The sequence below is a fragment of the Triticum aestivum genome, chromosome 1A (assembly GCF_018294505.1).
Source record: "Triticum aestivum cultivar Chinese Spring chromosome 1A, IWGSC CS RefSeq v2.1, whole genome shotgun sequence".
In the NCBI taxonomy this organism is placed as follows: domain Eukaryota; kingdom Viridiplantae; phylum Streptophyta; class Magnoliopsida; order Poales; family Poaceae; genus Triticum; species Triticum aestivum.
The window spans coordinates 1,930,981-2,003,069 of NC_057794.1; the positions used below are offsets into that span (position 1 = coordinate 1,930,981).

The 72,089-nt window shown below is 46.3% G+C and overlaps 1 protein-coding gene and 2 pseudogenes across 1 annotated transcript; all 3 read left to right on the plus strand.

The window, feature by feature from the left end:
• The first annotated feature begins 7,468 nt into the window (after positions 1 to 7,468).
• Positions 7,469 to 10,561, plus strand: LOC123061362 (receptor-like protein EIX2). The gene has a single exon (XM_044484471.1). The coding sequence runs from the start codon at positions 7,469 to 7,471 to the stop codon at positions 10,412 to 10,414; it is 2,946 nt and encodes a 981-aa protein (XP_044340406.1). The 3' UTR covers positions 10,415 to 10,561.
• Positions 10,562 to 15,104: 4,543 nt separating this feature from the next.
• Positions 15,105 to 26,621, plus strand: LOC123071303 (GDSL esterase/lipase At5g45910-like; annotated as a pseudogene).
• Positions 26,622 to 32,916: 6,295 nt separating this feature from the next.
• LOC123061437 (GDSL esterase/lipase At5g45910-like) lies at positions 32,917 to 34,470 on the plus strand (annotated as a pseudogene).
• The last annotated feature ends 37,619 nt before the right edge of the window (positions 34,471 to 72,089 follow it).

The window sequence follows — 72,089 nt, forward strand, 5'->3', positions numbered from 1 at the left end:
AGGGCCTTGCTGGTGGCCCCCTGGGCGCGACGGCGGCGAGGTGGTCGACGGGGCTCCGGCCTGCAGTGGTGGCGCGCATCGGGCCCCAAGGCGATGAGGAGGAAGGTAGTGGGATGAGGGAGCGGGCGAGAGGAAGGTGGGGATCGAGCAGCGGCTCTCCCGGCTTGATGCGTGGGGCGAGGGAGATGGGGATCGAGGAGAGGTGGATCGAGGGATGCGGTCTCCCTGGCGGCGCTGGGAACGAGGAGGGAGCAAGGGGTAGGAAATAGGGAGGCTAGGGTTCGGTCGGGCCTTGGCTGGTTCTTGGGCCGGCCGGCCTGAGGCTGTAGCCGGGCCTTAGGGGAAAAGGATGGGCCACTCTGAGATCTAGGCTGGGCTCTCTCTCTCTCACTCTAGAACAAGAGAGAAAAAAACAGAGAAGAAAGAAAAAAAAACAAGAAAGAAAGAAAGAAAAGAGAGAAAAGAAGATGGTAGGAGAAAGAATATATTCTCAAACTCATACAAATGAGTCTAATCCAAGAAAGTAGGAGTGGGCGTGGATGCAAGGTTTAGATTCGAACACATTTGAATTAAATTCAAATGGGTGACTAGGAAGTGGAGGTTTGGAAGGTCCAAAAATGTTCGGTTTTTAGAGGAACCTCGATAAAAGAGATACAGAATTGTGGACAAGATGTGAAGGTCAAACTCGATGTGGAAATAGGCATGAGGATTATTTTTTGCACGTGTTATAAAGAGAAAATGAAATATTTAATATAGCTCCCTAATATCGGGAGGATATGTTATAAAGAGAATCACCATGTGAATTCCCTCGATTTAAATGGACCGAAGATCCAGGCAATTTATTTAGTTGAGTTGCAAAAGATTTATGAGATGAAGGCATGATGACATGATAAGATGCAACACGCAAGCAAATGACATGGCAACGACGGCGAAAAACTGGAGGACACCTGGCACATCGGTCTCGGGGCGTTACATAGGACTACTGCTGGGGCGACACTAAGTAGGGCTGCGCCGGCGGCGGCCCATAGGGATGCCGCGAGGGCGCCGCGTAGGGTTGATGAGGGGGCGACGCCCCGTAGGACGCTACCGGCCATGAAGACGAAGGCGGCGGCAGTGAGCCATGGGCCACCGAAGTGGCGCCGTACGAGGTAGGGGCGACGCTATAATGCGGCGGCGCGGCAACGCCATAGGGCGGCGGCGCGTCGATCTCGGTCGAGGCAGGATCCCCCGAGACGCCCGATCCAATCGGGGACCCTGGCGGCGGCAGGGCTCCATAGGCTGCCGCGATGGGCCGGGAGGAGAGAAACGGCGACATAGGGGCGAGGACCGGCGCAACGGCGGCGACGGAGGTCGGCGCGACGGCGGCGGCGGGGGCAGCGGAAGACATCGTAACCTAAACTGATACCATGTAAAACATATGTTTTGGGAAACTGCTCGACACCGTAAACAGGGTGTGGCTATCTCATTATATAAAGGTACCAAGAGGTACAATACAATGTTACAATATGTGTATAGAGGCTACGTATATACTGTCTAACACTCCGCCTATGGGGACGGCCTAGTTGCGGATTACAGTGGCCACCGAAAGGTCTTTGAAAAGTTCTCTCTTCAGATCCATTGGTTGACTTCGACGTTCAGATGCAAACAGTGAATGATGGTTTGATGCAGAGGGATTGTTGGGTAGTGACTGCGGTTGCACATCGCAGGTAGCTATTAGGGTCGTGGAGAAGTGGTGGCGGCAACACATAAGTGACGTTGATGGTTGTGCTATTCAAGCACCGGCTTTGGAGCCCCATTGTGAAAGCCTAGGTCTGACCTGAGTTGTTTATATACATGACAATGGCGGTGTCTTTATGTCATTACCTTGTTGAAAGCATTGCTTGAAAATGGTCGGACTGGTTCTTTAGGGTGAAAACCTAAATTCTAGCCTTATGTGGTTGTATCCGCTAACTGCGGCGACTAAGTGTCGTTCCTTTCTTGAAGAAGTTGCTGCTGAAGAATCTCGTCGTCTATGTGGTGTCATGAGATGATTATCGCATGTATGATCATTGTTGTAGTTTGTCGACTGCGGATTGGATTGCATTAGTTTTTTTTCCTCTCGCCTACGCATAGCTAGCTTCGGTTTTATATGACTTTGCAATGTGCCGGCGTGTTTAGTGTGTGTGTTCATGTTAGCTGTGTGCATCTTAGCTATGCAGAGGTCGAGTGTGTACTCACTATTTTGTATCCTCTTGATGCTTAATTTTGGGACAATAAAAATCATTCTCTGCAGAAAAAAATTGCACAACAAGACAATTAATATGATCAGTCGAATCAAGATAGACAACCTGCAACAAACCATGAATAGCCTAGCGTGTACTACTATGTAAACCATCAGCGACAAATTAAGTTGGGTGCCCTATGGTGTAACAAGAATTATTCCGCCTTGCTAGATGTCAAAACTAAATCATGACACACAGTTCTGATTTCGTAACTTATCAATCATGAGAAATATGCTAGGCTGTGGCTGGTATATCCCGATCTAACTTTTTACAAGGCACAACGATCTCATGATCATTCCATAATTTGATGGGAGAAGGCCGCTCTAACATTTGTTTATCTGTGTAAACGAGTTATTTAAACATATGCATTTCAGGATAATCTCAAGAAGACCCAGAATATGACAGTAGCGAAGTAATCTAACATTCTGACGTTTAAGCATAATGAATGAAGATCTGCCATATACATAACCAATAATAGAATAATGATTTGACATAACCAAAGTAACTATTATTGAAAAATCTAACCTAACACAACCATATGATATTTCTAACAGAACACCATAAGGAACTGAAATGTGCATTATCGTCCCTAGCTGATAAAAACTTTGAACGGGCTGCGGGTGTTGGGTAATTGGTAGTAGTGCGACCAAACCAGGCTAACAAGTAAATACAATTTTGAACAACTCTAGGTCTCTTCCAAGAAATTGCACTTTAAAAACTACAACTCGTCCTGGTTGTGATGAGGTCTTGGCCCTTCATCCATTGGTCGAGAGATAGTCCAAAGTTTCTGCTCAGCTGGTACTCCTACTGTTTAAAAAGTATAGCCTATTGCAAACTAGGCCTAACTAGGCAATCTAGGTTGAACAACTCTAGTGCTCTTCTGAAAAAATGCGCTTCCAAAAGTACACCCCGCCTTGGTTGTGACGAGCTCTTGATTTTTCATCCATTGGTTGGGAGTAATCCAAAACGTTCGCTTAGCTGGTACTCTTTAAAAGGTGCAACCAATTGCAGACTAAAGATAAGTATGATCGATCGAATCAAGAACTATGACCTACCACCGGCCTGGCGCGCATACTATTGTATCTAAACTCTGTAAGATTAATTAAGTTGGTCGCCACGTAGTAAGTTAGCTGGTCCTCACTGGATGTCAAAGTATAGGATGCCGTGCAATATGATTTCATATCTGTCATGGGGCACAACTGGTGTGGCTGGTGTCTGGGGTTCCATTTTTTCTACATGGCACAATAATCGACCTCCTCTAGTTCTGTAGTAATTATGCGCTATATTTCAATAATTGAACAATATAATGTTGATCCCAGTCTGACTCATTAGCAAAAAGGTATTTATTTAAACATCTGTATGTTGGGATAATTTAGGGAGATCCAGAGTATGACCATAGCTAGCTAATTCATCCAAAATGCTAAGATGTGAGCATGATGATGAACATATTTCTACATTAACCAACAATACAATAATTATTGTACATAAGAAAATAATATTATTGCAACAAGCACTACTGAGATAGGATGATTGGGCAATATAACTTCTAGTCAAGTCTTTCAAACTAGTAAATGCAGACTCATCTTGCATCACTTTGTATACCGAAACAGGTTGCTCTTTCTGCACTTAGCTAACTGCAGACTTCTTTAACCATAACAATCTGTTAACTTTAGTTACTTATATAAAATAGGAGTACTTCATATATCATACCATACACAGTGTTCTCTCAATTATGGCTGTATGATGTGTATGATGTCATTGTGCAGAAGTTGGCAAGCTTTTTTTTTTTTTGAGCCGAAGTTGGCAAGCTTTGTTGTATAGGAACCTAACAGACAGGTTCCTCTTCTAAAAATTTATGAAAAGATAAGGGGTATTAGCAAGGTTGGAAAAAGCGGTAGGCGTAAGCGAGGCGATTGGCCTTCGCCTAGTGCCTAGGCGGTAATGTTTTTTTTACTCATAGTGTATTCATGATTATTATATGGGTGTTGATATTAGTTTAGGCCATATAAATAAGTTAATTACCATCTACTGCCATTGGAATATAATCCGTCAGTGCAGTATGTGGCATGATTTCTTGCTTGGGTAGGGAATTCCTTGCTTGCCCTGCCTAGACATCCATTTATGTCCTAGGCGAGGCGTTTGGCCATTGCCTAGCGCCTAGGCGTGCCTAAGCGCCTCCTAGGCACTGCCTTTTCCAACAGAGGGTATTAGTGAGACCGATCAGGCTGACCAGGCAATACGATTTCGAACAACTATTGGCATCTTCTAAGAAATTGCACCTTTAGAAAAGTACAACTCTGTACACAGTTGTGAACTTGCGAGGAAGTTTCGTTCTTTCATCCATTGGTTGAGTCATACTCAAAAGTCTTTGGTTAAGTAGTACTCCCTCCAATCCAAAAAAAAGTGTCGTGGCTTTAGTTCAAATTTGAACTAAAGCCACGACACTTTTTTTGGATCTAAGGGAGTACTATTTAAATAAGTGTAGCCAATTGCACAAGAAGACAATTAATATGATCAATCGAATCAAGAATGACAACCTGCCACAAACCATGACTAACCTAGTTTTTGTACTACTATGGTAAACCATGAGCGACAAATTAAGCTGGGTGCCATATGGTGTAACAAGCATTATTTCGCCTTAGATGTCAAAACTACATCATGACACACACTTATGATTTCGTAACTTATCTATCATGGGACATATGCTAGGGTGTGGCTGGTATCTCGCGATCTAACATTTTACAAGGGACAACGATCTCATGATCATACCTCGCAAAAAAAACACACACAATCTCATGATCATTGCATATTGGATGGGAGAAGGCCGCTCTAACATTTGTTTATCTGTATAAATGAGTTATTTAAACATATGCATGTTGGGATAATTTCAAGAAGACCCAGAATATGACAATAGCTAAGTAATCTAACATTCTGACGTGTAAGCATAATGAATAAGATTCTGCCATAGATAACCAATAATAGAACAGTGATTTGACATAACGAAAGTAACTGTTATTGCAAAATCTAACCTGACACAACCATAAGATATTTCTAACAGAACACCATAAGGATGTGAAATGTGTACTATCGTCCCTAGCTGATGAAAACTTTGAACAGGCTGGGGTTATTGGGTAATTGGTAGTAGTGCGGCCAAGTCAGGCTAACTAGAAAATGTAATTTTGGACAACTCTATGCCTCTTCCAAGAAATTGCACTTTAAAAACTACACCTCGTCTTGGTTGTGATGAGGTCTTGCTCTTTCATCTATTGGTTGAGAGATAGTGCAAAGTCTTTGCTTAGCTGTTGCTCCTACCCTTTTAAAAGTATAGCTAATTGCAAACTAGGCCTAACTAGACAATCTATTTGGAACAACTCAAGTGCTCTTCTGACGAATTGCACCTTAAAAAGTACTCCCTCTATAAACAAATATTACTTTATGTTTACAGAGAGAGTACGACCCATCTTGGTTGTGACGAGGTCTTGCTTTTTCATCCATTGGTCGCTAGATAGTCCAAAGTCTCTGCTTAGTTGGTACCACTCTATAAAGTGCAGCCAATTGCAGACTAAGCAATAAGTATGATCGATCAAATCAAGAACAGTAATCTGCCCCCGGCCTGATGTGAATATTACTGTATTTAAACTGTGTAAGATTAATTAAGTTGGGTGTCGTATGATATCTGTCCTCGCTAGATATCAAAGTATAGGATGCTCATTAACAGACTTTCCCCTCCCTCGTGTCGCCCCGCTTGGGCGACCCGAGGGGCGAAATCCCTAGCCCCGCCATCTCGCTCCCCTCCTCAATCTCCCCTCGTCGCCGCCTGAGACAGCTGTTGCCGGGCAAGCTCGGTGCGCTGCTGATGAAGGTGGCGGCGGGGCCCTCGCCGCCTCGCCTCACCCGCGGGGGGCCTTTGGATCCGGGGCGGCGGCCACGGCAGGTGTGGCGTCGCCAGCTCTTCGGCTCCCGGTGACGTGGGCACGGGTCGGCGTTTCTCGGCCGTGCAGGGTGGCGAGATCCCCGGCGGATGCAGGCCTGCGCGCGGCGGCGGTTTCGGCTCCTGCTACGTGAGATCTGGCTGCCTCCACTGCCCCTCTTCTCCAGCGAGCTCCTCCCCCCCTCAGATTCGGCCTGCTTCGTCATGGGGCTCCGGTCTTCTTCGGGTGGGAGTGGGTGACGGGGACGCAGGACTGGGGAAAACCCCTAGCCAGCCGTGCCGGCTGCGACGGCGATGACGCCCGCGGGCACCGCTCGCCTTCCTAGAGGCGCCGGTCAGGTCTTGCCCCCTACCCCCTACCCCCTCCCCCTTTGTCCCCCGGGTGAAATCCTCAACATTGTTGGCCAGCGGCGACGCCCTTGACGCCGTAACCTTCTTGAAGGCGTTGTTTTGGGAACAAAATGGGTTGTGGGCTTTGCTGTGATGTAGGTGGCGTGTGTCGGCGGAGGCAGCGTGTCTCCAGCGGCGGCGGTGTCTCCCTGGGTGTGTGGTCAAGCTGTTTTGGTGCTCTTCGTCGGGCTGCAATGTGTTCCTCCGGTGCCCGTGGATTTTCCAGGACGGGTGGGGATAGGGTTCCCCTCCTCCGGTGACTGCTCTTCAGCTCGTCGAGCGAGCCGAAGCTCCCGATTTGGTTTGGCCTTTGCTGCTACCCTTTTGTGCATTCCGACTGCTCGCCCCCTTTCAAGCCTGAACTTTGGCATTCGGCGTTGCTCTGCTCTTGGTGTGTTGTCGTCGGCAGGCTGGGAACGCCTGGTTCCGCCCCTATGGTTTCCTTCGATGCCATTCATCCAGGTTCTAGGGTGAGCATGTCCATCGTTCAACGGTGCGGCGCCTTGGAGCCACGTGAGGAGGCAAAACTACCCGAATGAGTTTTATCACAACTGTTGGGTTCATCAAAAGAAAAACACACAGATCAAACAGCAGAAACTAGTAAAATAGTATAACCAGAAAAAACGCCAAGAAGAGACAACAGAGGCTCTCCTTTTGCCGTCCATATCCATACTCTATTTCCTAACGACTACTAGGGACGACCCACAAGTCGTGGTCTCGTTGATTAAATGTAGTCTCCTTGACTGTTAACACGGCAGATGCTGAGCATGCGACGACCAACCGAGGGGTTGACGCTGACATCCCTTTAATTTCTTGTCCGACCTGGCGACAACGCCTTCTTAAAATCATGCGTGCTGGTGATGCTCAAGGCGAAACATACATCGCAATGGCCACAGCAACTCCACCATCTTCCACGAGCTACCTGCTCATCATCCTAGCCCTAGCACTAGCAGCCTCTGCTGGAAGTGGAAACGGGAGCTGCATCCCGGCAGAGAGGGCGGCGCTGCTCGCCTTCAAGGCCGGCATCACAAGCGACCCGGCGAACCTCCTCGGCTCATGGCATGGCCACGACTGCTGCCAATGGGGCGGCGTGAGGTGCCACAGCCGGACAGGCCACGTCGTCAAGCTCGACCTCCACAACGAATTCGTCCAAGAAGATTACGCTTCTTTTTGGTTCCCTGGTAACCATTCGCTGCATGGCCAGATAAGTTGTTCGGTGCTCGCTCTGCCCCATCTCAAGCATCTCAACCTTAGCGGGAATATGGTTCTCGGAGACGGAAGGCCTATACCAGAGTTCATGGGTTCCCTCCGGAGTTTGACACACCTTGACCTATCTTCCTTGAATTTTAGTGGTAGAGTGCCTCCTCAGCTAGGCAACCTATCCAAACTCGTATATCTTGACATAAACTCTGATATGATGACATACTCAATGGATATTTCTTGGTTAGCCCGTCTCCCCTCACTCAAGCATCTCGACATGGGCGGTGTGAACCTTAGCGCAGCGGTAGACTGGGTTCAGACACTAAACAAGCTTCCCAACCTGGTTGTGTTGGAACTCAATTACTGTGGCCTTAATGATTATTATAGTAGGAGTACGTCTCTCCTACTCCACAACCTCACGCTTCTTGAGGAACTTGATCTCTCAAACAACCATTTAAACAGTCCAGCTGTAAAGAATTGGCTTTGGGGTTTAACAAGCCTCAAAAGCCTAATCATATACGGTGCTCAATTAGGGGGAACTTTTCCTCTCGAGTTGGGAAACTTGACCTTATTACAGACCCTTGACCTGTCATTCAACGACATCAAAGGGATGATACCGGCGACTCTGAAAAAAGTGTGTAATTTGAGATATCTAAACCTCCAAGTGAACAAGATCGATGGGGACATATCAGAACTAATTCAAAGGCTACCGAATTGTTCTTCTAGGAATCTTCAAGTCCAGACTTTGGGAGAGACCAACATCACAGGGACAACATTACAATCACTTGTAAACCTATCCAGCTTAAACACGCTTGAACTTAGTTTCAACAACTTGAGAGGTTCCGTTCCCGTGGAGATTGGGACACTTACAAATTTGACCAACTTGTCCCTTAAGTTTAACAAACTTACTGGTGTGATATCCGAGGATCATTTTGCTGGTCTGACGAATTTAAAAGAAATTGACTTGTCTTACAATAATGGTTTGGCAGTCATCGTGGATTCGGATTGGGAACCTCCCTTCAACTTGCAATTGGCAAGGCTTGCATCTTGTCATTTGGGCCCCCAGTTCCCTAAATGGCTGCGATCACAAAAGGGCATTGTACTTCTTGATATTTCAAACGCAGGTATCATAGATAGGATCCCATATTGGTTCTGGACTACCTTTTCGGATGCGCAGTTTTTAAATGTCTCATTTAACCAAATTAGTGGTGAGCTGCCTCCTAATTTGGACTTCATGTCAGTGGAAATACTTTTTCTCCAGTCAAATCATCTAACTGGTTTGGTACCACAATTACCAAGAACAATTGTATTCTTGGACATCTCCAGAAATTGTTTAAGTGGGTTTGTGCCATCAAATTCACAAGCTCCATCTTTAGAGGCTGTCGTTCTCTTTTCCAACTGTATAATTGGGGTTATTCCAAGGTCATTTTGTCAGTGGTCAAATCTGCGGCTCTTAGATCTTTCAAACAATCTGCTTGTAGGGCAATTTCCTGACTGTGGCAGAAAAGAACCGAGACGATGGCATAACACAAACAACAACACTTCAAGGGCCAGAATCACAAGCCATTTCGGTTTGGAACTCCGTACTCTCCTTCTAAGCAACAATAGTCTTTCAGGTGGATTCCCTTCACTCCTACGATGGTGCCGAAATCTTCTTTTCCTCGACCTAGCTCAAAATAAATTGAGTGGAGACCTACCTGCATGGATTAGTGATCGAATGGCAGCTTTGATCATGCTACGCTTAAGATCGAACAACTTCTCAGGTCACGTTCCAATTGAAATAACTGGACTTCTTGCTCTTCGCATCCTTGACCTAGCTAATAACACCTTTTATGGGGATATTCCACAAAGTTTAGTGAACTTCAAAGCTTTGACTGCCATTAATGAAGCTGTAGATCGAGAAAACAATCCTTTCACAGAAGAATATATTGGAGCGATGTCGTACGACAATATGGGGCTGACTGGTGATAGTTTATCAGTTGTCATAAAAGGCCAAGTGCTTGCCTACAGGGAGAATAGTGTATATTTGATGAGTATTGATTTATCCTGCAACAGTTTAACTGGACAAATCCCAGAAGATATTAGCTCTCTTGTTGGACTCATAAACTTGAATTTGTCATCAAACTTCTTGAGCAGAAATATCCCATACAAGATTGGAAATCTGCAAGCACTCGAGTCTCTTGATCTCTCAAAGAACCAGCTTTCTGGTGAAATTCCTTTGGGCTTATCAAATTTGACATCATTGAGCTATATGAACTTGTCATATAATGGTCTATCAGGTAGAATACCATTGGGGAGTCAACTAGATACCCTTAAAACAGATGATCCAGCTTCTATGTACATTGGCAACCCTGGTCTTTGTGGACGTCCCCTTCCAAAGCAATGTCTTGGAGATCAACCAACTCAAGGAGATTCAGTAAGATGGGATACATATGGTCAATCTCAAATGGATATTTTGTTTAGCCTGATTGTGGGGTTTGTGGTAGGCCTCTGGATGGTATTTTGTGGCCTTGTGTTCATGAAGAAATGGAGGTACACTTATTTCAGGTTACTTGATAAGTTATCTGACAAGGTCTATGTCATCTCTGTTGTTACTTGGCACAAATGGTCCCGAAACATTGGCGAAAATTAAGCTACTTAGCTACACAAATAAGGAGGATGCAGAACTTAATATTATATTAATTTTCTGTGTCATGCTTCCTCATTGAGAATATCATCACTATAAGGTGAAGTCAATGTATCTCGTTACTGGTTGAATGTTAAAGTTTGCTTGTTGTGCTTGTTATGGTGCCAACCAGAGTCATGTAACTTGTGTACGGTGTCTTATAAACCTACACGTATCTAGATTAGGTGTTTATTAAGTTTAACCAACTTAATCTACAGATATGAGTCGGTTGTAACAATGTAAATCTCTTGACCAGAGTTATCGGTCCCCTTCAATAAATTTCACGCGGCCTCTCTCGAGATGTTACAACGCTTTACCAAAACTATCAGGAGTTGAATGCACCAATGGTTTCGGGCGCCACGCTCGATGCCCTCACGGCGTTCGACGTCACGCTCACGATGCCGCAGGGGTACAGGCTCGCCGGCAATGACGATGGGCTGCTGGTGTCGTGCAAAGGCAGGCTGGTCGAGGACGATAGCGACCAAGCCTTGCGGAATCTGTGCGACGTCGAGGTACTGGCGGATGGTTATATTTAGATTGCTCTTTTTCTATCTTGCAAATCCGTGTAATCGTGACCAATTGGTGGAGAGGCAACAAACAAGCTCAGCAGTTCAGTCCGTCCTTTGCATAAAAAGACAACTTGAGAAAATTCTAAGACATTCATCGCGACCTCGGAGATCCAAACTCGATAGGAAACAAGTATGCCACACGGGACCCGTTACCGGAGAAGCTCAAAATAACAACTTGAGAAAATTTCCGAGTACTGATTGACTAGTTGGAACAACTCAAAATAAATACTGACTAGGAGTAATTCAAAGATGGAACATTAATTAAAGTTCGACAATGATCAAAAAGTTTAGTAGTGGCACACAATACTTCAGAATACGATAGTACAAGCAGAACTTGACTCAAACAGCCAACATGCTAGCTATGAATTATCACAACACATCTTGCAAAAGCACCAAAATATCACCATGGAAATTGAGACGAAGCGATGCATCAGTCAAGCATCACTCCGATCATCCGCCGCCTCGTTCTCACCGCCGCTACTCATCGGTGGGTGATGCGCTCTGTTCAGCGATCATGTGGCATAGCTCAGATGGGAGGCGTTTTCAGAAGCCCAAGCATTTATAAACGATGTCCTTAAAAGTTAGTCAGACACTAAGGTTTGCCAGAGCCACCGATAACTTCCGTACCCAACATAGGTTGCCACTGCAACTGCAGAGACATTACTTTAGAGGAATATAATCACATTTGCTAATGTCAAATTCCTCTATTTCCAATCACTCCAAAAGGGGACACTGAATAATTTCCACTATAGTGGGCTTCTTATTTCCAATCCCTCCAAAATCCTGATACTTCGAAACGCGACGAAAATCATTACTTGTTCAAAAAATGCCCGAAACATCGAATTCCTTCTACTATACCATTTGAAAATGGGAAAAAAAATTGAAACTTGAAAACGGGATGAAAATTTTCATTGGCCTAAAAAATACCTGAAACACTGAAATCCCTGGGCTATGCCCTTTGAAAATATAGGCCAAAAACACGAAACTTTGAAATTGGAAAAAACTCCTCGCCAGTCCAAATCACCGAAATCCATGGTCTATACCTTTTGAGAACAGTCCAAAAAATGCTTCAAAATACGTGGGCTATACCCTTTGGAAACGACCAAAAAAATCCTCACGGGTCCGAAAAATGCCCTAAAACACCAAAATCCGAAGGCTAGAGCCTTTGGAAATGACCCAAAAATGTATATTCGAAAGTGAATGAAAATTCGCACGGGTTCAAAAACGAATTTTTTTGAGATGGGATAAAAATCTTTGCCGGTCCAAAAAATGCTCCGGAGAACTGATATCTGTGGTTTATACCCTTTAGAAATGGGCCACAAATGTGAAGCTTTGAAACATGACAAAAAACCTCGTCAGTCCAAAACATGCTCCGGAGCACCTAAATTCGTGGGCTATCCTTTGGAAATGGCCCAAAAATGTAAAACTTTGAAACGGTATGAAATCCATGGGCTATACCTTTTGGAAACGGCCCAAAAACTTGAAACTTTGAAATGAAACGAAATAGCTCACCGGTCAAAAAATGCCCCAAAACACCGAAATCTGTGGGCCATATATCCTTTGAAATGGCTCAAAAACATAAAACTTTGAAACGGGATCAAAATCCTCAGAGGTCCAAAAAATGCCCCAAAACACCGAAATCCGTGGGCAGTACCCTTTCGAAATGGCACCAAAAGGTGAAACTTCGAAACGGGGCGAAAATCTTCATGGGTCCAAAAAAATGCCCCGAAACACCGAAATCCATGGGATATACCCTTTGGAAACAGCCCAAAAACATCAAAACTTGCTGGTCCAAAAAATACCCCAAAACACTGAAATCCATAGGCTATACCCTTTGAAAACGGCCACAAAACGTGATATTTCGAAACGAAATGAAAATCCTTGCCGGACCAAAAAATGCTCTGGAACACAGAAATTTGTGGGGCTATACCCAGCATGAAATGGGCCTGAAATGTCAAACTTTGAAATTGGACGAAAATCCATGTTTGCTCTAGTGGTTAGATGCACCCGGCATGTGGTGGGAGGCTCGCTTGAGGTCTTCGGATCAAATCCCAGGCCATGCACATTAATTTTTCAAGTGCAGGGCCGGTTTGACCTGGTTTTCTAGCCGGTTTGGCGTGAAACCAGCCGGTTTTACTCGGTTTCTGCACAAAAGAAAAAAATATTGCTTTTCCGTTTTTTGCCTCAAACCGGACCGACCTGGGTGCTACGCTTTCCTTTCCCTTCTCCCCTTTCCTTATCCTCCTTAGGCCGGCCCATATGGGGGCGCACCAGCTCCTTGTGGCTGGTGCGTTTCCCCTCTTGGCCCATAAGGCTCATATCTTTTGCCGGGGGTGCCCAGAACCCCTTCGGTGACCCGATAAGTACCTAGTACCCCCGAAACATTTCCGGTGTCCGAATACTATCATCCTGTATATGAATCTTTGCCTCTCGACCATTTCAAAACTCCTCATCATGTCTGTGGTCTGATCCGGGACTCCAAACAACATCCGGTCACCAAATCACGTAACTCATATAATACTATATCGCCATCGAACGTTAAGCGTGCGGACCCTACGGGTACGGGAACTATGTAGACATGACCAAGACACCTCTTCCATAAATAACCAATAGCGGAACCTGGATGCCCATATTGGTTCCTACATATTCTATGAAGATCTTTATCAGTAGAACCGTTATGACAATATACGTAATTCCATTTGTCTATCGGTATGTTACTTGCGCGAGATTTGATCGTCAGTATCTTCATACCTAGTTCAATCTCGTTATGGGCAAGTCTCTTTACTCATCCCATAATACATCTCCTCGTGACTAACTCCTCAGCTGTTTGCTTGCAACCTTATGATGTGTATTACCGAGGTGGCCCAGAGATACCTCTCCGATACTCGGAGTGACAAATCCTGATCTCGATCTCTGCCAACTCAACAAACACCTTCGGAGATACCTGTAGAGAATCTTTATAATCACCCAATTACCTTGTGACGTTTGATAACACATAAGGCATTCCTCTGGTATCCGGGAGTTGCATAATCTCATAGTTAAAGAAATATGTTTTTGACATGAAGAAAGCAATAACAATAAAACTGAACGATCATTATGCTAAGCTAACGGATGGGTCTTGTCCATCACATCATTCTCCTAATGATGTGATCCGGTTATCAATTGACAACTCATGTAAATGGTTAGGAAACCTTAACCATCTTTGATCAACGAGCTAGTTAAGTAGAGGTTGACTAGGGACACGTTGTTTGTTTCTGTATTCACACATGTATTTAAGTTTCCGATCAATACAATTATAGCATGAATAATAAACCTTTATCATGAATAAGGAAATATAAAATAACAACTTTATTATTACCTCTAGGACAAATTTCCTTCAGTCTCCCACTTGCACTAGAGCCAATAATCTAGATTACATTGTAATGAATCTAACACCCATGGAGTCTTGGTGATGATCTTGTTTTGCTCGTGGAAGAGGTTTAGTCAACGGGTCTGCTACATTCAGATCCGTATGTATCATCCAATGAAACTTTGAAGCGTCTCTTGATGTGTTTGGTTCTCTTGTGAAACCTGGATTCCTTCGCCAAGGCAGTAGCTCTAGTGTTGTCAGAAAAGATTTTCATTGGACCCGATGCACTAGGTATTACACCCAGATTGAATATGAACTCCTTCATCCAGACTCCTTCATGTGCTGCTTCTGAAGCAGTTATGTATTCCGCTTCACACGTAGTAGTTTAGAGCTAACCTAACCTTATACTACTCTGTGCTACCTTTGGGTCCAATCCATGCTCGGACAGCCTGGTTTATTCCAACATACCTCTAGTGAGGTAAGGTGGAGTATCTTAAATCAGCTCTAAATGCTGCAGAGAAAATCATACTTACAGAATTTACCCAACAATGAATAATTTCAAATATACGTACACTAATGATTCAGTACACTAATCAATCATTGTTGGGCGTTGGCTCGTGTGATTATATATGGCTGTTCGGAACCGGTGGCATCTCATACCACTTCTGTGCCATTTTACATGTTCAAGATGCATACGGTCCTATGTGCGATTTTCCTCATCCTCCAACTCTCGTCCTCCATGCCGGTGATCTCGTCACCCTCTAGCGCTCGGCATTACAAGTCTATTTTTAGCTTCGGCGACTCTTTAGCCGACACCGGCAACGGCCCTGTCATCTTCCAGCGGTTCTCCATCTTCAACCCCGTTACACGACCTCCCTATGGCAGCACCTTCTTTGGCCGGCCCAGTGGCCGAGACTGCGATGGCCGGCTCATCATCGACTTCATTGGTACGTACATAGTACTAATTGCATAGGCCTAGTCCTAGCCAGAAGCTAGATTAATTTGTCAATGTGTTTAATGTATTTTTGGGACATTGGTTGTAGCTGAAAACATGGGCTTGCCATATGTGCCCGCCACCCAGGTGCATAACGGCAGCTTCCATCAAGGTGCCAATTTCGCCGTTGCCGCCGCCACCAGGGTATCCCCGGTGCACCCAGCAAGTTCCCGCTCAACACCAGCTTAGGCGTGCAGCTCGAGTGGTTCGAGTCCATGAAGCCCTCCTTGTGCCGCACAGACCGAGGTAATGTATTCATACGCGGGCATCATTATCCAAGTGAACGTCTGATGGGAACTCACGTGATCATGCATGCAGAGTGCAAGGAATTCTTTGGTAGTTCCCTCTTCTTCGTGGGAGAGTTCGGTGTCAACGACTATCACTTCTCTTTCCAAAAGAAAACGGTACAGGAAGTCAGGTCCTTCGTTCCAGATATCGTGGCAACCATATCCATGGCCATCGAGGTAATTCCATCAAGCAATCATGTGTATGCATCACGTATGCATATATATTGAACCAAGCTTGCATGCTAAATAGATTGCTGATGTGATCAACAGAGGCTGATCACCAAGCATGGCGCGAGGAGCCTGGTGGTTCCGGGTGTGATCCCATCAAGATGCTCACCGCCGATTCTGACCAAGTTCGACGACGCCTCACCAGCAGCATACGACTCCAAAACTGGTTGTCTAAAAGCTTACAACGAGCTGGGGATGTACCACAACTCGCTGCTGCAGGCTGCCTTGTCCAAACTCCAGGCTAAGCACCGGAACGTCAGGATCATCTATGCGGATTACTTCGGCCCAGTCATGGATATGGTGGAGTCGCCTCACAAGTTTGGTTAGGGCACTACCCTCCATTAAATATAATATAGTATACTCCCTCCGTCCTAAATATAAGTCATTTTAGTTATTTCAATACGGACTACATACGGAACAAAATGAGTGAATCTACTCTTCAAAATATGTCTATATACATCCGCTTGTACTTCTTATTGAAATCCCTAAAAGACCTATATTTAGGAACGGAGGAAATACGCCAAAAGGAATCTATGTTAGTTGGCGCACTTGCAGAATTTCATTATGCAATGTGTTGACTTTGATGGCTATGAATGATTGCAGGTTTTCAAGATGTACTTTCTGTGTGCTGTGGAGGACCTGGAAGGTACATGTACAATGCGTCGGTTCAATGTGGCGATGCAGCTGCAACAACATGCGTTGATCCGTCTGCTCGTCTGTACTGGGCTTGTGTTCATCTGACCGAGGCGGCTAACAGATACTCCCTCTGTAAACTAATATAAGAGTGTTTAGATCATTAAAATAGTGATCTAAACGCTCTTATATTAGTTTACGGAGAGAGTACATCGCAGGGCGTTGGCTGGTCAAGATAAACTCACTCAAAAGTTAGGGACGAGGCAACTTTAATCAGTGGGCAGCCACGAGGGTACCATGTTTATCAAAACTGACGAAGTACAAGCCTATCAACAATGCATGTGTTATATCTTTGTGTGTCTTTTTTTTGCTGTGGATATCTTTGTGTGTCTGTTCAGTTGTATTCTTCAAAATCAATAAAAACCTGATACATCGTCAATTAAACGAACATACGGAAGCTATGACATTTGTCCACAGGTATGACTTGAGGCATGATTCCGTACATGTTTTGCTATGACTTGAAGGTTTTCCTTTTGGTAGGGATATTTCCTGTTCACCCCCCCCCCCCCCCTCCCCCTCTTTCATCGAGCATTCTTTTTCGTTTTTGTGGGACTAGCAAAAAAAAATGCCCGTGCGTTGCACCGGGAGAGAAAAACACATGCATTTAGATCCATCACCGCCAATCATAAGTCGACTGCCCTCCGAAACATGACAACTCTTAGAAAGCCATTATATGATGCACTGCTACCACGTATCAAGATACAGTAACAACCCATCTAAAAAATATACAGTAGCAGCTGGAACCCGTGCGTTGCAACGGGAGAAAACATCGGTTCCTATAATTCTGCAGGATCAAGGAACTATGCTGTTGGACGATGGTTGCTAATGACCAAAAAAAATGATGTATCATTTGATCAGGACATGTGGTACGATTTTCAAGTAAATTGAGAGCGAACATAAAAAGATGAACCATGCATAAATTACCTCCATGCTATTAACAGAACCTGCGTCAGCAAGTTGTGTTCGACAAATTCAGTCGATTAGGTATAGCCTCTTCTACTCGCTCATCTCGTTTGATCCTGGAAGCTCACGGGAGTCCTTAGGTCATATGTCAGATCTCGATTGGAATCAATCATAATAAGAACAATAATCTTGCGAATATGAATTTATAAAAAATATGCCCGTGTGTTGCAATGGAAGAACAAACCACATAAAGCTTGTGTGGACATGATAGAGATCTCAAGCAAATGATAGACCCTGCTTTACCTATATTGATGACCATACACCTCACATTTATTCATCCCAATAAATGATTTGTTCAATGATCTAAAATGATTTGTTCCATACCTTCCATTAACTTGCATATTTTGTTTATCTTATTTATTTTTGCATTTGCATTTCATCATTCCATTAAATAATTTACACCAAATTGAAAACTATGAACATTTCCAAAAAAACATTTGACCCTTCCTTCTATTTTATACAATTGCTTTTCCAAATTCCTTTTGTGTCATTTCAAAAATCCCATACTTTTTGTACTTCAAGTTTAGTTCTGAAACTTTGTCTTATTATCCTTTTTTTTTACTATTTTTCTATTTATATTTAATAAATAGAAAAAATAGGTGAATTAGGAGATGGAGAGAGAGAGAGAGAGAGAGGGAGAAACCAGCCTAGCAACTAACCCGACCGGCCCATTTGGCCTAAGGCCCAGCCCAGCCGCACCTTGCCCTAACCCAACCAGATCGAACCCCTCGCTCCTCTCTGTCCCGATCGATTCGATCCCTTTCTCCCACCTAGCGCCGTCAGGGGAGGCGCCGCAGGCGCGCGCCCGATCCCCGGCACCCGCCGGCTCTGTTGGCTCTGGCCGACCCCGGCAGGGCTGCATCGCCGCCGGCCTCGCTCTTCCTCACCTCACCTCTGTGCTCCTACTCTCCTGTTGCATCGCACCCACCATGCCCGAGCCGCTCTACCTCCGTCCCCATGACCCCCATGGCCATCACCGCCGCAACGGCACCATGCACCGCGCCACCGCACCTCCTACTCGCGCTGTTGTCTGCTACACCAAGCCCCTCCTTTCTTCCTTCTTCTCTCCCTCACCTTCATGTCTCCTTTGGGCCTAAAAGTCGTGGATGCCATGGATCCGCCTGGGAATCCACGCTCCAGCCTTCCTCGTCATCACCGGCGACCGCCACCTCGCCGCCCGTTTCTGGATCCGCCTCCCCAACCCCTGCAGCGCACGGTTCGGTCCCTGCAAGCTCTAGCCCCTGCCGACGCTCTCCATCGTGGGTTGAACCCTCGGAAAACTCAGGGTCCTTTTTGTAAGAATGAAATGTTTTTACACTTAAAAATGGATTGCGGGTTTAATTACCAGAAAACAGAAGGACTTTTATGCAAAAAAGCCATGACGGTGAACCCGACAAATTCACTCCGTGCTTTATTATTAGGGAGAGATTACTAGACATCTTGCAGGTTATTTTTTTTACCTGGAAACACGGTAAGTCAAGGCCCTATTGTGTAAGTTTTTACTGCAGCAAAATAAGTAGATAAACAAGGAACGAAAAGAACAGAAAATAACGCAAGGACCCAGATATTTGTTCTTTTTCCTGTCCCTGATTATTAGCAAATGTTTGTGATTTCAAAATCTTATTATTTCTTTGGGTCCTGATATTCTAACAACCCATATTTAAGATGTCCATTGTAATAACGCAAGGCAGTGTTTGGCAGGATAAAAGGCACTCATCATGTTTGTGCTCTCCATGCAACATGGAGTTCCGGTGGCCTGGAGCAAAGTTGCAGTCCCAGAGTAAGTGCACAGCATAGTACTCATCAACCAAATTGCATAAAGGATTTTCTTCAAAGAAGATTTTCTTACACGTTATCATAACACATTACATAAATGCAAGGATTTCATCAAAAGAAGACTTCTTGAGTTTAATCTGCCAAGCAAAAGGATGCAAAAGAATACCTATTGCCGCAGTTGACTTGCAATTTTCCACGATTTGAAGGATCATGCACCACCTGCCCCGTAGCACATGAATCCATGTTGTTGCTATTTGTTTTATGAAATATATCAAATAGGTTATGAAAGCATTTTTTAGTGTGATGGAAATGCTTAGTTCTGCTTTTCGGAGTTTATTTGCCTCTATTGGAGCGACTAAAATATGATATTCAATGTTTTGAAAGGTGAATGTGCGGATTTATTACTCATTTCTAACCTCATGTATTTGTTCCTCGAAAAGGAGGATGAGACCCAGCTGCTGCACCTTCTTCGTCTACTTAACCCTATAATACTTGTCCATAATTATATGTTAGGTCACCTTGGTTTTGGACAATGTATTTTGTACGTGATTTAATTTGTACTGTAAATATAACGTGCAAGAAAATATTGGTGTTGCAAGAATGAGGGTTGACTCTTCGGTTTTTCAATTTAACTTGACACTCTAAATTTTATCCTTGATCTTCTAATGCACTAGTAGAAAACAGGGCTTTGGTCACCGGGCAATATTCACATTAGTCCCGGTTGCACGAATCGGGACTAATGTTAGCATTAGTCCTGGTTCGAGCGGCTAAAGGCATTAGTCCCGGTTCAAATGGACCCTTTAGTCCCGATTTGAGACACGAACCAGGACTAAAGGGTGCGATGCCCTTTTGTCCCGGTTCGTGTCTCAACACGGGACTAAAGGGCCCATTTCTCAAACTCTAACCCCCCCCCCCCCCCGTGTATCGCCATTTTAGTTTAAAAAAACAAAAAAATGATAAAAACTTCGAAAAATAAAATCGTTCAAGATGTAGTTATATTACTACATCTACTAGTTAGGAAAATTAAAAAACTTACATTTGGACATGTTTTGCAAAAAGTGTTATAAAAAATTAAAACGACTATAACTTTTGCATACGATGTCGGGAAAAAACATATAATTTATCAAAATGTCCAGCACAAAAATCCACATCCGATTTTGACGGCCTACGGCCTGTTTGCAAATTTTTAAAATCCTCAAATTCTAAAATAAAAAAAAGATATGCTCAAATTTCAATTTTTTGAATTTTGGTTAAATCTGGTCAAACTACTTATTCAAGAAGTATTAATGTTACTACATAATTATTCAAGAATATTAGTGTTACTAAATAATTATTTCAAAAAATTTGAATTTTGGTCAAATTTGGTCAAACTGTGGTCAAACTACTTACTCAAGAAATATTAGTGTTACTAAATAATTATTGTTTTTTAGAATAATAGTTTCAAACTCAAAGAGTGAAACGTGTGACTTTATGCTCAAGTTAAACTCCTGAGGGTTAATAGGATTGACATCTTACTATTGTCAGGAAAACAACAAGTGCAGACTTGGAAACAAGGGGGAATAGAACCCGGAAGTTAAGCGTGCTCAGGCTGGGGTAGTGAGAGGATGGGCGACCAGCCGGGAAGGTGATTTGGAATGATGAGGGGTGACTAGAGATTAAGAGGTAAAATAATTCAGAAATTTGAAAATCAGAAAAAAATTCAAAAAAAATTCTGATTTTTTTTCGTAAAATTTCCTTTAGTCCCGGTTGGTAACACCAACCAGGACTAAAGGTGGAGCTCTAGACAGCAGCCACGTGGAGATCCTTTAGTCCCGGTTTGTATAAGAACCGAGACTAAAGGGGGGGAGGGCCTTTAGTAACGACCCTTTAGTCCCGGTTAAAGGCCCTCTAGAACCGAGACAAATGGCCCTTTTTCTACTAGTGGTTAATTAATTTGTTATTGGTGTCTATGACAATGAATGAGTACGCCACTTGAAATCCATAAGGGTTTACGTGATATGTCATATTTATTTTACCTTGATAAACTACAAAGGCTAAGAGAATGTAAAATTGTATACTTCTTTTAGTTAAGGAAAAGGAACATTTCTTGGTACTATAGATTTGTTTTGAAACAAAGAAGGTGGCAGGCTGCCGACCTTATATTTCAAAACAGGCCAGAGCCTGATGAAGTAACATGTACAAATACAGCTTGTTTGGTGCACCAAGGTGCAAAACACAAGCAGATCGAAAACGAGAAAAGAAGGAAAGAACAAAAAGAGGAGGGGAAGATTACATTAGTCGTCTACAAACTATGCAGCAGCTTTTGTCTCCAAACCTGGAGAACCTCCCTAGTGCGCTGGCTTTGAGTTCTGAAACTCCAAAGACGGAGCATGTATGCTGCATATAAACAAGTGTATGTTATAGACCAGACTTTTGAGTTGAAGACTCTGTCATTCCTAGCATACCACAGGGTGATAGCACAAGCCGCGAAAGCGACATTCCATTTGTGGTTGAATCTGAGCAGGTATTGCGCTTGCTCCACAAAAGATAGAACGTTAGTAGCCGAGCAAGCCAAAATGTCCAGCTCCAACTTGCCCCAAAGAACACTTGCGGATGCACATCGTAGTATTAAGTGATCGATTGACTCAACAGCGGGGCAAGTGTCACAATGCACAAACGGGGAAGCCTCAGACCAACCCTTCTTTACCATATTATCCTTAGTGTTTAGGCGCCCACGGAAAGCAAGCCATAGGAAGATTCTGTGTTTGAGGGGGATCAACGCATCCCAAACCCAGGTGTCAAGAGTTGTCAAAACCCCCCGGAAAGTGAGTAGCCTGTAGAAGTATCCAGTGCAAAGCTGCCCAGAGCTCACAAAAGCAGGCCGTTTGTCCTCATGCAGTAAGTTCGAAGCAATGCCCAGCAACAAACCATGCAGGGTAGCTAGCTCAGCTGAGGCCGTTTGAGAGATATTAGGGTGTAGCTGAATAGCCCATGAACCATTGGAATGTTGTGAGTGCACGGAGCAGGCTGGCTGGATCGCGAAGGAATACAGCATGGGAAAAATCTGGTATAAACGGCCCACTTCAAGCCATTGGTCCTTCCAGAAGGAAATCAAAAGACCAGACCCCAGAGCACACTTAGAAGAGTAGATGACCATAGGAACGAGATCTTTGAACCCTTTCCAGATGGCAGTGTCTCTTCTACTAGCACTTCGCGAAATAATAGCCCGGCAGTAATGTGTGGCGAACCATTTATAACATGGTATGTCCGAACCCTATAGAACTTTGGAGACAAACTTGCACATCATAGCTTGGTTGTGAGCATGCAGCTGACGGATACCCAAACCACCATTAAGACGAGGTAATGAGACTGTATCCCAAGCCACTAAGCATTGGCCACCCTTTACCTGTTCTTGCCTTGCCAGAAAAAAGCACGTAAGAGACTTTCCAATTTCCCAAGAGACTCCTTGGGCCAGGCAAAACATGACATGAAATAACTTGGGATACCAGCGAGCACTGAGCTGATGAGGGTCAATCTACCCCCTAAGGATAAGAAAGTAGCTAGCCAGCCCGAAAGATGATGGTCAACCTTGTGTATAACAGGCAGTAACATACCGTGCGTAATTTTGTGCAGAGAGAGAGGCAGACCCAGGTAGTTGCATGGAAAGGATGAAAAGGGGCAGCCTAGGATCTGAGCAATGGCCGAAGAAGTGCTGGACTCCACGGCAACAGGTACGAGAGTGCTCTTGTGGAAATTTATGGTGAGCCCAGAAAAAGCAGAGAAAGCTGTGAGGGCTGACTTAACAACTGCCGCCTGCTGCGTAGTGCCTTGGAAAAGAATCAGCGTGTCATTCGCATATTGCAGAACCGGGAAGAAACTGGTCGAACCGAGTGGGTGCAGCAAGGAACCATCCTAGAACAATTGGAAGCACATTCTCTGTAGCACGTCCACAACAATAATGAAGAGATACGGGGATAAGGAATCGCCTTGCCGAAACCCTCGCTTAACCCGGATGGGGGCACCCAGCTCGCCATTAAGAAGGACTTTAGAGCTGCCAGTTGACAAAAGCATATGAATCCAACTAATCCACAACTAAGAAAACCCTCTGGCTTCAAGTACTTTGTGCAAACAGGACCAACTGACGCTGTCAAAAGCATTGTAAAAGTCCAACTTCAAAGCAATGACTGGCATTTTCCGTTTGTGTGCATATTGGATCATTTTAGTAGCCAGGGTAAAGTTTTCTATAATCGATCTGCCCCGCAAGAAGTCAAACTGGAGAGATTGAATCAAGAGGGGGATCCACGCTTTCAGCCTATATGCCAGAACCTTAGAAACCAGTTTGGGTATACTATGCACGAGAGAAATAGGTCTGAAGTCCCGCATCTCCAGGGGCGTATCCTTTCTAGGTAGCAGGGTGATGAGAGCAGAGTTAATACCAGCAAGATCAACTTCATTTTTGTGGAAATCATCAAAAAAACGCAGTCTGCCAGAGTATGAGCTGTTCGGCCTTAGCGTTAGCAAAAGATCTGAGCACCACTTCAATATCCGATAGCGACCTCTTCTCTTCAACTGCATTGAAATAAGAGACGACATGCTTGTTGTTTTCCAAGAGAATCCGCAGACTAGGCTTCATACGACACCAATGCCGCAAGGCCGCTCGAACGCGCCTCATTTCGAAACTGATCAGGGATGCAGAAGAACGGATTCCTCGTGTGCCTCGACCCCAAGCCTCAGTGATGATGTTTCTAGGCTCCTCCTATTGGGGAAAGTAGCAGAAATTCAAAATTTTCCTGCGTGTCACCAAGATCTATCTATGGAGAGACCAGCAACGAGGGGAAGGAGAGTGCATCTACATACCCTTGTAGATCGCTAAGCGGAAGCGTTCAAGTGAACGGGATTGATGGAGTCGTACTCGCCGTGATCCCAATCACCGATGACCAAGTGCCGAACGGACGGCACCTCCGCGTTCAACACACGTACAGCCCGGTGACGTCTCCCATGCGTTGATCCAGCAAGGAGAGAGGGAGAGGTTGAGGAAGACTCCATCCAACAGCAGCACAACAGCGTGGTGGTGGTGGAGAAGCATGGCAATCCTGCAGGGCTTCGCCAAGCACCGCGGGAGAGGAGGAAGGAGAGATGCAGGGCTGCGCCATGGAGAGGTCCAAACTCGTATGATGGCAGCCCCAAATACCTCAACTATATATAGGGGAGAGGGAGGGGCTGCGCCCCCTCTAGGATTCCACCCTAGGGGCGGCGGCCAGCCCCAATCCCATCTAGGTGGCGGCCATGTGGTGGGGGAGAGGGAGGCGCACCAGGTATGGGCCCTAAGGCCCATCTGCCCTTAGGGTTTGCCCCCTCTCCTCTCCTTAGGCGCCTTGGGCCCTTGTGGGGGGGCGCACCAGCCCAACCGGGGATGGTCCCCTCCCACACTTGGCCCATGCAGACCTCCGGGGCTTGTGGCCCCACTTGGTGGACCCCCGGGACCCTCCCGGTGGTCCCGGTACGTTACCGATAAAACCCGAAACTTTTCCGGTGACCAAAACAGGACTTCCCATATATAAATCTTTACCTCCGGACCATTCCGGAACTCCTCGTGACGTCCGGGATCTCATCCGGGACTCCGAACAATATTCGGTGACCACATACAAACTTCCTTTATAACCCTAGCGTCATCGAACCTTAAGTGTGTAGACCCTACGGGTTCGGGAACCATGCAGACATGACCGAGACGTTCTCCGGTCAATAACCAACAGCGGGATCTGGATACCCATGTTGGTTCCCACATGTTCCACGATGATCTCATCGGATGAACCACGATGTCGAGGATTCGATCAATCCCGTATACAATTCCCTTTGTCTAGCGGTATTGTACTTGCCCGAGATTCGATCGTCGGTATCCCAATACCTTGTTCAATCTCGTTACCGGCAAGTCTCTTTACTCGTTCCGTAACACATCATCCCGTGATCAACTCCTTGATCACATTGTGCACATTATGATGATGTCCTACCGAGTGGGCCCAGAGATACCTCTCCGTCACACGGAGTGACAAATCCCAGTCTTGATTCGTGCCAACCCAACAGACACTTTCGGAGATACCCGTAGTGTACCTTTATAGCCACCCAGTTACGTTGTGACGTTTGGTACACCCAAAGCATTCCTACGGTATCCGGGAGTTGCACAATCTCATGGTCTAAGGAAATGATACTTGACATTAGAAAAGCTTTAGCATACGAACTACACGATCTTTGTGCTAGGCTTAGGATTGGGTCTTGTCCATCACATGATTCTCCTAATGACGTGATCCCGTTATCAACGACATCCAATGTCCATGGTCAGGAAACCGTAACCATCTATTGATCAACGAGCTAGTCAACTAGAGGCTTACTAGGGACATGGTGTTGTCTATGTATCCACACATGTATCTGAGTTTCCTATCAATATAATTATAGCATGGATAATAAACGATTATCATAAACAAGGAAATATAATAATAACTAATTTGTTATTGCCTCTAGAGCATATTTCGAACACCTCCATCTCTAGCCAGTAATTCTCCATACGGAACAGCTTGCTGGCAGGTGTATCAGTAGAGAAGGACAGAAGAACGGGCGCATGATCTGAAGTGGTTGAGGCAATGCAAGAAGCAGTTGATTGTAAAAAACTGAGGTTCCAAGCTGCATTGACGAGTACCCGGTCTAAGCGAACGAGAGTAGGAAGATCTCGTTTGTTAGACCAGGTAAAAAGCCTGTTGTCAATCTGCACATCGTCCAAACCATGCCCTCTGATCCAAGCATTGAAGCACTCCATCAAATTCCAAATTATCTGGCCATGAGACTTCTCATGAGCATATCTATACATGTTGAAATCACCTAGAACCACCCAAGGGAGATCAGGCGATCCAACAACAGAACTGACTGCATAAAAAAAACTTGGCCTCTCACAGTTCAGACATGGAGCATAAACCGCCGTCAGCAAGGAGGTATTTGTTGTTGTGGAGGACATCCTGACAGTAACGTGAAACTTATGCAGCGCAACCACTTATCGCAGAACCACACCAGGGTCCCAGGCCACCAAAATTCCACCGGCCGCGCCGTCAGAGAGAGTGACAGCATGCTCTTTGAGGTGCAGAAGCAAGAAAGCCCGCAATTTGAAAGGAGAGACAGAGGAGAGCTTGGTTTACTGCAAGCAAACAACACTAGGACAACAAGAGGTTATAGTGTCGCGGACCAACGAGCACTTGTCATCCTCGCCGACCCCACGGACATTCCAGTTAAGAATCCTCATAATGCAGTAAAGAACACACAACCAGGAGCCAAAGGGCTAAGAACCATATAAAGCATGATCATGATAATAAAGCAAACGGTGCTAAGCACTGGGACAGAAATGCTAGAAAAGCAACATCCAGACTCTAGACTGACAGACGAACAGCACCAACTAATTCTAAAGAGAGACTGACTCTGACAGACTAAAACCCGAAGAACTAGACAAAACAACAGAGTACTAACAAAGATAAACTCTCGATCCAAACCAGTAAAAGTAGCACTGCCCGAAGGCCTACTGGAAGACACCAGTCCTAACCATTGAAGGAGTTGAAGACACATGCAGGAGAGCCAGCAGAGCCGGAGGCGTCATCCGAGGAGACGGGGACGGCTCTGTTCTTGGCTTGTTCCAGGATGGCATTGGCATTGAGGTCGCAACACTGAGCGATCTGCTTCAGCTTACCCCGAGTGAGCGGCGACGGCGTGTTCAGTAGTGGTAACTCGAGAAGGCCAGCCACAGCCGCCGTCTTGGCCTTCTTGCGGCGAGAAGAGGTGATGGAGCGGCGGGATGGTCCAGAACTGGAGTCGGATCCCGTTGCCATCGCCTTCCTCTTAGCAGCGTGCTCGACAGATCCCATGCGCGCTCCGTCGTAGGCGCGCCTGGTGCATGGACTGCGCCTAGGCGAAGCGGTGAGCACTGGCGGTGGCGTCTTCTCCTCCTCCGCCTGTTGGCCAAGATCAAGATCAGGAGCCCTGGCCGCCTCCAGGGCCCCCGGAGCAGCCAGCACTGGAGCCTGGATCTCCGCCGCCTTGTTGAGGTCGAAGGCCGTAGGGACGGCCGAGGCCGCCACCCCTACACCCAGAGGGGGAGGAGGGAAAAGCTGCAATGCAGTCGTGGGCAGGAGATCACCGGCGGGAGGCTAGCGCGGTGGCAGGCATCAACTTCAGAGAGCGGTGGCCACCTTGGGAGGGAGCGCGGAGCAAGCCCCGTGCAGCAGATTAGTGGAGATGACTGGGGATGGTTGACCACTCAACAGGATCCCAGGCTCAGGACGAGGGATGCGGTGGAAAAGCCTGGAGCAGATGGGCCATGCCACCAGAATCTAGTGGGCTCGATAGTGTTGCTGGGCTAGAAACTGGGTCTCCATTGGCAGGCAGCTAGATGTGAAAGCAAGCGTGGGCCCAACAGCAGGAAGCAGCCCAACAGACACATTAGCCTTAGGCGGGTGCCTGCATTCTACAGACGGAAGCAACGGAAGCGTGCAAGAGCAAAGCCCCCCATCCAGCATCTATGGCCAGAAGTTGAAGAAGAGGGACCAAGAACTTTCCCACGAAAGCTTCCCCTTGGTGTAATCAAAGCATGAGAAAAAGCCATCATCCAATGAGAGCAAGCGGACCGGTATCACACCCGTAGCCACCCTACTATTGTTGATCTCAAGTTTGAAGGTGAAGCTGAGATCTTCAGTGTTGAAGGAGACCGAGAGGCACGGCTTGCATACGTCCACCGCCCAGAGTGACGAGCTGAGGCAGATCCTGAGCTCGTCCTCATGCAAGATTTGAGCTTTGGTGGGCAAGGAAAAGGCACTGCCTCTAATGAGCTTGGGCTTAGCTGCCAGCTTGAGCATGGCCAGGAAGTCCCCCGGCGCAGCCGTCTCTGGGTGCAGGAAGGCACAGAAGGCATAGTCCGCCATGCCCTCACCACCATCCACACGCCCTCGGGCCGAAGAGGACCCAGGGAGAGCATGCCCCCGCTGAGGCTCGAGAGGGGCAGGAGGGCGGTGGCCAGCGGCCTCCCCGCCGTGTCCGTCATACCGCCCGGGCGGGCGTGGCGTGATCGTGGGGGCGCCAAGGGAACGGGCGACATCCCAGATCTCGTTGATGATGACATCGGCATAGATGCCGTTGCCGTCGACACGATGGAAAGTGATATGGTGGGGGATGTGGTGCAGAGCTTCCACCTTGACGAGGATGAAAATACTGGAGAACTCGCTGCCGTGGAGGCAGGCGTGCTCCAGACGGAAGAGGCTAGCAAAGCCAGCAATGCTCGCCGCCACCCCCTTCCGGTTCCATAGCTCCAACGGCATCTTCTCGAGCGAAAGGCTGACGACGTGGCGGTAGGCGAACCGGAACGCGTTGTCCCCGGCGTTGTGAGGCAGGATCCAAACGGTGCAGTCGCCCACTTCCAACGGACTAGCACGCATGGCAGCGACTTGCTCAAACTCATGCTGGAACACGACGAAAGCCGTGCCAACCGTGGATCCGGCAAACCGCACCGCGGTGATGCCAAGAAGGTTTCAAAAAGCCCTACGGAGCCAGGGAAGGAAATAAGCTTTTGGAGGAGAGATAGTGACGAGGCATGCTAACGAGTTCTGGTCGGAAACCAGTGGGTAGTGGACATCGAGAGAGGAAGGGCGACCATGCACGACCGGCTCCATAGCGAGGAAAGGTGAGAGGCCTTGGCTCGGTGGGAGTGAGGAAGGTGAAGATTGTGTGGGAGGGGACGACTCCCCAGCACCCATACTTAAAGGTACATGCGTGTGCCGAAGTGGACGGTAGATGAACCTATTACTGCATTGAGAACGAGTGTGGCCAACCAAGCGGCACAGCTAGCAGACCACAGGGCCCCTACAATCCCTTCGCCAGTGGCTATAGGAAAGGCATCGGAAACAGTGACGATGCAAGTCCTTAGGCTTTCCAGCCCATAACCGGGGATACGGTACGGCAATCGAGAGATTAGCTGCAGCAGAAACAGCTGTGGGGGAGAGCAGCGCATCTCTGTAGGGGGTGCAGCTAGGCGTGGCCGGCTGTGTAGGCTGACCAGAACGGGCAGCTGGAGCGTCGCCAACATAAGCGGAGGAATCCGCGCACAGACCAGCTAGCGATTAGCCAGCAGCAGGTGGCGGCACCATAATGCAAGGGACTGAGGAGGGCAAGCGCGGAGCTAATCGATTACAAGTTGTCGTGTTTTCGCATGAAACAGCGCGCCCCACGGGCAAGCGCGTCGCAAAATCCCCCGAATCCAGGGCACTCGGAGTCGTGATAGTCGAGGGGTTGCAATCCTGCGGTAGGGATGAAACGCACGGGGGACGAGGACCGAGGATAGACGGCAGGATGGAGTTGGCCGCCCACCTACTTCTACGTGCATGCGCCGATGCACACGTCTCCGCCGGCTCACGACGAACAAAAAGGTCCAAAGAGGAAAGGGACATGCCAACCGAGATAAACCCTGACCTCCATAGATCGCGGAGCACAATCTCTTTAGCAATACTCTCATGAGCCACCTGAAAAAGAAAAGACCCCCTCTGACAACGCCTGACATGGTAGCCGTTAGCACATCCCCTGAACCATGTGACCAGGAGAGAAGCAAAAGGAGTAGGCGAGAACGAGATGCCGTCGTTGAGAACGACGACGAGCACACCGGCCGGCCGGCAGCGACCAGCCACCATCGAAATGGTGCCGCAGCCATACTTGGACAGCATGGCATCCTCAAACCTAGAACGATCCATGGAACAAGCCAGAGAGCCCCAGAGAACCCTAGAGCTGGACCTCAAAGAGAGCAACAAGACGCTGGCGAGGCAAGCATGCATCAAAGTTGGCTGCAGTTCAAAACCTTGCACTACAAGGACTACCTGGAGACCAGAAGACCAGTTGAAGAGAAGACGAAGGCGCCGCTGATCTGGACCAAAACCTCAAGCTGTGCGGCGGAGCTCGGGGTGGGTGGACGTCGAGCCCGAAAGAGACACAACGGTTTGGTGGACGCCGACGCCGGTCTAGCAGACGGCGGCGAGCTCACGCCTCCTAGCTTTCTGGGTGGATGCCGTGCCCGGGTGGCACACGGCGGCAAGCTCACCGGAGAGGCACGCCTCCTAGCTCATCCTCAACCTCTTCAAGCCACTTGCGGCCATTAATAGTCTTTACCTACGAAATGATCCTCTATTTATTTTGCATAAAATTTAACACTAGTACTCCGGGATCCACAGACCGCCTCATGCGTCCGAACCGCACTCTGTTAGAACTAATCTTGATGTTTTGTATCTGCATATTTGTTTTAAGTTTTGCATATAGTGTAGATGGTCTAGAGTAGCTAGTCCGGTGTTGCTTCGACGAAGGCGTACCAAGAAGGCGAGATGCCGAACTACCGTGCGATGCGGCGAGCACGGCAAGATGCCGACGGCAGTGTGAAGCTGCGGTGTTACGTGAGGCAGCAAAGTCGTGTGATGCGACAAGAGCATGGACGGCAAAGCGAACCGGCTGGTTGGATGGACTAGTTAGATGCATGGAAGTGGTTAGCTAGCTTCATGGGTGAGTTTGTTAGTGGCCGGTTGTGATGGCCGGGTCATGCGTGTGTACGTGCTTGTGGCCGGTGAACGTGCTAGTGAGTTAGTGCATGGATGGATTAGTAGCGTGAGTGGTGGGTCAGCTTGTTGCTGAGCTGCGTGTGTATATAAAGTGATCAGATGAATGAGAAAACAAAAGAAGCCGAGAGGGCTAAAGAAAAAACCATGTAGCACATGTGTTCTCACCGGGGGAAGAAGCAAAGCCTTTCCTCTCCTTGGTGAAGTGTGTGTGTGTCTGTGTGTGTCGTGTGTGTTTTCTGTACCTGTGAGTTCTTCTCCATTGTGTCTTCTTGAGAGTAGAAAGAAACTCAAGAGAAGAGATAGAGAGTTGTGCGAGGCAGCTCGAGGTAGAAGAAGAAACGGCGCTGCGGCGAAAGGCGGCGCCAACAATTGGTATACAGAGCCAGGTTGATCCGAGGCGGCGACGGCGGCGTGGTCGACTCCATGTGAGGTGAGGCCGATGGCGCGAGGAGGCCGGCGACGGCGCGATGCCGCGAGCGGCCGGTTGCGGTGGGATGCCGCAAGATGATGATGGTGTGGTGGTCGGTCGTCGCGAGGACGTCATCCACGACAAGATGGTCCATGGTGACCCGCGCTGCGACGGCGTCGGCTGTGGCGCGGCGGACTCCATGCGAGATGGAGGCCGGCGGCGTGAGAAGAAGGCAGTCGGTGGTGTGATGCCGCCAACAGCAGGTTGCGGTGCGATACCGCTAGGAGGTCGGTGGCGGTGTGAGGCCGCTGGTGGCTTTGACGGCGCGAAGCCGTTATGAAGAGACGACGTGGCGATCGGCGTCACCAAGGCGTCATCCATGTCAAGAGGTGGTCGCCGGGTGCGGCAAGAGGACGTGATGATGGGCGCTTGACGCCGTCGACCACGATAAGATGGTGCGTGGTTGTGACCGGCGCTGCGATGGCGTCGTCCATAATAAGATGGAGTGCGGTGGTCTGCGGCGCTGCGATGGCGTCGACAAGAAGCTGCGGGTGATCCGCGTCGAAGACTGACATCAAAGATTAGGGGGGTGAATGTTAGAACTAATCTTGATGTTTTGTATCTGCATATTGGTTTTAAGTTTTGCATATAGTGTAGATGGTCTAGAGTAGCTAGTCCGGTGTTGCTTCGACGAAGGCGTACCAAGAAGGCGAGATGCCGAACTACCGTGCGATGCGGCGAGCACGGCAAGATGCCGACGGCAGTGTGAAGCTGCGGTGTTACGTGAGGCAGCAAAGTCGTGTGATGCGACAAGAGCATGGACGGCAAAGCGAACCGGCTGGTTGGATGGACTAGTTAGATGCATGGAAGTGGTTAGCTAGCTTCATGGGTGAGTTTGTTAGTGGCCGGTTGTGATGGCCGGGTCATGCGTGTGTACGTGCTTGTGGCCGGTGAACGTGCTAGTGGGTTAGTGCATGGATGGATTAGTAGCGTGAGTGGTGGGTCAGCTTGTTGCTGAGCTGCGTGTGTATATAAAGTGATCAGATGAATGAGAAAACAAAAGAAGCCGAGAGGGCTAAAGGAAAAACCATGTAGCACATGTGTTCTCACCGGGGGAAGAAGCAAAGCCTTTCCTCTCCTTGGTGAAGTGTGTGTGTGTCTGTGTGTGTCGTGTGTGTTTTCTGTACCTGTGAGTTCTTCTCCATTGTGTCTTCTTGAGAGTAGAAAGAAACTCAAGAGAAGAGATAGAGAGTTGTGCGAGGCAGCTCGAGGTAGAAGAAGAAACGGCGCTGCGGCGAAAGGCGGCGCCAACACACTCTTGGTACTATAGATCGTGACTCAAGAGCTGACTTTCACTTAGATGCCGATGGACTTGACTTAACGCGCATTCCCCAACTGCACCGATTAGAAAATCCGTATGCGCGATTATAGTTAGTACAAGCAAAAAAGTATGTTAATAGAGAGACAGATAGGAAGCCATTCCTTGCTCGTGATTCCATCGAACATTTTGCCGCCAGTTGACTAGGACTCTATATGGCCCCCGGAAGCAAATGGGAAGCACCACCACGTCGGGCTCTTTCCACATTGCCTGTGAAGAACTCAAGATGCACAAGCTCGTATCCGTCGCTTTCCTAGTCTTCGTCTCATGGTCGACGCTGGCGGTCTCTTCCCCGTCCGGCATCCCTTGCTACCAATCCATCTTCAGCTTCGGCGACTCCTTCGCTGACATGGGCAATAACCCTGTCGTCTTCAAATGGTACTCCATCTTCGACCCCGTCACGCGTCCTCCCTATGGCACCAGCTTTTTTGGCCGGCATACTGGTCGCAACGGAGACGGGCGGCTCATCATCGACTTCATTGGTACGTGCTCACATCAGCTGTTCTTGGGCCGGCCAGTGCCAGCAACTACAATACGTACATACCATCCTACAACTATAGGTTCTTTCTCGGTGCAGCTGAGAACTTGGGCCTACCATATGTCCCGCCCAACCTGGCGCACAACGGTAGCTTCCGGCGAGGCGCCAACTTCGCCGTTGGTGCCGCAACCGCAGTCGATGCTGGTTTCTTCCACAAGAGGGGTATCCCCAGTGCCACCAGCAAGTTCCTACTGAACACCAGCTTAGGCGTGCAGCTGGAGTGGTTTGAGTCCATGAAGCCTTCCTTATGTCGCACAGCCCAAGGTTACTTTAACCATTCAATGTCATCGTTGTTATCTCGTAGCTAGCTATCATTACCCAAGTAAGAGGCTGATGAGAAGTCAAATTGTACGCATGCAGAGTGTAAGAAATTGTTTGGCAGATCCCTCTTCTTCGTGGGCGAGTTCGGAGTCAACGACTATCACATGTCGTTCCAACAGAGAACGGTACAGGAGGTCAGGTCCTTCGTTCCTGATGTCGTTGCGACCATCTCCAAGGCCATTGAGGTACGTTACGTACTCCATCTGGCTATCAAGTAGATGCATGTACTGATTGATCCATGCAGGATCCATGATAAACCAATTGCTCGTGTGAGCAGAGGCTCATCACCATGCATGGCGCCAGGAGCCTGGTTGTCCCTGGCGTGATTCCGTCGGGATGCTCGCCGCCGATCCTGACCAGGTTCGCCGATGCCAGCCTCACCACCATCAGCATACGACTCCAGGACCGGTTGTCTGAAAGCATATAACGAGCTGGGGTTGCACCACAACTCGCTGCTGCAGGCTGAGCTAGCCAAGCTTCAGGCCAAGCACCGGAATGCCAGGATCATCTACGCCGATTTCTTTGGCCCAATCATGGACATGGTGGAGTCGCCTCACAAGTTTGGTCAGTCGCCATCTCAACCAAAAGAATCTAATATGTGTTAGTTGCACATATACAAATTTTCATTATGGAAAGGTGGTTGACAGTTGACACTGGTGGATGATCACAGGTTTTGAACAAGACGTGCTTATGGTGTGCTGTGGAGGGGCTGGACAATACAGATTAAATTCAACGGTTCCATGCGGCGATGCTGCTGCAACAACGTGTCCGGATCCATCAGCTCGTTTGTACTGGGACGGTGTCCATTTGACGGAGGCAGCTAATCGCCACATCGCCAATATCTGGCTGGGCAGCATAACCTCGGCAACAAGCGTCAGCAGCAGCAAGTGTGCAAAAGGGCCATATCGACCTACCGGGTGAAAAACTCATTTCTACCGTGGTTGCATCCCAGGGTTGCTTCAAAATTTCTTCCCAACCTAATGTACGATGTATTCAACATTTTCTGCACACACAATATAAGTAATTTTGTTGGGCCTCATCAGTATGAAATAATTTCATAAGAATTCAACAAACATAATTTTGGATATATTCTTGGAAAGTGCCACCAACTGAATTTTCAGTTTTGTCACTTAAATTGCAACGTGTTCTGAAGCAAGTTAAGATACATTTAGATCCATTCCACAACAATTTCAAAATTTTCAGAAGTTTCACAAATTTTCAGAAAAAGCAACAAACTTCATTTTAATAATAGGAAAAAAAACTATATTGGTTTCATAATTCTCAACTAGAGGCGCAAAACAGACCCAGTTCACAAAAAGTCAAGCAATATCCACACATGAAACTGGAATTCTATTTCAACTTAGTGTGAATTTCACCCATATAACATGTTTTCATTTTCATTTCACATGGTTTGGGTGGGGACACCATCCAAGCTAACCAAGGCCTCCTTCTGCATCCTACAACGATCCTATGGTCAGTGTGTTGTTGGACACAATCGAACACCCATACTTACCAAGACCACACGGTCGGGGATGATTGATCGACACTTCAAACAATGCAATAGAAACTTCAACACATCAAGTAACCCATCGATAAGCCACAAGCAATTGTATAGGATAGCTCCCTAGTTGTACATGATTGTTCGTTCAACAAGAATTGCAACTGTTCAGTATTGATGTTAAACAAGCTGTAATTGCTTGCATGCAGCTGTGCTACATAAATTTGCTTTGAGCGGGTAGCATTAAATGAGCAGAAAGCACATTGGTTAGTATAAAGAGAACAGTGGAAGGGGCGTGTTGCTTCCGCTCAAGCGGCGCGCCATGGCGCACCCCAACCACTAATGCTCACCAACGCAACGCTCATTGATGCGCTACGTCTCCTGCTTGTTGTGTCACATCATCTTGTACACACGGTTCTGCAACCACGTGAGGTGCAACCGGTGGACGGTGGTGGTGTATTATTGTTGTCAATATAATGAAGTGAATGCATATGTTTCTCTCTCAAAAAAAACTAAATGCAACTTAGTGCATCTTTCCCCTAAACTATTTTTTAACTCCTCCAAAAGTCTCTATTTGAGGAGTTAAGCCCCTTCTAGCCCTTTCTTCAAAATCTAAAGCTCCTCAAAATTTTGCAGATATATATAATTGTTGGCGCAGCAGCGGACGAGAGGGGGTCGTGACTAGAGGCGATAATAACCAGTGGCGCGGACAGGAATCGACAAGGACGTGGGCAGCGAGGGACGGTGCAGCTCACCAGAGTCGGTGACAAGGCTGAAAAATGTCGCCGACAGCGAGAGGTGAATGTTGGGAAGGAAATTTCCTCAATGTTAAATCCCGAACGCTCATGATTTGGCCATAGCAATTCAAACATTTTAGATGGCAACTTTAGTTGATGCGAGGGAGAACAAAATTGTTGTGCTTACCAACTAAACTTGGCTTGGTCAACAAGTACAAATTTCCATAAAAAACGGCCGTTTTGCCATGCCAAATTCCGAACCTTCAACACTTATTGACGCCCAAAATATATTGCAAGTTAACGACTCTACGGTTGCTGAATTGTCGGTTTTCTATCTTTCATTTTGTCAGACTATTGGTGTTTGGCTATGTGCATTCTAATTAGGGAATCACTAGGAACCAGACTATTGATATCCTGCTTTCCATCAAACCAGTAGTGAGCCGTATGATTGGTTTAATTTGATACGTCTGATTCACCCACTACAATAAATCTGGAAGGTGTATGAATGCTTCCATAAATTACGGGCGCTAGTTACGTGGGATTATCTATTCCATAACAAGAACGAGTGCCTTCCTAGTTGCTAGCTTCCATATAACAACCTGGCCCGATTTGAATTGCTTCCCATAATTGATTGCATCCGAAAATCACGAACATCAACTTATACCCCACTCATATTTCTCTTATTTTTGGGAAAATATATTGAACAATTTTTTTTTTGCATCAAATGCAATTAGAGTTTGTTTCCAGCACGAATGAAATTTTGTCTCCATGTAATATATCCCATTTGCGCGATAATATTTGCTTCCACCGGCAAAAACTTATGCTTCTAACTATACTAATTTGCTTCAAGAATAACTAAATTTGCCTCGTGACTTTATTTTATTCAAATCACGGTAATAACGATTTTCGGAAATTTTTTATTTTGCTGATCACAGTAAAAATAATTTGCTCAACAGAAATGTGCTATCTGGTACACATTTGTTGCGTCACACTCTTGCTAATGCTACTACTCGTACCGATTTATCATGCTTCATGTGTCTGTATATCTTGTTTCGGACAGCATACATATTTGCTTCATTGAAGTAGTAGAAATTTATGTGTTTCATCCATTCATATAACTTGTCTTTGCGACCAATACATTTGCTTCCTTTATGTCACAAAATATTACACTGCTTCATATGCTAAGTCTATGCTCTCTATATCCTATGACACTGCTTCATAATAACAAATATGTGCTTTCTATATCCTATGTCATTGCTTTCATCTACTAAGCAGTATGTTTCCCTGCATGCTTTACATAAAACAACGGTTCACGAGCACTCGATTTCTTTGTTTTGGTGTCATGGAGAGGAAGACGGGTCAAGCTCAACAAGTTTTTGTTTCCACCGCCCAGATTTTTTTTCTGCAGCAACATAAATATATTAGCAGAATAATAATTTATAAGCAATAAGAAAGTACAATGGAAGCATACAATTACATACACTGGAAAATGGCATGTTAACCAAGTCCTCCTAATTTTGTTAAGCATAAAAGCATAGATTACAAGTGGCGATGGGGAGAGCACCGAAGGAGAGACATGTAATGAAAATTGAATATACAAGAAGACCATATTGTGGATTAAATAGTTGAATATGTATGCATTACGAGTAGAATGAAACGACTAATTGCACAACATGAACGAGCCATTACTAGAACATAAGTTACTGTGATGACATGGATCCTCTGTATTATAAATAAGAAGTATACGAAGCATACTTGTTTAAAAATAGAATACTTTTCCACACAATCAAAATCAAATATACTAAATAAGGAAGAATGATTGAAGTTCCATCTGTACATAGAAGCATGGAGGAAAAACCTGAGAAGCATGATCCATGAAGAAATAATATTTAGACCTATGAAGCATGACAAGAGATTGAAGTCGATTTATATATACATACGAAGCCATCAAGAAGGAGAAGTGTGTACATACAAAGCACCTAGGATCTCGGAAGCATGATGCTCTAGAGCAACAATATTTTCCATTACAACGTAAGTAAGAGATATTAGAAGCACAAAAAATTGTAAACGCAAAAAAAATCATGCTTGTTGCAGCTCTCAATTTTCATCTAACCTAATTGGGGATCAATTCCTAACTTTCTTAACTACTCTTTCTATTCCTAAATATAAGACATTTTAGGGATTTCACTACAGACTACATACAGAGCAAAATTAGTGAATCTACACTCTAAAGCATGTCTATATACATCTGTATGTTGTCTATAGTGGAATTTCTAAAAGGACTTATATTTAGGAACGGAGGGAGTAGTTAGTAATTCGAGATGGCAAAGAAACTAAAATCTAGATCAAAGTTTTGGATGTAAGGACTTGTCAGCCATGTCTGATGGAGTTGTGTGTGTTAGTTGCCGAGATGACGAAACGAGTTGTCGGCTTGTGGCTGCCGAGATGGGCAGACGTAGGATGCAATCTGCAGCACAACCGCCTGCATGTCACCCCCACTTGTAGATTAGGATACTCGAGTGTCCAGTGTAACACCCTCGATGCGACTATAGCTCCCACGTGTCGAGGCACGACTTAGAGACATAATCGCATTGAAGGCATATGTCGCAAGTTAGGCAATCTTCACAACATCCCATGTAATATAAATAATAAAGGGGAGATAACATAGTTGGCTTACACTCGCCACGTCAATCAAGGTACATAAATAGCATTACAACATTCAGACACTCATGGACCGACTACAGCGCCAATATAAAAGACAACCCAACATGCGACACGGTCCCGATCACCCCATCTGGGCACCACTACTGATCATCAGGAAAATAAACATAGTATCGCTGAGAGTCCTCGTCGAACTCCCACTTGAGCTCGAGCGCGTCACCTGGAGCGGAATCATCAGGCCCTGCATCTGGTGTAATAGTAATCTGTGAGCCACAGGGACTCAGCAATCTCGCACCCTCGCGATCAAGACTATTTAAGCTTAATAGGAAAGGTAAGGATAAATATGTGGAGCTGCGGCAAGCGTCTAGCGTATATGGTGGCTAACCTGTTCGCAGAAGAGAGCAAGAAGAGGAGGCAAAGCGCGAGCGAGAAACTAGAGAGCAACCTGCGCAAGCATTACTCCAACACCGTGTCCACTTCCCGGACTCTGCCGAAAAGAGGCCATCACGGTAACTCACACAGTTGATTCATTTTAACTAGGTTAAGGTTCAAGTTATCTACAACTGGACATTAACAAATTCCCATCTGCCCATAACCGCGGGCACGGCTTTCGAAAGTTCAAATCCCTGCAGGGGAGTCCCAACTTAGCCCATGACAAGCTCTCACGGTCAATGAAGGAATAGACCTCCTCCCGAGACGTTCCGATCAGACTCGGTACCTCGGTTCTTGAAGACACTTCGACAGGTTAAAACAAGACCAGCAACACCACCCGAATGTGCCGACAAATCCCGATAGGAGCTGCACATATCTCGTTCTCAGGGCACACTCAGATAGGTCAAGCTACAAGTAAAAACCAGCCCTCGAGTTTGCCCGAGGTGGCCCCGCAGGCTGCCTGGTTCGGACCAACACTCAGAGGAGCACTGGCCCGGGGGGGGTTAAAATAAGATGACCCTCGGGCTCCGGAAACCCAAGGGAAAAGAGGCTAGGTGGCAAATGGTAAAACCAAGGTTGGGCATTGCTGGAAAAGCTTTAATCAAGGCGAACTATCAGGGAGTTCCCATTATAACCCAACCGCGTAAGGAACGCAAAATCCGGGAACCTAACACCGATATGACGGAAACTAGGGCGGCAAGAGTGGAACAAAACACTAGGCGAGAGGCCGAGCCTTCCACCCTTTACCAAGTATATAGATGCATTAAGATAACATGGCAATATAATGATATCCCAACAAGTAAATAATGTTCCAACAAGGAACGGTCTCCAATCTTCACCTGCAACTAGCAACGCTATAAGAGGGGCTGAGTAAAGCGGTAACATAGCCAATCAACGGTTTGCTAGGACATGGTGGGTTAGAGGTATGGCATGGCAATATGGGAGGCTTGAAAACAAATGGTAGGCATCGTAGCATTGGCATAGCAAAAGAGCGAGCATCTAGCAAAGCAAAGATAGTAGTGATTTCGAGGGTATGATCATCTTGCCTGCAAAGTTGTCAGAGTTGACTGGATCCTTGGAAGCAAACTCAACGGGCTCCTCGTTAGCGAACTCATCTCCCGGCTCTACCCAAACAAGGCAAACAAACAAACGGAACACAATCAACCACGTGCAAACTCAAACAACACGATGCAAAGATGGTATGCTATGCGGGATGCAATATGTGATGCATATGCAAGATTTGACAAGGAATGCATGAACCTTGACTCAACTTGGAAATCCAAGTGTTCCACTGGAAATATGAGATGAAATCGCTTGAAAACAATATAAAGAACGCCGGAATCGGAGTTATGGTTTGGAAATGGCAAGCGATTCAAATATGACCACGATCTGCGATCTACAGCAAGTAGCCATCTAAATGCAATGAGATGAACATGCTACAGCACTCAAACATGACAACAAAATAAATTGCAGGGATGCATTCAATATGCTTAACAAAAGTCTAGCACTGAGCTATGGCCAATTCGTCCATTAACATGTTCAAACAAGCATGGAAAAAATGCATGTGGCAAACAGATTTCAGACTTAGTGAAATTAACACTTGTCCGAAATCTCAGATCAAGTAGCACTCTTTGGAGCAACAAAACTACATGCTACAGGACCTGAACATGGCAAAGTAAAAACATAGCATGGAGCTACTCAAAAAGCTTAAGAAAAGTCCCTTAGTGACCTTGAGCCAAAAGGGATCAGAAAACATATTAGCAAGCATGTGAACATAGCAAAAGCATAATCAGTTTTTAGACTTACTGAAAACTGGCACATGCTGAAAACAGATTCAAGTAGGCATGTTTACGAGCTCGATGCACTCACTACGGAGCATGTCATGATAAGCTAAGCATACACCCATCAAGAATACACAAAATGCAAGCTAGACATGGCAAGAACAATAATAAGCATGCACGGATCAACTACAACATCATCAGCAAAATCGCTAACGAGTAGACAATCTGCCCAGATTCACGAAGTAGCAAAAGTAGAGCTCGATTGACTCAAGCTAGGGTGCTCCATAATTGCAAACAAAGACATGGATGGATAGAGCACTACAAGATTAATAAAACATCCTTACTGATCATCCTCAAAAGAGACACAGATCACTAGGAAACAACATGAACATATGGCCATATGAGATAAACAGGTCAAGGACTTAGTAAAAATGCTAAGTCCCTGAAAACAGCATTACCAAGTGCCTCAATTTGCAAGCTTGTGCTATCCACCACACACATCGCAAAAATACATGGGTTGCACCTCTGGAAAGATGGCAAAACCCTTAACAAAACATATGTAGAGCACCAGGGCATATCATGCACACATAAATCATGGAAAAAAATGACAAATATCTAAATGGAGCAGCAGATCTGACAATTATCTCAAGTAGCACTCTTCTAACAGCATTTCGGGCATCAAGATGAACTCCAATGAAAATGATGCAATGGAATGAAATGATGTACTCTCTGAGACGAACATTTTGATATGATATATGCCAAAAACGGAGCTACGGATGCGGAGATATAGCATGATGAACAGGAGCACATGAACTAGGGTTTCGGGCAAAAAGTCAACCCTCGAGATTTAGATCTCAGATCTGGCACGGATTTCGAGGTCCACCAGAATCACTGTAGCTCGTCGGAGAAGTCATCGGACTTGGCAGTTGGGGCCGCCGGATCTTGGAGAGGCGGGCCGGACGGCGCGGATCCGGCCACCGGAGCGGCGGACGGCGGGTGGCGGCGGTTGTCGGCGCGGCCTCGGTAGGCGCGATGGGCGCGGGCGCCGGCGAGCGGCCAGGCGAGCGCCGGCGGAAGAAAAGGCGGCGGCCGCGGCAGAGGTGCGGCGACCCGGGCGTGGGGAAGAAGATCCCGAGCGGCGCGGGCGGCGATGGGCCTCGGGGGCCCGATCCGGGCCTCCCGGGCCGGAGCGGCGGCGATGTGGGCGCGAGGTGGCGGCGAATGGGGGCGTGCCACGTGGGGGCGGAGGTGGAAGTCGGACAAGTCCGTCGGTGGCGAAAATGTCCTGCGGCGGCGGACGAAGTGGATCTAGTGTTTTCGGGAGGAAGGGGAAGGAGAAATTCGGGGGTGGCTTTAAATAGGCATAGAGGGAGCTAGGAGAGTCCAAATGAGGTGCGGTTTTCGGCCACACGATCATGATCGAACGCTCTAGATGATGGAGAAGGTTTTGGTGGGTTTTGGGCCAACTTGGAGGGGTGTTGGGTTGCAACACACACGAGGCCTTTTCGGTCCCTCGGTTAACCGTTGGAGCATCAAACGAAGTCCAAATGGTATGAAACTTGACAGGCGGTCTATCGGTAGTAAACCAAGGCCGCTTGGCAAGTCTCGGTCCAATCCGGAAATGTTTAATCCCCACACACGAAAAAAGGTAGAAATGACCACCGGAGGAGAACAAAGCGCGGGAATGCAAAACAGACAACGGGGAAAATGCTCGAATGCATGAGATGAACACGTATGCAAATGCAATGCACATGATGACATGATATGAGATGCATGAAAACGACAAAAACACACAGAGACAAAAACCCGAACCCGAGAAAATAAAATAACTTAAGGCCGGAAACGGCAAGAGTTGGAGTACATATTGGGTAAGTTACATCCGGGGTGTTACAACACTCCACCACTACGAAAGGATCTCGTCCCGAGATCTAGGACTGAAAGAACGCCGGGTACTCAGAACGGAGGTGATCCTCTCGTTCCCAGGTAGGTTCACGGTCGGAATGGTGTGACCACTTCACTTTGAGGAATTTGACTGACTTGTTGTGAGTCTTGCGTTCAGTCTCTTCAAGAATAGAAACTGGGTGCTCACGATAGGATAGATCTTCTTGGAGCTCAATGTCGTCGAAGTTGACGGTGCGGTCAGGAGTCTTGAAGCACTTTCGAAGCTGAGAGACATGGAACACGTCATGAACATTTGCAAAGTTTGAAGGAAGCTCAAGTTGATAGGCGAGATCGCCTCTCTTGCTGACAATCTTGAAAGGTCCCATGTATCTGGGGGCAAGCTTCCCTTTGATACCGAAGCGATGAGTACCTTTCATAGGAGAGACGCGGAGGTAAACATGATCTCCGATCTCGAAAGCCAAATCACGGTGCTTACTATCATAGTAGCTCTTCTGGTGGGATTGGGCTGCTTTGAGGTTATCTCGAATGAATTTGCACATTTCCTCCGCCTCTGTGATTAAGTCATTTCCCAAAAGCCGACGTTCACCGGTTTCAGACCAGTTGAGAGGGGTACGGCACTTCCTGCCATACAGAATTTCAAATGGGGCCTTGCCCGAACTTGCTTGAAAACTGTTGTTGTAGGAGAATTCAGCATAAGGAAGACAATCCTCCCACTTCATGCCGAAGGAGATCACACAAGCCCTGAGCATATCTTCAAGAATCTGATTGACACGCTTGACTTGACCGCTAGTTTGAGGATGGAAAGCTGTGCTGAAGCGGATGTTGGTGCCCATGGCCTTCTGAAAAGAATCCCAAAACTTGGAGGTAAAGATGCTGCCACGGTCTGAAGAGATCACTTGTGGAAGACCGTGCAGAGAGACAATTAGAGAGGTATAGAGCTCCGCCAATTGAGCTGCAGTGATTGACTCTTTGATAGGCAGAAATTGAGCCACTTTAGTGAGTTTGTCGATGACAACGAATATACCATCATTGCCACGCTTGGACTTTGGAAACCCAGTCACGACGTCCATCTCAATGTGGTCAAACTTCCATTCTGGAATGGCAAGAGGTCGGAGGAGACCCGCTGGCCTTTGATGTTCTGCCTTCACTCTTCTGCAGACATCACATTCATTCACGAATTGAGCAATCTCGCGCTTCATTCGAGTCCACCAATAAGCCTGCTTGAGGTCCTGATACATCTTCGTACTCCCAGGGTGGATGGAGAGGAGAGAATTGTGAGCCTCGTTCATGATCACTCTACGAAGGTCACCTTTGGGCACAACAATACGATCTTCGAAGAAGAGAGTATCCTTATCATCAAGGTGGTAGCACTTGTACTTGGGTTGGCTCTTGGCAATCCCAATCTTCACCTTTTTCACCATAGCATCAAGAAGCTGAGCTTGGCGAATCTGGTCTTCCAAGGTAGGAGACACTTGAAGGTTGGCGAGGAAACCTTGAGGAACAATTTACAGATTAAGTTTGCGGAAAGCTTCACAAAGCTCGGGTTGATAAGGCTTGAGAATCAGACTGTTGCAATAAGCCTTCCTGCTCAATGCGTCAGCAATCACATTGGCCTTACCTGGAGTATACTCGATACTCGGATTATACTCTTGAATCATTTCGACCCATCGAGTTTGCCTGAGGTTGAGATTAGGCTGAGTGAATATGTACTTGAGACTCTTGTGATCAGTGAAAATGTCCACTTTTCTTCCCAATAAGAGATGTCTCCAAGTCAAAAGAGCATGCACAACTGCCGCGAACTTGAGATCATGAGTGGGGTAGTTCTTCTCGTTAGGCTTCAACTGGCGAGAGGTATAAGCAACAACTTTCTTCTCTTGCATCAACACTGCACCAAGACCTTGGAGAGAGGCATCATAAAAGACCTCGTACGGCTTGGATTCATCAGGCGGAGTCAGAACTGGAGCAGTGATCAATTTCTCTTTCAAGGTGTTGAAAGCAATGTCACACTCCGGAGACCAAACATACTTGACGTGCTTCTGGAGAAGATTTGACAGAGGCTTCGCGATCTTAGAAAAGTTTTCAACGAATCTTCGACAGTAGCTTGCGAGACCGAGGAAGCTACGGAGTTGCTTCACGTTCTGAAGAGGTTCCCAATTCACAATTGCAGACACCTTCTTAGGATTCACCGCAATGCCCTTGGCAGAGATGATATGACCAAGATAAAGAACCTCATCGAGCCAAAATTCGCACTTGGAGAACTTGGCGTAGAACTTGTGTTCTCTGAGCTTATTGAGTACTAAACGCAAGTGCTTGGCATGATCTTCCTTGTTCTTCAAGAAAACCAGAATGTCGTCGAGATAGACCAAAACGAAGTCATTGGTGTAGGCGTTGATGATGAAGTTCATCATGCGAGAGAAAGTCGGAGGAGCGTTGACGAGGCCAAAAGACATGACAGTGTATTCATATGAACCATAGCTTGTCCTGAAGGCCGTCTTGGGAATATCTTGCTCGCGAATACGAATCTGATGATAACCCATACGGAGATCAAGCTTGGAGAATACTTGGGCACCTTTGAGTTGTTCGAATAGCTCGTTGATGTTGGGAAGTGGGTATTTGTTCTTGATGGTCTTCTTGTTCAATGGACGGTAATCAACACAAAGTCGGTCCGTTCCATCCTTCTTCTTCACAAAAAGAACACCACAACCCCACGGAGAAGAACTAGGCCGGATGAGACCCATTCTTTCTTGAATATCGAGTTGCTTCTTCAGCTCCTTCAACTCTTCAGGTCCAAGCTTGTAAGGACGCTTGCACACAGGTTCCGTACCAGGCTCAAGATCAATAACGAATTCAACTGGCCGGTGCGGAGGCATTCCTGGAAGCTCTTCTGGAAAGGCGTCTTGATATTCACAAACGATTGGAATCTGCGAGATAGCATCCAGTTCACCCTTCTCATTGAGAGAAAACAGACGGATTGTATCATCACGAGCGGCAAAGACAATTACATCCTCAGATGAATGAGTCAATTGAATCTGGCTGGCTACACAATCAAGCTGAGCCTTGTGCTTAGAAAGCCAATCCATCCCGAGAATAAGATCAATATCCGAGTTGCCAAGGACCATTGGGGAAGAAAGAAACTTGTAGTCGCACAAAGTGATAGTAACATCTGGCACCTCTAGACTTGCACTCAAACATTTGCCAGGAGAAACGATATCCATTTGTTTACCCAAATGAGAAGAAACGAACTCATGCTTGGTAAAAAATGGCTTTGACATGAAACAATGCGATGCACCAGTGTCAAAAAGAAATCTTGCGGGAATATTGTTAACAGGAAGGTTACCCATGATGACATCTGACGAGTCCTCTGCCTGAGTTGCGTTCATCAAGTTGACCTTGGCGTGCTTGGGGCTATGCTTGACCACAGCTGTACTTGCCGATTTGACAGGAGGAGGAGGAAGACGCCTCTGGTTGAAGCACTTGTTGGCATAGTGACCCTTCTGTTGGCACTTGTTGCACGTGACCTCTGAAAGCGGACGGTGGTACGGAGCACTCGATCTTGGAGCTTGAGACAAAGTCTTGTTCTGAAAGCCAGGGTTGGGTGGGTGGGAAGAACCACTGCCACCTTTGCTCTTCTGATACGGCTGACGGAACGGAGGAGGAGGAAGCCAATACTTCTGCTGCTTGGCCACTTGAGTAGAGGAAGAAGGAGTAGCATCTCTGACTCGCTTCTTGGAAGCATCACACCTCAGTTGAGCGGCCTCTTGCTTCAAAGCCATGTTGTAGAACTCATCGTACCTCAAGGGCTCAAAGAGAACAAGAGCTAGCTGAATTTCTTCTCTGAGACCACCCCTGAAAAGGTATATCATGCTCTTCTCATCAGGGACGTCCTTTTTGGCAAAGCGGGCGAGCTTCTGAAACAACTTGTTGTAGTCATAGACAGACAAAGAGCCTTGCTTCAAGTTGCGGAATTCCTCACGCTTGCTTTCAACCACGCCCTGAGGGATATGGTGAGCTCAGAAATCTTGGCGGAATTCATCCCAGGTAATCACACGTCCACCTCTGGAATCCTTGTACTGCTGGAACCATTCTGCAGCTTGGTCTTTGAGTTGGAAGGAAGCGAACTTGACGAAATCCTCAGGCCTAACATTACTGCACTCAAAATGCTTGCACAGATCCACGAGCCAATCGTCAGCATCAGTTGCCTCAACACAATTGCTGAAAGTCTTTGGCCCATTAGCAAGGAACTGGTTGAGTGTAGCAAAGTGATTCTGATTGTTTCCTTGGTTCCCTTGGTTGCTTTGGTTCGCTTGATTGCGCTCTTGAAGAATTTGCATGATCAACTGTGTGTTTGCATTGGTTGCGGCCATCATAGCTTGCCATGCCTCTGGAGGAGGTGGAGGTGATGGCGGATCTGGATTCAGAGTCGTGCGCGTTGGAGGAGCCATCCTGAAGAAATTGACATCCATTAGCACATCGATAGACAAATATTGAAGCTGAATCCAACGGAATGAAAATTGCAACATAAAGTCTTCACATCCGATCATAAGAACGAATGCATTCCTCTTGAAATGGTCACATATCCATAAATTGAGAAGCCACTTAGAATTAGGTAGAGAAATAAATCAACAAGGTACGGATCAAGAACGAATACTCGGTAAGAAATCCCAATCTCAAACCAAATATCCGTGGAAGAAGAACTAGAGCTACAAGAATTCCCAGCTATGAAACTCCCGAACCTTTCCGGTTATGCAATCAGGTGTTGGGGATACAGGGGAAGCATAATATCTCACCCAAATCTAGCAATTCCTACATCCAGCTGTATCCATCCTTCAACACATAACCGAGAAAAACTTCGGAAACCATCTACCTCAACCTTCGAAAAGCATCCGTTATACAAGTTATGGCGATACTCCCGAACTCCTGCCCCAGTACTGGGTGGCGTCGAGGTTATCTCACCAACGAACTGCATAAAAGAGATTTTCGATGTCGGCGTACTAAACTCAGGTATTCCAGAATTGCAACGATAAAATTATGACGACAACACCTTAGAGCTCAACTCCCCGGGACACTTCCACAAAACCCCTGACAGGAGGCACCAAGACGATGTTCTCGTCACAAAACCATCGGAACGATTCCAAGATACCCGCGTGATCCTAAAATTTTTTTTAGTGAAATTTGAGAAGAGAAGAGTCAAAACTCTACTTCAGGATGCCTTACCAGAGCGATGAGGAGACTGGGAAGTAAAAAGAATTCCTAAACTCTCCGATATATAATTCCTAAATGACTCAAAACATTTTTCTAGACACAACTCGGCCGCTAAAAACGATCAAGCAATGGGGCTCCTAAGGTCGGGGAAGGCTCTGATTACCAACTTGTAACACCCTCGATGCGACTATAGCTCCCACGTGTCGAGGCACGACTTAGAGACGAAGAGGTATCGCTGGGCCCACTCGGTAATGCATCATCATATTGAGCTCAAAGTGACGAAGTGTCTGGTCACGGGATCATGCATTACGGTACGAGTGAAGTGACTTGCCGGTAACGAGATTGAACGAGGTATTGGGATACCGACGATCGAATCTCGGGCAAGTAACATACCGATTGACAAAGGGAATTGCATACAGGGTTGCTTAAATCCTCGACATCGTGGTTCATCCGATGAGATCATCGTGGAGCATGTGGGAGCTAACATGGGTATCCAGATCCCTCTGTTGGTTATTGACCGGAGAGTCGTCTCGGTCATGTCTGCTTGTCTCCCGAACCCGTAGGGTCTACACACTTAAGGTTCGGTGACGCTAGGGTTGTGAAGATATGTATATGCAGTAACCCTAATGTTGTTCGGGGTCCTGCATGAGATCCCGGACGTCACGAGGAGTTCCGGAATGGTCCGGAGGTAAATAATTATATATAGGAAGTGCTGTTTCGGCCATCGGGACAAGTTTCGAGGTCACCGGTATTGTACCGGGACCGCCGGAAGGGTCCCGGGGGTCCACCGGGTGGGGCCACCCATCCCGGAGGGCCCCATGGGCTAAAGTGGGGAGGGAACCAGCCCATAGTGGGCTGGTGCGCCCCCTAGGCCCACCCCATGCGCCTAGGGTTGAAACCCTAGGGGTGGGGGGGCGCCCCACCTTGGCTTGGGGGCCACTCCAGCCCTGGCCGCCACCCCCCTAGGAGATCCAATCTCCTAGGGCCGGAGCCCCCCCCCCCAGGGAGCCTATATATATGAGGGGAGGGAGGGGGCAAGAACACCCTGAGTCTTGGCGCCTTCCTCTCCCCTGCTACACCTTTCTCTCTCGCAGTATAAGGCGAAGCCCTGCTTCTGTGACGCCCTGCATCCACCACCACGCCGTCGTGCTGCTGGATCTTCATAAATCTCTCCTTCCCCCTTGCTGGATCAAGAAGGAGGAGACGTTACACTGACTGTACGTCTGTTGAACACGAAGGTGTCATCCGTTCGGTGCTGGGATCTCCGGTGATTTGGATCACGTCGTGTACGACTACCTCATCCCCGTTCTTTGAACGCTTCCGCACGTGATCTACAAAGGTATGTAGATGCATCTGATCACTCATTGCTAGATGAACTCATAGATGGATCTTGGTGAAACCGTAGGAATTTTTTTTTCTGCAACGTTCCCCAACAGTGGCATCATGAGCTAGGTCTATGCGTAGTTCTTCTTGCGCGAGTAGAACACAATTTGTTGTGGGCGTAGATGTTGTCAACTTTCTTGCCGCTACTAGTCTTATCTTGCTTCAACGGTATTGTGGGATGAAGCGGCCCGGACCAACCTTACACGTACGCTTACGTGAGACCGGTTCCACCGACTAACATGCACAAGTTGCATAAGGTGGCTGGCGGGTGTCTGTCTCTCCTACTTTAGTTGGAGCGGATTCGATGAAAAGGGCCCTTATGAAGGGTAAATAGAAGTTGACAAATCACGTTGTGGCTTTCACGTAGGTAAGAAAACGTTCTTGCTAGAACCCTGTTTCAGCCACGTAAAACTTGCAAACAACAATTAGAGGACGTCTAACTTGTTTTTGCAGCAAGTGCTTTGTGATATGATATGGCCAAAGTTGTGATGAATGATTAATGATCTATATGTGATGTATGAGATGTTCATACTATTGTAATAGGAATCACGACTTGCATGTCGATGAGTATGACAACCGGCAGGAGCCATAGGAGTTGTCTTTATTTTTTGTATGACCTGCGTGTCATTGAGAAACGCCATGTAAATTACTTTACTTTATTGCTAAACGCGTTAGCCATAGTAGTAGAAGTAATAGTTGGCAAGCAACTTCATGGAGACACAATGATAGAGATCATGATGATGGAGATCATGGTGTCATGCCGGTGACAAGATGATCATGGACCCCCAAGATGGAGATCAAAGGAGCTATGTGATATTGGCCATATCATGTCACTATTATTATTTGATTGCATTTGATGTTTATCATGTTTTGCATCTTGTTTACTTAGAACGATGGTAGTAAATAAGATGATCCCTTACAACAATTTCAAGAAGTGTTCTCCCCTAACTGTGCACCGTTGCTAAAGTTCGTCGTTTCGAAGCACCACGTGATGATCGGGTGTGATAGATCCTTACGTTCACATACAACGGGTGTAAGACAGTTTTACACATGCAAAACACTTAGGGTTAACTTGACGAGCCTAGCATGTACAGACATGGCCTCGGAACACAGAGACCGAAAGGGCGAACACGAGTCGTATGGAAGATACGATCAACATGAGGATGTTCACCAACGATGACTAGTCCATCTCGCGTGATGATCGGACAGGGCCTAGTCGACTCGGATCGTGTAACACTTAGATGACAAGAGGGATGTCTAATCTGAGTGGGAGTTCATTAATAATTTGATTAGATGAACTTAATTATCATGAACTTAGTCTAAATCATTTGCAAATATGTCTTGTAGATCAAATGGCCAACGTAGTCCTCAACTTCAACGCGTTCCTAGAGAAAACCAAGCTGAAAGACGATGGCAGCAACTATACGGACTGGGTCCGGAACCTAAGGATCATCCTCATAGCTGCCAAGAAAGATTATGTCCTACAAGCACCGCTAGGTGATCCACCCATCCCACAGAACCAAGACGTTATGAACGCTTGGCAGACACGTGCTGATGACTACTCCCTCGTTCAGTGCGGCATGCTTTACAGCTTAGAGCCGGGGCTCCAAAAGCGTTTTGAGAGACATGGAGCATATGAGATGTTCGAAGAGCTGAAAATGGTTTTCCAAGCTCATGCCCGGGTCAAGAGATATGAAGTCTCCGACAAATTCTTCAGCTGTAAGATGGAGGAAAATAGTTCTGTCAGTGAGCACATACTCACTATGTCTGGGTTACATAACCGCTTGACTCAGCTGGGAGTTAATCTCCCGGATGACGCGGTCATTGACAGAATCCTCCAGTCGCTTCCACTCGGTAATCTACCGGAGATTAACTCACACGGTTGATTCATTTTAACTAGGTTAAGGTTCAAGTTATCTACAACCGAACATTAACAAATTACCATCTACCCATAACCGCAGGCACGGCTTTCGAAAGTTCAAATCCCTGCAGGGGAGTCCGAACTTAGCCCATGACAAGCTCTCACGGTCAACGAAGGAATAGACCTCCTCCCGAGACGTTCCGATCAGACTCGGTACGGTTCTTCAAGACACTTCGACAGGTTAAAACAAGACCAGCAACACCGCCCGAATGTGCCGACAAATCCCGATAGGAGCTGCACATATCTCGTTCTCAGGGCACACTCAGATAGATCAAGCTACAAGTAAAAACCAGCCCTCGAGTTTGCCCGAGGTGGCCCCGCAGGCTGCCTGGTTCGGACCAACACTCAGAGGAGCACTGGCCCGGGGGGGGTTAAAATAAGATGACCCTCGGGCTCCGGAAACCCAAGGGAAAAGAGGCTAGGTGGCAAATGGTAAAACCAAGGTTGGGCATTGCTGGAAAAGCTTTAATCAAGGCGAACTATCAGGGAGTTCCCATTATAACCCAACCGCGTAAGGAACGCAAAATCCGGGAACCTAACACTGATATGACGGAAACTAGGGCGGCAAGAGTGGAACAAAACACTAGGCGAGAGGCCGAGCCTTCCACCCTTTACCAAGTATATAGATGCATTAAGATAACATGGCAATATAATGATATCCCAATGAGTAAATAATGTTCCAACAAGGAACGGTCTCCAATCTTCACCTGCAACTAGCAACGCTATAAGAGGGGCTGAGCAAAGCGGTAACATAGCCAATCAACGGTTTGCTAGGACATAATGGGTTAGAGGTATGGCATGTCAATATGGGAGGCTTGAAAGCAAATGGTAGGCATCGTAGCATTGGCATAGCAAAAGAGCGAACATCTAGCAAGGCAAAGATAGTAGTGATTTCGAGGGTATGATCATCTTGCCTGCAAAGTTGTCAGAGTTGACTGGATCCTCGGAAGCAAACTCAACGGGCTCCTCGTTAGCGAACTCGTCTCCCGGCTCTACCCAAACAAGGCAAACAAACAAACGTAACACAATCAACCACGTGCAAACTCAAACAACACGATGCAAAGATGGTATGCTATGCGGGATGCAATATGTGATGCATATGCAAGATTTGACAAGGAATGCATGAACCTGGCCTAAACTTGGAAATCCAAGTGTGCCACTGGAAAGATGAGATGAAATCGCTTGAAAACGATATAAAAAACGCCGGAATCGGAGTTATGGTTTGGAAATGGCAAGCGATTCAAATATGACCACGATCTGCGATCTACAGCAAGTAGCCATCTAAATGCAATGAGATGAACATGCTACAGCACTCAAACATGACAACAAAATAAATGGCAGGGATGCATTCAAGATGCTTAACAAAAGTCTAGCACTGAGCTACGGCCAATTCGTCCATTAACAGGTTCAAACAAGCATGGCAAAAATGCATGTGGCAAACAGATTTCAGACTTAGTGAAATTAACACTTGTCTGAAATCTCAGATCAGGTAGCACTCTTTGGAGCAAAAAAACTACATGCTACAGGACCTGAACATGGAAAAGTAAAAACATAGCATGGAGCTACTCAAAAAGCTTAAGAAAAGTCCCTTAGTGACCTTGAGCCAAAAGGGATCAGAAAACATATTAGTAAGCATGTGAACATAGCAAAAGCATAATCAGTTTTCAGACTTAGTGAAAACTGGCACATGCTGAAAACAGATTCAAGTAGGCATGTTTACGAGCTCGATGCACTCACTACGGATCATGCCATGATAATATAAGCATACACCCATCAAGAGTACACAAAATGCAAGCTATACATGGCAAGAACAATAATATACCATGCACGGATCAACTACAACATCATCGGCAAAATTGCTAATGAGTAGACAATCTACCCAGATTCACGAAGTAGCAAAAGTAGAGCTCGATTGACTCAAGCTAGGGTGCTCCATAATTGCAAACAAAAACATGGATGGATAGATCACTACAAGATTAATAAAACATCCTTACTGATCATCCTCTAAAGAGGCACGGATCACTAGGAAACAACATGAACATATGGCCATATGAGATAAACAGGTCAAGGACTTAGTAAAAATGCTAAGTCCCTGAAAACAGCATTACCAAGTGCCTCACTTTGCAAGCTTGTGCTAGCCACCACACACATCGCAAAAATACATGGGTTGCACCTCTGGAAAGATGGCAAAACACTTAACAAAACATATGTAGAGCACCAGGGCATATCATGCACACATAAGTCATGGCAAAAATGACAAATATCTAAATGGAGCAGTAGATCTAACAATTATCTCAAGTAGCACTCTTCTAACAGCATTTCGGGCATCAAGATGAACTCCAATGAAAATGATGCAATGTAATGAATTGGTGTACTCTCTGAGACGAACATTTTGATATGATATATGCCAAAAACGGAGCTACGGATGCGGAGATATAGCATGATGAACAGGAGCACATGAACTAGGGTTTCGGGCAAAAAGTCAACCCTCGAGATTTAGATCTCAGATCTGGCATGGATTTCGAGGTCCACTGGAATCACTGTAGCTCGCCGGAGAAGTTGTCGGACTTGGCGGTTGGGGCCGCCGGATCTTGGAGAAGCGGGCCGGACGGCGCGGATCTGGCCACCGGAGCGGCGGACGGCGGTTGTCGGCATCGGCCTCGGTAGGCGCGGCAGGCGCAGGTGCCGACGAGCGGCCAGGCGAGCGCCGGCAGAAGAAAAGGCGGCGGCCGCGGCGGAGGTGCGGTGACCCGGGCGTGGGGAAGAAGATCCCGAGCGGCGCGGGCGGCGATGGGCCTCGGGGGCCCGATCCGGGCCTCCCGGGCCAGAGCGGCGGCGATATGGGCGCGAGGCGGCGGCGAATGGGGGCGTGCCACGTGGTGGCGGAGGTGTAAGTCAGACACGTCCGTCGGTGGCGAAAATGTCCGGCGGCGGCGGACGAAGTGGATCTAGGGTTTTCGGGAGGAAGGGGAAGGAGAAATTCGGGGGTGGCTTTGAATAGGCATAGAGGGAGCTAGGAGAGTTCAAATGAGGTGCGGTTTTCGGCCACACGATCATGATCGAACGCTCTAGATGATGGAGAAGGTTTTGGTGGGTTTTGGGTCAACTTGGAGGGGTGTTGGGCTGCAACACACACGAGGCCTTTTCGGTCCCTCGGTTAACCGTTGGAGCATCAAACGACGTCCAAATGGTACGAAACTTGACAGGCGGTCTACCGGTAGTAAACCAAGGCCTCTTGGCAATTCTCGGTCCAATCCGGAAATGTTTAATCCCCACACACGAAAGAAAGGTAGAAATGACTACCGGAGGAGAACGAAGCGCCGGAATGCAAAACGGACAACGGGGAAAATGCTCGAATGCATGAGATGAACACGTATGCAAATGCAATGCACATGATGACATGATATGAGATGCATGACAACGACAACAACACACGGAGACAAAAACCCGAACCCGAGAAAATAAAATAACTTAAGGCCGGAAACGGCAAGAGTTGGAGTACATATTGGATAAGTTACATCCGGGGTGTTACATCCAGATCGTGGAGTCGCCGTGAAGATGTGAGCAGTGAGGATGGTGGCATTGGGTGACGCCGCGGAGGACGAAGAGCGGCATATTGTACGGGGGAGCAATGAGCCATGAGCGAGTCCTCCGCCTAGATTGATTTGGGGATCAATTAATTTCCAAAATAAAGGTGTGACCCAGGCATGGGCTGGATTTGCGGACGGAGGAAAGGCTCTCAGGCGTTGGATAGAGAATGAATCAAGGGCTCGTGACCAGTCTGATGGATTCAACAAATCGGTCTTCTGGTAGGAAGTGTTTCCATTCTAATTATGCAGAGGCCAGATGATACTCGTAAGGCCCTGTTTGTTTCGGATTCCGAAATAGATTCAACTTTGCCAGTAAAGCCGAATCTGGAATCTAAAACAAATAACTATTTGGAATCAGCTTTGGCAATGAAGCTGAATCTGGATTTGGGTCATTTTTTGTGCAATTTCCTAAAGCACCTCAAAATGTACTTTGGTGGCAAAGCTGATTTTGCAAATCATCTTTGGCACTAAAGTTAATTCGCAGGTAATTAAAATCCAAGTGAAGCTTAAACAAACAGAGCTTAATACATTATATGATGCTATATTTTAGCTAGTAAAAGCGCCCTTTATCAGACAAGGGTTGGGGCAAAGTGAGGATAGAAAGAGCTAATTATTGGGAGCATCCAAAATATATTATTTTGGGAGTTCAACTGTTGTAGGCGATGTGTCCGTAGGTTTAGGATCTCTTGAATTAAGTCTATCTCAAATTATTTATTTTTTCCAAGCACTTTTGAACCATATGTCGTGTTCAAATTTGAATTCAAAATATTATACGTGACATGCCATGCTTTAGGGGAACTCCAACACAGAATTTGACCATTTTTTATAAAGGCATGTGTGCCAGCATGAACCATGACTGAGATGCATGGCGTGGTGGAACTATGTCCGTCTTTTTTGTATGCCGACAAGTGTGCTGGCATGAACTATGAGTTTTTTGTAGGCTAGCATGTATGTCGGCCGGTGGCAAGTAAATCGGCGTGAACTATGGCCAATGGCCCATTTTAGGTTAAATCTGGTTACCAAATATTTGGACGCGTAGACGAGCTTTTTGAACATACACAAACACCCTATAAACACTCATCTCTATGAACACACACACCCTACCCCTATAAACACCTTCGAGAGACTGAGCCGGCTTATCATCTTGAGATTTAAGAAGTCACCATAGGTGCCTCGTCGTCGACGTGAATGTCTTCTCCCACTGAAAGTGCATCGCCGGAAATACTAAAATAAATCCAAGAATAATGCGAGCACTAGGACATGAACCCTAGTGGGCTGGGGATATCACTGCCCCTCTAACCATTCAACCACAGATTGGTTCCCCATGGACGAATTTTTGTTTGTCTGTTGGTTGTACCGATCGGATGTAGGCGGACACGGCCGAATAGCGTGATTCCAGCCGATACAAACATACGAAAATTGGATAAAGCCGCATCGGCGGATCGGAGTTTGATACGTCTCTAACATAACTATAATTTTTTATTGTTCCATACTGTTATATTATCAATCTCAAATATTTTGTATACATTTATAAGCAATTTTATATCATTTTTTTGGGACTAACCTATTAACTCAGTGCCGAGTGCCAGTTGTTGTTTTCTACTTATTGTTCCATACTGTTATAATTTTTTTGGGACTAACCTATTAACTCAGTGCCGAGTACCAAACAAAGTCCAAATGCTACAAAAAATTTTGGAGATTTTTTGGGTTGGAAAGAGACCCTAGAAGCTTCCGGAGGCCACAAGGAGATGCTCATGGGGCCCACTAGGCACCAGGGCGCGCCAGGGGCCTCTAGCGCGCCCTGGTGGGTAGTGGGGCCCAAAAGCACCGTCTCTACCTTCCCCTGCCTCTATAAATATTCTTAAATCCCCAAAACCCTAGGGGAGTTGACGAAACACTTTTTCCGTCGCCGCAAGTTCCAGAACCACGAGATCCAATCTAGAGGCCTTTTCCGACATCTTTTCGGAGGGGGAAACGATCACGCAGGGGTTCTTCATCATCCTTGATGCCCCTCCGATGATGCGTGAGTATATCATCACAGACCTACATGTCCGATGTTCTTGAAGATCTATTTGATGTAATGACTTTTTAAGGTGTTTTGTTGGGATCCAATTAATTGTGAGTTTATGATCAGATCTATCAATGAATATTATTTGAGTTTTCTCTGAACTCTTTTATGCATGATTATTATGGCCTCGTATTTCTTCTTCGATTTATTTTGTTTAGTTTGGCCAACTAGATTGATTATTTTTTCCATGAGAAGAGGTGATTTGTGATGGGTTCGATCCTGTGGTGCTCAACCTCAGCAATAGAAAGAGGCATGACACGCATGTATTGATGCTATTAAGTGTAAAAAGATGGGGTTTATTCATATGTGAGTTTATATTTTTTACATCACGTCATCTTGCTTAAGGCATTACTCTGTTCTTTCTTGAACTTAATACACTAGATGCATGTTGGATATCGGTCGATGTATGGAGTAATAGTAGTAATTGCAGGCAGGAGTTAGTCTACTAATCTTGAACGTGATGCCTATATATATGATCATTACCTTGGATATTGTCATAATTATTTGCTTTTATATCAATTGTCCAACAGTAATTCGTCTACCCACCGTATGCTATCTTTGAGAGAAGCCTCTAGTGAAATATACCGGCCTTGGGTCTATTTTTATAATATTGCTTTCAGATCTATATTATCATTAACTTTTTCAATCTAGTTTACCTTTTTTGTTTCAGATCTATAAATTCAAAAACACAAAAATATTTTTATCTTTTGTTTGCATCTACCGATCTATCTTTTTATCAAACACCATAAAATTTAATCTTGCATGTAACCTTCGAGGGATTGATAACCCCTTGTAGCGTTGGGTTGCGAGGTTTTGTTGCTTGTGTGTAGGTAATGTTTACATATTGTTGCTTGGTTTATCTACTGAATTGATAATCTTGGTTGCATAACTGAGGGAAATACTTATCTCTACTGTACTGCATCATCCTCTCCTCTTCGGGGAAAGACGAACACAAATCACAAGTAGCAGAGTTACTATGAAATTGATGGGAGGGTGCGCGAGATTGATACGTTTTTATAGGCCGGTTGCTGTCGACTGATTTGAAAAAACGTTGGCTTGATCAAATTCACGAAAAGTAATTACCTCAATTGAATGAAAGAGTTTTAAAATGAGGGAACATAGGGAATTAAAAGAATCATATGGGAGAGATTCTTTAAAAATTGTTGACGCGGTTAAAATCGGAAGGTCCAATTCTAAACTGAAGACCTTAATTAATTATTCTCGCAAAAAAAGAAGACCTTAATTAATCATGAGGCCTTAAAATTTCGAAAGCATAGTGTATAGTATAAAAGAATTGGATAACAGAGCTTTAGTAATTGTTCACCCGGTCTAAACTGAGAGACCCAATTCCAATTGAATACCTGCATAGTGTTATAGAGGATGTGGTATGCAGATGTCAAAATATGTGTGTTTTATATTACAGGAGCTTGGGACAAATTCAATTATAAAAGTAAATTCTGGGAACTTTTGTTGAGTTCATGACTCAACGAAGGGACCTTTACCGAGCGCTTGAGCTCAGAAAATGTGCCGCCCGACTGTTGCTGTCAGCTTTGTCAACAGGTTCGCCGAGCATGTAAATGGAGCACCTCAGCAATACTCTTTACCGAGAGCCGCCTTACTCGGCAAGGCGAGCCAAGTGGCCAGCCTAACCTTGGAACACCGTCACATCTTTGTCAGTACCTGGGAAAAAAGCTCGTCAATTTTTATTTCTACACATAAAAAATGAATTTCGTAAATGTTTGCCGAGAGCCACGGACAGTGATCTCGCAAACATGTACTAGACCAGTCCTTCTATTTGTGTCGTCAACTACAAACGGCCGTTCTACGTGGCCAGTTGTTGTCGAGTTCCCTTCCTCTAGATCTCAGAAAATCATGTACTAGACTAGTCCTTCTATTTGTGTCGAGTTGATTTTGGTCGGCTCTGGGCAAGCTAGCTGAACCATCTACCAAGGTCCCCGTTTTGCCGTGCTCAGATCTCGGTGAACGAGGCCTTTCCCGTGAGCCCGTGGAATGGAACTCAACGACCTTATTTTCCAGTAGTGAGTATAAATATTATGTCGAGAAGTCGGTTATGAAAGTCAAATGTCCACACAAAACTTTTACATTTGATAAATGATGAAAATCAAGCTATTATACATTTGATAAATTTCATCTTTTTTTCTTTCTTGGTAAAGTGAAAACCGTGAGCCATTTCAGACGCTCTTCTTGAAACCATGCAGAAGGGAAAATGAAAATGAATACTATTGCATTTTTTTGTTGCATGGTAATTATGCGTTGATGAATTACCATTCATATTTTTTTTATATTTTTAGATTACAAAAACCTATATCTAGCATCCATATTGCACTTGTATCACCATCTCTTCGCCGAATTAGTGCATCTGTACAATTTACCATTGTATTGGGTGTTGGGGACACAAGAGACTTTTTGTTATTTTGGTTGCAGGGTTGCTTGAGAGAGACCATCTCCATCCTACGCCTCCAACAGATTGATAAACCTTAGGTCATCCACTTGAGGGAAATTTGCTACTGTCCTACAAACCTCCGCACTTGGAGGCCCAACAACGTCTACAAGAAGAAGGTTGTGTAGTAGATATCAATAACCCGGGCAACTCCGGGGGAAACCCTAGATTTCCATGGGATCGAGCAATGGCGATGCTCTTGCGCTGTAGTCTCTCTTCAGGGCATCGTTTTGGAGTTTGCTACGGTTGAAGGAACCAGCAAGGCCGGCGCCGTACGCCCGGTGACGCAACTGCCGATGAAAATCGCGCCGACTACGATCATGGCGGCATCTTTGATATCGTTTCCTTGTTGAGGCATCGTTGTTGCAGTTGGCGTCATCAGGTTCGGGATGCTCCGGGGGAAACTCTAGATCTGGGTCTCCCGGATCGGACGATGATAGCGTTCTTAGTAGCGCTTTCCCTCATGGGGGCATCATTTTGGAGCAAGTGATGGCTGGAGGTGACAAGAGAAAGAGTGGTGCTTCATCACACACATTGATGGTGTCGGATCTCGATGGCATGGCGCTCTAGAGATTAGGCGTCTGATGTGTGATGATGGACTCACGCAGGATGTCGACGCTGTCTGGCGTCATGGTGGCGTTGGCGAAAGCTAGACCGGGCAACATTCATGCAATAGTACAGCTCTGGAGATGGATTGGTGGCAGGTGGCTGTGGCGGCCTCATACCCGGCAGGCGTCCTGGTTGAGGAGCATGCCGGACTGGTGGGTGCCCATACCTGGCAGCAGTCCTGGTTGGGACCTCAGGTCTTAGATGTTAGGTTTGGCTGCGAGGTCTGTTTGGTATTAGGCTGCGAGTTGAAGCAGAACGGCACTATTTCCATTCCAAAACACATGACACCGTACAACTGCACATTCCTACCTACCTTGAACACACTTTGTGAAGGTAGAAGGCGTACTGCGACACACGTACACTAGTAGAAAAAGGGCCATTTGACCCGGTTCATAAGGCCCATCTGTCCCGATTGGGGAACCGGGACTAAAGGGTCGTTACTAATGCCTAGGCCTTTAGTCCCGGTTCTTACACGAACCGGGACAGATGGGCCTCCACGTGGTCAGTACTGCGATCCCAGACAGGAGGCCCTTTAGTCCCGGTTGGTGGCACCAACCGGGACCAATAGGCATCCACGCATCGGCTGTTCAGGGGCTAGGGTTTTTGTTTTTTTTCTGAAAGGGGGGTGGATTTGGGGGATTTGTATGGTTAATTAAGGTGTTTCATATATTGTGTTAGGTAGCTAATTAATTAATAGAGAGAAGTGTCCTCTCTTATCTCTGTGCTTGGTCGATGCTACGTACTATCACTAGTAGAAAAGGGAGCAAACGTCCAGGCCGGGTCAGCCCATTGGTCCCGGTTCAGTCCAGAACCGGGACCAATGGGGGCATTGGACCCAGTTCGTGAGCCCAGGGGGCTGGCCGGGCCACGTGGGCCATTGGTCCCGGTTTGTCTGGACCTTTTGGTCCCGGTTGGTGGGACGAACCAGGACCAATGGGCCTCGCTCCTGGCCCACCACCATTGGTTCCCGTTGGTGGCTCTCAGTAACCTTTCAGGACAGACAAACAAAGGATACCACGCATGCATGCACTGTTTAGATGACACTGAAAGTATATACCTGGACAAATGTAGGAAGAATGTGTACCTGGGCCATCGTCGATTTCTTCCGACCAACCATCAATGTCGAAAGAAGGGCAAGCATTTCAAAGGCGAGGCAGATCACCGAAAGAAGCCCGCCATGCGTACCGGTGATCACGTGCTTGCTATGGTCAATGATTTACACGTAATCTTTGGAAAGGGTCACGACGGACTAGCTGTTCCGAATGACGCTGAGGGACACACACCCATGTGGAAGAAGAAATCTATATTTTTGGACCTACCCGACTGGTAAGACCTAGAGGTCCGCTCTTCAATCGACGTGATGCACATGACGAAGAATCTTTGCGTGAACCTGCTAGGCTTCTTGGGTGTGTATGGGAAGACAAAAAATACACCTGAGGCACGGGAGGACCTGCAACGTTTGCATGAAAAAGACGGCATGCCTTCGAAGCAGTATAAAGGTCCTGCCGGCTACGCTCTTACGAAAGAAGAGAAAGAAATCTTCTTTGAATGCCTACTCAGTATGAAGGTCACGACTGGCTTCTCGTCGAATATAAAGGGAATAATAAATATGCCAGAGAAAAAGTTTCAGAACCTAAAGTCGCATGACTGCCACGTGATTATGACACAACTGCTTCCGGTTGCATTGAGGGGGCTTCTACCGAAAAATGTCCGATTAGCCATGGTGAAGCTATGTGCATTCCTCACACTAATAGGAAAAGGGCTATAGATGGAAATGACACTAATGGCGCACCAGACATGTGGTGCGCCATTAGTATATACTAATGGCGCACCATGTGTTGGTGCGCCATTAGTGTCCAAATACTAATGGCGCACCACATCCACGGTGCGCCATTAGTAACAATTTTTTTTCAAAACTAGTAATGGCGCACCAGTGGATAGTGCACCATTACTACTTAAACTAGTAATGGTGCACCACATCCACGGTGCGCCACTAGTAAATTATTTTCAATTTTTTTTTCAAAATGTTTTTATTTATTTATTCAAAACTAGTAATGGCGCACCAGTGGACAGTGCGCCATTACTAAGTTTTTTTTAAAAAAAATTCAGAATTTGTTTTAATTTTTTTTCAAAACTAGTAATGGCGCACCACTCCCACGGTGCGCCATTACTAACTTGGCCCAAAACTTCCACCGAATGCACCCCCCCGGTGGACCGCCTTTTAAGTTTTAAAAAAATAAAGAAAATGATGGAAATGCCAAAAAAATAAAAGAAAATAAGTATCCCATGTGATATGTGGTCTAGTTGTTGGGAAAATTTACAAATATGAATTTCGACTTTATTTGCAAAATCTCTATGAAATTTGTAAAATGGGCATAACTTTTGCATACGAACTCGGATTAAAAAGTTTTCTATATGAAAAATCATCTACTCGAAAAGTTACATCCGAATGGCGGAAGGGTGGTGGAAGCAGAGGAAGAGGAGGCGGCGTACCAGGCGCGCATGGCGGAGGCCATGCACTACAAGAAATATGTCAACTAGTGACCTTCTGTCAGTGACCCTGGAAGAAATGGTCATAGATCTATGACCATTTCAGACTAATTGGTCAAAAGCTGTTAGGGGGGCTCCAAACCCTAAACCATTGCGACCATTTTGGTCAGAAAGGTCATAATTTCCTTAGATGAAATGGTCATAAAGCAAACAGCGCTAGTCCGCTTCCTTATTTATAGTTGTTAACGACCAATATAGATGGTCATAGCCTTGTAAATTATGGTGGGTTGCTATGACTAGGCGCCACCTCATCAGTTTTGCCTATGTGTCATGTCCATGCGGTAGTTTTGCCCTAGGTTGTGAAGCAACCTATATTTCTGTCATTTTCAAAATTCCTCAAAAAATCTCATAAATTCTTTGGGTCATATCTTCGTCAAATATGTAAAAACCTTCCTTGCCTAGTTCAAAAATAATTCAAAAATATTCATTTCCCTATTCTGTTCAAAACAGCAGTTTGTGAAGGAAGTACCACATTGGCATGTCCAAATAATATCCACTTTCTATAGTGCTTTCCTATGCACAAATAACCATCCTCCACCAAATTCCAGCTCAATCCATTCATTATTTTGAGCCGAGCTTCAGCATTCGTAGTTATGTCCAGTGTGGTAGTTCGCAAAGCAAGTACCACCTAGGCTACTCCTTTTGAGCTAAAAATTTGTGAAGAAGGTCTTCTTAGAAACTGATCATCCTCAGCCAAAACGCACGATCATTAGCCATGTACATTTCTTGTATCGCTAATCAAACAATTGGCTGCTAATTCATGTTTGAGCATCGATCGGTCTCCTCGTGAGAATATTTTGTTGTAATTTTCTTCCTAGCACCTACCTGGGGAGTTCCCAACCCACTAGACATGCCTAGGCCACCCAGGACAAATGGCAACGCCACGGTCACGCGGTAACCACGCGGCGGGCATGCGAGTTTACGCGCTCTAGAGTTGGGGCCCTCGGCCACCGCCCAAACCTCGATGTATCGCCACCAAACCATGTATTTAAGGTTAAATAGGTACTTATGTAACTAGAAATGATTTTTGGAAAAAATAACTAGCAAACTATGAGGCAGCCGCAGTTCAAATTTGACCCGCTTCCAACTGAATCGGTGAAATTTTGTCTTTTTCACGAGAGGTGGATCAAAACTTTTTACACCCAACCATTTTGTCAATTGTGCATTAAATATGTGCTAGTATTTTAGAAAATTGATTTTGTCCAATTCTGCAACAATTATTTGGGAGGTCCTTCACAAAAAAAACCTCCTTTTGGGCACTCGGAAAATGGAAAATGGTTTTTTCATCGAAAGAAAATGAAAACTTCCTTAGGCAACATTGTTTTCCATTCCAATATGCACCCTTGTGCACAATATGAGATCATTTGAACAAACTACGTCATGAATGTGGCCATAAGATTGATCATTTGGTTTGAAAGCCATGAATATTCACAGATGATAGCTCATTTCTGAGAGCACTTTAAAAAAAATTGTCGTATTACAAGTTTATTATTTTTCCTGGAAACTTGGTCACATATGATGACACAATGCGAAGGTTTTCCAATTTTTTGAATTTTTTTGAATTTTTTATTCCCGTTTCAAAATGCGGTCAAAACGGCGGGCTTGACCGTTCCTAACTAGTGGTTGAATCTTGGAATTTTTTTGGTGTTTCTCTGATTAAATAGATACTTATGTACCTAGAAATGATTTTTGGAAAAAATAAAGAGCAAACTACGAGGCAGCTACACTTCAAATTTGACCCGCTTCCAGCTAAATCGGCGAGAATTTGTCTTTTTCACGAGAGGTGGATCAAAACTTTTTACACCCAAACATTTGTTCAATTTTGCATCAAATATGTCCTAGTATTTTAGAAAATTGATTTGGTACAATTTTGCAACAAATATATGGTAGGCCCTTCACAAAAAAACCTCATTTCGGGCACTGGGAAAATGGAAAATGAATTTTCCGTGCAAAGACAACGAAAACTCCCTTAAGAAACATTGTTTGGAATTCCATGATGCACCCTTGTGCACAATATGAGATTATTTGAACAAACTATGCCATGAATGTGGCCATAAGATTGATCATTTGGCTTGAAAGCCATGCTTCTTCACGCATGATAGCTCATTTCTGAGAACATATTTTAAAAATAATTACCGTATTACAAGCTTATTATTTTTTCTGGAAACTTGATCACATATAATGACACAATGCGAAGATTTTCCTATTTTCTGATTTTTTTTTGAATTTTTTATGCCCGTTTCAAAATGCGGTCAAAACGGCGGGCTTGACCGTTCATAGCTAGTGGTTGAATCTTGGAATTTTTTTAGTGTTTCTATGATTAAATAGATACTTATGTACATAGACATGATTTTTGGAAAAAATAAAGAGCAAACTACGAGGCAACTACAGTTCAAATTTGACCCGCTTCCAACTAAATCGGCGAGAATTTGTCTTTTTCACGAGAGGTGGATCAAAACTGCTGACACCCAACCATTTGCTCAATTGTGAATTAAATATGTCCTAGTATTTTATAAAATTGATTTGGTCCAATTTTGCAACAAATATATGGTAGGTGCTTCACAAAAAAACTCATTCGGGCACTCGAAAAATGGAAAATGAATTTTCTGTGCATAGAAAATGAAAACTCCCTTTGACAGTGAGGCTACTTAGATAGCCCCTGGTGGCGCCTGTGCTTGCCGGAATTCGGGGCGCGTATGTGCCTGGCTGGGAAATGGCCCTTCATTAAGGTGGAGGAATCCTATAGATTCCGGTAAGTCATCGAGTGGTTGACCAGTCTCACGCTATATCATGACAGTCAGTTTTCAGCTTTCTCTACTGAGGTGCTCGCCTGGCCGAACCGGGGAACAATCGCAGCAGTTCTCCTGGTGCCGCCTTAGCCGATAGAGCGGAACGTAAGGCAGTAAAACACAGGACCCGGGCAACCCAACATTTGACCAAAGACATGATTCGGAGCTGATGCATATAAGGCCAAACTCGTGACGCCAAACACTCCCTAAGGTATTCGGTCTTTATGAGGGCGGGCGGGTCAACGCCCTTAGGTATAAGCCCCAAGTGTCCAGGTACACGCAAAATTCTGACGTGGCCACATGCCAAGACGCCAGCCTCCTCCTTGGTTATACCAAAAAACCAGGGGATGTGTATCATCAAGAGATAGTAAAAAAGGTTTACGCAGGGTCTTAATCTGAAAAGAATCCTTGGAACGGGTCCCTGCTGCACGTGTGCGCCTGTGTCTCCGTTGTGCCGTATCCTGGACGGGCGCAGCACGGTGTTCATCTGTAAAATAGAGGAACTTGGTTGAAGAAAGTTCGTGCCGAACAGAAGTTATACTAAATAAACAAAGTATAAATTGAAATGGGTAAAATTGACCTTGATTGTCTCTTATTTTATATGTGCGGAGCCCCTGGTACAGGGGTATACGGATATTAAGCCTTTATCAATGATATTTTTATGCCGGACTCGTCTAACAGTGTCCGTGGTCTTAATGACCTGTTTAGATGTTTTGGCTGATGAAGCCGTTTTATTGTGGGGTTGTTAAGGCAGCCGCACAATCTTCCGCGCGGGGGGCGCACTCAATGCTTCCCCTTTAATGAGATGATGCCTCGTGGACCGGGCATCTTAAGCGTAAGAGATGCATAATGCGATATTGCGTTAAAGCGGGCAAAAGCTTCGCGTCCCAGCAGTGCTTGATAGCTACCTGAAAATGGGACGATGTGAACAATTAGCTTTTCACGACGAAAGTTACCGGGGGAGCCAAACATAACTTCTAGTCGGAGAGAGCCCGTGCAGTGGGCCACCGGGCCTGGGGTTACTCCTTGAAAGGAGGTGTTGCCATGGGGGAATTTGGTTGGGTCTATCCCCATGCGTCGGACTGTTTCCTGATATAATAGGTTTAGGTCACTGCGGCCGTCCATCAGGACATTTGTGAAGTGGAGTCCGCCGATTATCGGATCTAATACCAAGGCAGTCCATCCTGCGTTCTGGATACTTCTAGAGTAATCCTGATGGTTGAAGGTGATCGGTTTTAACAACCAGTGGCGAGACTCCTTTGGGATAGGCTGTGTGGCGCGTATCTCTATGGGCGCCACTCGTTTTATCACGTGAAGTTAGTTTACTGTTTTGACTTCTCGTGGGAAATTCTTTTGTTTCCTGGTGCTCTGCTTGTTGGGTTCGGCATCGTCCTCACTTGGTGTGTCGAACCCCTTGTGTTCGGCATTGAGTTTGCCGGATTTCTTGAAAACCCAACAACCTCTGTGGGCATGGTTTGCTGGCTTCCCGGGAGTACTGTGTATTTGACATATCTTGTCTAGGATTTTGTTTAAGTTGGATAGCTCGTCCCTGTTATCCTTGAGGGGCGGCTCTTTCTGATTCTACCAAGAGCTTTTGAATCCGGCATTGACTGCCATGCTCTCCGGTATGCTTCCCTTAGTCCGGCGCTGGTCCTTGTTGCGCCAGGGTTTTCCGTTTCCATCTCTAACTTCGGATGTACTTGGGTCGCTGGTGCTGCATCTTGCCAACCAGCTGTACTCTCCTGCGCAAAAGCGGGTCATGAAGCTTGTTAATGCGGCCATTGTTCTTGGCTTTTCTTGGCCGAGGTGTCTGGAGAGCCATTCATCTCAGACGTTATACTTAAAAGCTGCTAGGGCTTCGGCGTCCGGACAGTCGACTATCTGATTCTTTTTAGTAAGAAATATGTTCCAGAATTTCCAGGCTGACTCTCCAGGCTGTTGAGTTATGTGACTGAGATCGTCTGCATCCGGAGGGCGGACATAAGTCCCTTGAAAATTTGCCCGGAAAGCATCCTGGAGCTCTTCCCAACTTCCAATAGTGTTTTCGGGAAGGCTTTTGAGCCAATGCCGAGCTGGCCCTTTAAGCTTGAGGGGTAAGTATTTTATGGCGTGGAGGTCATCTCCTATTGCCATGTGTATGTGGAGGATATAATTCTCAATCCAGACTCCAGGGTCTGTTGTTCCGTCATATGCCTCTATGTTTACGGGCTTGAATCCCGCTGGAAATTCATGGTCCATAACCCCATCGGTGAAACATAGTGGGTGTGCGGCACCCCAGTATTTGGGTGTGCCGTGATATTCGGATATTGGTTGTCTTGCATTGCTTAAGAGAGCTTGCTTTCTTGGCCCATAGATAGATCTAGCTAGGCCATCTTTTTGATGCGAATCCTTGAGTGGGTCGCGTGCCGGCTTGTATGCGGCGCCGCTTGTCACTTTATGCTGGCCATGGGGTCATCTATCCGACCGGGTGGCTTTCTTACTTTTTGACGGCGGGGGCTCTAAGGCCTCCTCGTCGAATTCAGGAGTAGCTTTCGCTTCGGATAGCTTTTGGTGCGGCGACTGTCGCCGTATTTGTCTGCGGTGTTGAGGACTTTGCTCCATCTGATTCTGAGTGCATCTTCCGCAGTTCTTAGCTTCCACTTCTGCTTTTTCAGGCTATGTGCGGTGGCAACGAGCCTTTTGTGGAGTTTCTTCTGCTCCATGAGCTTATCCGGCGTAAGGTCATTCGGAATGCCGTTTTCGCTGGGGACAGGTTGTTCGGTTTGTTTATCCAAGTTGCCCTGTTCGGACGATTGCTCGAAGGCATGTTCGTTGTCCGCCGGCTCGTCCTTCTCTATGGCTGGGTCTGTATGGCTGCTATCTTTTTCGAGGTGGGGCCTAGAGCGGGGCTTACGTCGCCGCTTTGATTGCTTTTCGAGTCAACGATCCCTCGTTGCATCCCTGTGTTCCTCGTTGTCGCTTCCTTTGGGTGTGTCCACCATGTATACATCATGAGATGAGGTGGCAGTCCAATGCCTTATAGGCGTTGGTTCATGTTCGTCTCCTACATCGTCGTCCATACCGTCGATGTCTTCGGAGTCAAAGTCGAGCACGTCGTTTAAATTATCGACAGTGGCTACGAAGTGGGTGGTGGGTGGGGATCGAATTTCTTCGTCGTCCACATCCCAATCCTACCGGTCATAGTCCGGCCAGGACTCTCCTGACAAAGAGAGAGACCTGAGTGAATTCAGAATGTCGCCGAAGGGCGAGTGCTGAAAGACGTCTACGACGGTGAATTCCATGATCGGTGCCCAATCGGATTCGATTGGTGGGGGTGCGGAGGGCCCGGAGTCCGGGGAAGAGTCCGGCACCTTGGTGTCACGGGCTCTGCAGAGGACAAGGCTGGTGTTTGGCTTGATCGCCGTAGAGATTGCAGCCCCCGAGGCGGTGTCTAACCACCCATCCTCGATTTGTGTGGTCGGCTCCGAGCTAAAGGTCGGAGCGGACATAGGTGCGGCCTCCAGGGCACTGTTCGGTGGCAGAGCTAGATCATGCCCACCGCGACAGTGCGGCATGCTCGGTTGTGGCTCAGATCCGTCAAAGATCAAGTCTCCGCGGTCGTCCGCCGTGTAGTTTAAACTTCCAAATCTGACCTGATGGCCAGGGGCGTAGCTTTCGATCTGCTCCAGATGGCCAAGCGAATTGGCCCGCAGCGCAAAGCCGCCGGATACGAAGATCTGTCCGGGGAGAAAAGTCTCACCCTGGACAGCGTTGTTGTTGATGATCGGAGGGGCCATCAAGCCTAAAAGTGACGACATAGAGGAACTCTCAATGAAAGCACCAATGTCGGTGTCAGAACCGGCGGATCTCGGGTAGGGGGTCCCGAACTGTGCGTCTAGGCAGATGGTAACAAGAGACAAGGGACACGATGTTTTTACCCTGGTTTGGGCCCTCTCGATGGAGGTAAAACCCTACTCCTGCTTGATTAATATTGATGATATGGGTAGTACAAGAGTAGATCTACCACGAGATCAAGGATGCTAAACCCTAGAAGCTAGCCTATGGTATGATTGTTGTGTTGGTCCTACGGACTAAACCCTCCGGTTTATATAGACACCGGAGGGGGCTAGGGTTACATAGAGTCAGTTACAATGGTAGGAGATCTACATATCCGCATCGCCAAGCTTGCCTTCCACGCCAAGGAAAGTCCCTTCCGGACATGGGACGAAGTCTTCAATCTTGTATCTTCATAGTCCAGGAGTCCGGCTGAAGGTATAGTCCGGCCATCCGGACACCCCCTAATCCAGGACTCCCTCAGCAAGAACTACCAATCTAGTTGGCCAAACCAAACGGATAATTCGAAGAGACTTGCAAAGATAACCAGTCATATATAAAAGGATTCAGAGAAGATTCAAATATTATTCATAGATAGACTTGATCATAAACCCACAATTCATCGTTCTCAACAAACACACCGCAAAAAGAAGATTACATCGAATAGATCTCCACGAGAGAGGGGGAGAACTTTGTATTGAGATCCAAAAAGAGAGAATAAGCCATCTAGCTAATAACTATGGACCCGAAGGTCTGAGGTAAACTACTCACACTTCATCGGAGAGGCTGTGATGATGTAGAAGCCCTCCGTGATGACGGCCCTCTCCGGCGAAGCTCCGGAACAGGCCCCAAGATGGGATCTCGTGGATACAGAAAGTTGCGGCGGTGGAATTAGGTTTTTGGCTCCATATCAGTTCGTTTGGGGGTACGTAGGTATATATAAGAGGAAGAAGTACGTCGGTGGAGCTTCGGTGGGCCCACGAGGGTGGGGGGCGCGCCTGGGGGTGTAGGGCGCGCCCCCCTACCTCGTGCCCACCTCGAAGCTTCCTTGGCGTAGGGTCCAAGTCTCCTGGGTCATATTCTGGAAGAAAATCACGTTCCAGAAAGGTTTATTCCGTTTGGACTCCGTTTGATATTCCGTTTCTTTGAAACACTGAAATAGGCAAAAAACAACACTTCTGGGCTGGGCCACCGGTTAATAGGTTAGTCCCAAATATAATATAAAAGTGGAAAATAAAGCCCAATATAGTCCAAAACAGTAGATAATATAGCATGGAGCAATCAAAAATTATAGATACGTTGGAGACGTATCAACGGGCACACATGCTAATCAACGCTCAAAGCCCTCAAAGGATGCTCTTACTGATATTGTATGTTAATACTACAATCTTAAAGTACTACTAGTTATTTGCTCTAATACTACAAACTTAAACTACTTCTCACATGCTGCCATCAGGGCATGTTGGCCAGACGCCGGCGTTCTCCTTCCCGGCCTTGTAGGCGGCAGCCCACCGTGCTTCGATATCCGCCAAGCTCTCCTCACCACGGCGTGCGGCCTATTTTTTCTTGTGGCGGCGGGACTCTCTTTTCTTGACTGCTTTCTACCTTTTCCGCTCCTTCTGTGCGGCATTGGCCGCCTCTAGATCAACCACCCATTCGGTCATGGCAGCCTCAAAGTCCGCCCATGTAACTATCTGGCCGGCGGCGGCGATGAACTCGGCGCGGCGAGATGCCATCTCTTCCTTACCATGTGTGCGATCGCGGGCAGCGAGGAACGCGGCGCGGCGGGATGCCATTGCTTCCTTACCAGTTACTATGCGCCGCGGTGCCATGGACGACGCCTGGAGAGAGCTCTGGGATGGAGGGGCCGGGCAGCCGTACAGTGCGGTGGTATTCAAGAGCTCAACCACAAACGACAACAGAAATTTCGCTTCCCTTACAAATTTGCTCGTTCATTATCGCACACGGTTCATCTCCGTCGCTTCTAGAAATAGTGTGCGCTGAGCGTATTGTGTGTTGCGTTATGATTGGCCGGAACCCCAGCCACGTGGATCGCGCATGTGCACCGTTGGATGCACCGTGATCGAACGACAATCAACGTCCCTCACATCACACCCGTGCACGTGTAGCTAAATTGGATTTGTATGCGCTAAATGCCTAGAAAATGGACATAATCCCTTAATTATGGTAAATGAGCCCGGAAAAATGCCAAATTTGAACACGGTGATTTGCAGGGTGTTTGTTCGTCGTAGAGAAAAACTCCAGGGCAAAGAATGAAGAAAATTTGGATTCCCCTTCAATCTTGAGGATTTCCCTTTCGAAAGCATGGAACTTCCTCGGTGATGGTTCGATTTATGAAGGGCGTGCATGACAACATAAGCCAAACCTTCTCAAATTTTTACAAAGGCATGGTGAGGTCATACCATGGCACCATGCCAGGCGTCATGTTTTTAAGCACTTATTTCATTTTTTCTATAGTTGAAAACCCAACAAACAGACATTTGTGGTTGACTATTGCCGCACATTTCATCGAAATATCTGTCCATTCCTAGTAAAAGGCATGAGAATTACTAAATGGCACGAGCATGGTTTTCTAGGCCGTTCTTGTGGACCCTTTCATGCATCGATTGTTTGAACATGAATTATGCGCATTAATGCCTAGGAAATGCACATAATCCCCTAAATATGGCAAATGAACCCGAAAAAGTGCCAAATTTGAACACGGTGATTTGCAGGTTGTATGTTCATCGTAGAAAAAACTCGTGGACAAAGGACAAAGGAAATTTGGACCCCCTCTTCAATCTTGGTGATTTCTCCTTGAAACCATGAAACTTCCTCAGTGATGGTTCAATTTATGAAAGGCGCGCATCACAACATAAGGAAAACATTCTCCAATTTTTACTAGGGCATGGTGAGGCCATACCATGGCACCACGCCAGGCGTCATGTTTTCCAACCATGTGTTTCATTTTTTGTATAGTTGTTAACCGAGTAAACGATGCGTTTATGGTTGGCTATTGCTACACATTTCCTTGAAATATCTGCCCATTCCTTGTAGAAGTCATGAGAATGTGCTAAAATAACATGAGCATGGTTTTCCAGACTGTTCTTGTGCACCTTTTCATGCACCGATTGTTCGAATTT

Bases quoted from the DNA above. Each gene is read 5' to 3' on its own strand.
- LOC123061362 (XM_044484471.1), top strand. From the start codon at position 7,469: ATGGCCACAGCAACTCCACCATCTTCCACGAGCTACCTGCTCATCATC.